Source organism: Sarcophilus harrisii, chromosome 5 (assembly GCF_902635505.1).
Source record: "Sarcophilus harrisii chromosome 5, mSarHar1.11, whole genome shotgun sequence".
NCBI classification, from domain to species: Eukaryota; Metazoa; Chordata; class Mammalia; order Dasyuromorphia; family Dasyuridae; genus Sarcophilus; species Sarcophilus harrisii.
Genome location: NC_045430.1, coordinates 55,776,955 through 55,849,043, shown reverse-complemented (window position 1 = coordinate 55,849,043; position 72,089 = coordinate 55,776,955).

Below are 72,089 nucleotides of genomic sequence, written 5' to 3'. Positions count from 1 at the left end.
TCTGGCCTAGGAATATAATAATATGTCTTTCCTTAGACTTTACGGAAGATATATTAGTGATCCTGGAACTTTTGTTCTAACAATCTGTCAATGATTTCAAGTCTTCTGGCCCTAGAAAAGTCCTACAAACATTACTTTCAGTTGGTCAGTAATAACCAAATTCTTGAGACCACTCCTTGGTTCTACCCTTAGGCCAAAAAATTAGCCTATCAATAACATGAAGAACTAGATAAATGTATCTCTTTGCTTTTGTTTCTTTGCTAAATTGAATTGTCTTGGAATTTAGATTGCTAAAATTAGCATTACAATTACAATGAACTTTGCCCCTTGACCTACAGATAGGTTCAAGCCTGCAAATTCTTTTGAGATACTTTGTGACACTAGTCTGTGCCCCCCGATCTTTTGGGGTCCCTTCCCAACCTCAACAGAATGATTAGTGCTCTTATAAATAGAAAATGAAGAGTTAGCATTTTCTATTATTTTAAAGTAGATGAAGCTGAAATAAGCTATCAAAAATTGTTTTGCCTTTTTATTTATCAGAGTCCACTGGGTTTATTATTTTTTCCTCTCTTTACATTGTATACTCTTTCAATTGAATACCACACAATGTGCTTTCTTTCTTTTTGTTTGATGAGAAATTAATTCATTTCAATCTAATACTGAACATTCATCTTCAAGTTACCATATTTTTGTTTCCCCTAAAATTTATTTTAGGAAATGGTCTATTGATCATGGACAATGAAAAGAAAAATCAATATATTTTCCAGGAATCAAATCTGATCTATGTCTATGCTAAGATATAGATTATTTTTATATAATCAAAAAATGAAGGAAATAGTGGAGGAGTGAAATGATCAGATTTGAACTTTAGAAAAATCACTTTGGGAATTGAATGGGGGATGGATTGGAGTGGGAAGAGATTTAGGACAGGCAGACTCACCAGTAGACTATTGCAATAATATAAGCATGAAGTGATGAAAGCCTGCACTAGAGTATCAGGAGAAAAAAAGTATATTTAAGGATGATATATTTAAGAGTGAAACTGATAAGCATGGCCGTAGATTGGATTTGGGGACTGAAATATTGTGAGGAAGGAAGATGTCTATTTGTCATCCAATCTAAGATGCAAGACTGGATATCAGCTGAGAATTTCAGGCAGAATAAGTCAATTTGAGAATCTTCAGAATAGAGGTATAATTAAATCCATTGGAGCTGATGAGATTATCAATTAGAAATATTGAAGAAGAGATAAGGTCCAAGGACAGACCAATGTACGATTTTTAAAAAGTCCTTTGGGAGGAGAGAATGAGTATTATATGCTAATTAAAGTTAAAGCTTCAACTTATTTGAGTTAACTATAATCTTTTGGGGAGGAGGAGGAGAGCTTCAAGGTTGGATTTGCAAATGAAGTTTATGAAAATTCTATTGGTCTACTCTCCAGCTTTTCTTAGGAAGAAGGGGTGAAAACAAGAATGATCTTGGACTATGCACTTGCCACCTTCCCAAATGAAAAGAAATATCATGTTGTCCAGGATTTAAATACTGCCATTTTTTCTTTTCATATATATATATATATATATATATATATATATATATATATTCATTTTCATCTCTGAACATTTTGTTATGTTTTATATGCCAGAGTTGCTGAATGCCATGACTGATAGGTAGCACATTTAAATTGCTTAGCTAATTTGTGGGATTGCTTAAAAGTACTATTCTTTATTAGGCCCTTGACTCATCCCTGGCTTTCCCTAACATCTGTTCTTTGACAGATGTTTCACTCAATATTTGGAAATACTTGGAGAAAAAGTAAAGTAAACTGATCCATTTTCTGTTCAACCAAGATAGATAGCTTTTTGTAGTTATTGTTCTGCTTTGTTTTGTTTTAAGGAATGGAAAAATGGCTATTTTGCAGAGCTAGAAATTATAACAATCTTTCATATATGCTATTATTTAACTTTATGCTATATCAGTAAATCATATCAAGGAGTCTTCTGGACTCTGAAGTTTGAAAGAGTTTAGAGAGTAGAAATAGCATAAGTATTTTTTTTTAATTTTACTATTTAAAATTATAGATCACAAAGTCAGAGATTTATGATGTGAGAAGGACTTTAGATGTCATCACATCCAATTCTCTCATGTTTTAGATAAGAAGTGAATTGTACAGGTTACACAAGGATGTATTTGAAATAGAATTTAAACATAGATTTTACTGATTCCAGCTCTAGTACTATCCCAACTCTTTACAAATCTACCAAACAACTTACTCTAAACTCTGAGCTAGGAACCCAGGCTATTTCATTAAGGAGAGCAGCTCATATAATATCCATCATGACTTGGTCAGGGAGATTGGAATCTAAGTAAATTCAAATAATAATTTGTATAATTAATTGTTCTACTAAGTTATTGAACTGAAGATATAATTCCTAATCTTGGATTCAAATTCTTAACCTACCCAAGTAATAGGATTCATGTACATTAATTCAGTAGACTTTTTCATGTGCTATCAAAACTAAAGATTATTACAAAAGATACTTGAAAGAATTTTTCCTAATGGTACCTTTAGATAGGATAGCTAGGTGGTTCAGTGGATAGAGTGCCAGGTCTAGAGTCAGGAAAACTCATCTTCCCGAGTTCAAATCTGACCTCATACATTTACTAACTGTGTAACCCTGGACAAGTCACTTAATCATGTTTGCCTCAATTTCCTCTTCTGTAAAATGAGCTGTAGAAGGAAATGGAAAACTGCTTCAATATCTTTGCCAAGAAAATCCCAAATAGGGTCACAAACAGTTGGACACAAATGAAAAACAACTGAACAACAAACAAACAAACCTTTAGATGTTTTTTTATCAGAGCCTTTAACTGTCAAGATGTTTTCTCAGTTTGTTGCTTCCCTTCTAATCTTGTTTGCATTAGTTTTGTTTGTACAGGAGCTTTTTAATTTGATGTAATCAAAATTTTCTATTTTGTGATCAATAATGGTCTCTAGTTCGTCTTTGGTCACAAATTTCTTCCTCCTCCACAAGTCTGAGAGATAAACTATCCTATGTTCCTCCAATTTATTTATGATTTCGTTCTTTATGTCTAAATCATGGACCCATTTTGATCTTATCTTGTTATATGATGTTAAGTATGGGTCCATGCCTCTGGAGGTTTTTAATAAACAATTTTTCTGTTTTCTACTGAGTGATCTCTGCATAGTCATTTTGAGTAAGGGTCTTCTACATCCCTCACAAAGGGAAGGTTTTTCACAGAAACCCCATCCCAAGGCTTTCAAGTTGATGAAATTGCATTCTCTCTGAATCTTAGATTCTCAGGCTCCCAGTTCTTTTGGAGCGTTGCTAACCTCTATAAAAGTGAAGTGGGCTGTTTTCTGCTTAGAATCATATAAGCATCTTAAAAAAAACTCAACCCTCATAAGTTCATGTACTTATGATTCGACAAACCTCCTTTTATTATTAAAAGTATCATGTCTCCCTTCTCAGATACAAGGCAACATGAGTAGGTTTAAACTCACCCCCCTTTTAATTGCAAAGTCAATTTAAAAAAATCAGAAAACTGTTATACCTTTAAATGTGAAGTATGTAAAATAGAAACTATTTTCATTGTCATAAGTTATGTAAATAATATAAAATTTTCTTCTTTTGGATGGAATTTTAAAAGCCTGCTCAATAATGAGATAAAAGATTTATGGTATAGAATTGAAAAGAGAAGGGTCAACCTGATAGATAACTTCCAGAAACTAATTTGAAGGTGACATTAAGTCCCAGCTGATGAGCATTTGGCTACTTTCTATATAGCAACCTGTTGGAATCCTAGTGCCAATTCAACTTGAAACAAGGTGAAAACTCAAGGGTGATGTCAGGGTCCTGGTGTTAATTCAATAGAATTGATACAGTGCTTGTTGGTTCACACCTTAGAGTGAATCCTTGCAGAGTGATGGGTTGCTAATACTGATAGACAATAATGTTTGTGTTCACATCTCCCTTGAAGTTCTTAGGACCAGAGAGCACTCTGGGAGATAACCCATAATCCTTGCCTCCAGAAGGAGGAGTTAACCTTTGGGAGATCATATATATGGAGGAAGCTCTTAGAGCTTAGAATTTCTCCGAAACATTGACTGGGGTCGGAGAGGAGCATTCTGGGAGGAAGCCCACAAGCCCTATCTTTGAGGCAAGAGAGATTCATTGCATCTTCCAACTTGGTGCTGGCTGGAGGCTGAAGAAAGCAGAGGCAGAAGCCAAGGAGAAAACTGTAAGAGCTCTTGGAACCAAGCAGAGAGATAGGCCTGAGCTAACCGGGCTATATTGAAGGACACAATAAAAGATCTGAACTTTTATCAGCTGGCTGCGATTTTGGAGTAATTATTTACTTGTAACTGAAACTAAGGCTGCCTCCAGAAACCTACTTTCTCCCAGAGAGAACTATTATTATTATTTTAAAGAAGAGAAAAACACCAACAGCAGCCAACTTGGGAAGATACCTAGAAAGGGTAATGCCAAACATGTGCAAAGCCAAGTTTATTTGGATTAGCCTATGGTATTTGACAGTAGGAGAAACAAGGTATCAGATTCCAAGATACAATCAACAAACAGAATCCTTTACCAATGTTCTGATGAATGTAGTCACAAATTTGTTCCTAAGAAAAGAACTAGGACAAATAGGATTATTTAGAAGTAAAACAAGGAACCAAAAGTATTCAAAGTTTATACAGATTTGAAGTACGGTAGAGTCTAAAGATAGATATATAGATTTTGTATTAATCTACATAAAAAGTATAATTGAATCATGGGAACTGATGAGATAGATAATCAAGAAAAATTGTATATAGGCAGGTTTTGCTTATAGAACTCTTATGTAAAGCTATTTTTACTTAATGTGAATTTATCCCTACCCACTCACTTCACTTATGCCAGTCCAAAATGTATAGATATTAAATACTACATACCATGATAGTAAACAGGATTATGAAATGGAAGGTAAAGTTAATGATAATGTACACTATTGTATAGTAAGGTGAACATAGGTGTGCACTTTGTTATCCCTTCCCCACCTACTACATCTAGCCTTTATCAACTTTTTTTTTTAACGATGTGAGCATCTTCTTTAGAACTTCACTAATAAACCAGGCAGCTCAAGAAAAAAAAGTAACAAAAAGGAGTTTATTCTTACATACAAAGTATAAATACATTATAGGTCAGGCCCCAAGATTAAGCTATGCTCAGCTTTTAAAGGTGAATTTTATAAGAAGAGAATACAAATCCTGATGGGTTAATATTTCTGAAAGGGAATGAGCTAGAGTGTATTAATTACCCAGTTTATACCCTAAGTAGGATACTGATTTTAAAAAGGCGATCTTTTAAAAAGAAAGCAGCATTTGGCTGCTACATTTGGCTTTTCATATACTATATTTCCTTTTGTTGAGATGGCTGTCACATTTCCTGTATAGCCCCCCTTTTCACAAGAAGTTTGTTCCACATAACTACAAAGAGATTGGGAAATATGATTCAATAAAGCTTTTGAGAGATGTTTGGATTATGGCTCTCTTTTTGCCTTGTATGTCTGAATGTGTATTTCTTTCAGAATTCTTTACATAAAGTTGAATTTGTGTAATGTGAATTTACATAAAGAAAGAATGGGTCTATAAATAAAAGAAGTCTAGGACAGAACCTTAAAAAGAGTAATCAGATAGTTAATAGGAGAATGAAGATAGGATGATGTTAAAGAAACCTAGAGAAGAGATGGATCCAGCAGGAGAATCATTAGTGCCCAAAGTTGCAAAGTAAAATAGAATAAGGATTGAGAAAAGGCCATTAGATTTACCAAATAAAAGACATTACTGGTAACTTGTTAGAAATCAGTTTTAATTGAAGGATGAGGATAGAATTCAGATATTCAGAGTGTTTATTATTCAGTGAGAGGACAATAAAAACACCTAGTGTACACAGTTTGTTCCAGGATTTTCATAGTGAAAGAGATAGGAGATAACTTGTGGCAATCTTCACAAGTGACTCATTGTTTTTAGAATGTGGGGGAAGTGGAATATTTATAGTTAACATGCAAAAGACTGTTGGGGAGGATCAAAGATAAAATAGAGTAGGGATATTGGCCTAAGGGCAATTGTTTAGAGAATTTTAAAGGGTTTAGGAACAAGGAAGTAGCAAGGAAAAGGGAGAACTCTTCATATGAGACCAGAGTGAAGAATTGTACACTGGGATAATTTATGGAGTGAGTTGTGAGAAAAAGAAGAGAGGAGGAGTAGCTCTCAAAGGATGGCCTCAACTTTTTTCCCCCAATTTAATATGAGGTTAGATCTTTGGGTGAGTTAATGGACAAGGGATACTGTAGAAGTTAGGAGGAATGAAAAAGTTTGGAAAGATTGTAGAGAATAAGACTATTGATTAATGAAAAATACAACTTTGTCTTACTGCAGTGAGGGATCTGTAAATATTCCAAAACATAAATTTGAGTAAATTGAGTTCCTAGACAGTAGAGAATTAGAGGGAACTTGAATTTGTGTTTGTATGTGTGTATGTGTATATGTATGTTTGTTTGTAGGTATGTATGTATATAGTATGTGTATACTCATAATAATATGTATATAAATATGTGTACCTATATACACACCTATATATATATATACATATTTATATTAAAATATATATATAAATAAAAAATCTCTCCCAGCATATACCCAGTATACATATGCATATATACATGTGTAAATGTGTGTGCATATATATATACATAAATACATATTTATGTATGTACACAATATATACATATACACAATGTATACATACATCCTTATAAGCATAGACCCTTTGTATGAGGGTTAAAGATGTGATAGAAATAAAAATTGTAAGTAGGACACAAAAGAATATGACATTCTCATGAAGTATAATTAAGAGACATGATGATCTGTGTTATATAATAAATTGAGATAGCATAGACCTCATAATAGCAGAAAATAGTTTGTGATGATTATAGAGGGAAAATTTGAAAGTAGCAATAGGTATTAAGGAGTTTTCTGACACATATCATAACCAAAGAGTAACCAGTTACTCTTTGATCCCCTCTGGTCAGCGCAGATCCAATTTGAAAGAATTCATGAACCTGAAAAGTCTGAAAGACAAAAGGGATTTTTATCAGCACTGAGAAGCCATCTTTGCTAGGAAGACAGACTTCCTATTGGCAAAAGATCCTGTTAGGAAAATAAAGGTCAACACTGAGAAGAGGGTATCTTCACAGCAGGCAGGAGTCCTGGCAGGCAGCTTTTCTTTGTTGGCAAAGCATAATCCTACTTTGTTGGCAAGGCATAATCCTCCTTTGGACTTCTACAGAGATTTGGAGTTCAAAATTGTCTTTTATTGGCAGCCTGGGACTTGGGCTTCCATTGAAAAAGGAATGAGAATCCCCTCAATGTTGTCAATGCCCCCAGGCCTAGATTGTTGAAAAAAAGATTACTTATCTTGGAGTTTCAAGCCATTTTATAGGAATATCAGGCCCAGATCTCCAACTGAATAAAATCATTTTGAAGGCCTTTTTCCCAGATTCTTGGGAATTTCAAGGGGATCTGGGCAGCCCCTAAAAGATCAATGGAGATTTATTTGAACAAGATCCCCAATTGAAGTTAAGTTTAGCCACTTAACTTGGAAAAGGCTTGTCTGGGAAAATATGCTTTTCTCCAGACTTTTCAAAGTCTGAGACCCTGAGTTTTAGGGTTCACTTTCATCAATATTGAGTGCCAAAAGAAAGAAAGAATGAGAAGAAGTATTTGAAGAAGATTTGTTAATTACCATTCCAAAGGCTATGGTGCAAAGCATGTGCATATCTGAATAAAGACTTGGGAAAGATAATGATGTATTTAAGGTTAACATCAAATGTTGAGATTGATGTAGGCACCAAATGATGAGACTGAGAAAAACTATTGGCACTAAATGTTGGCCAGAAAGGACGTTTATTTAGGAGAAAAAGTAACAGATAAAATGAAGTACAATAGACGCCAGGATTATTAAATATGAAATAGATTTAGGAGAGTATACAGTTAATAAGGAAAGAGGTTTTAACAATTAAGAATGGAAAGAACAAGTTCCCTATTCGAAGTTACAATTAACTAAGAGAAAGGGAATGCTCCATTTAACCTGTTATGGGTCAGAACTCTACTTGAAACAAGGATTCTTACAAGGTGCTAGTTCAGTCAAAAGACAATGGTTATCTAATTTAGCATGGTGATTAATAGTTCTCTAGTTCATTATGATTGATTTAATCTTACAACAAATAATGATTCTCTAGTGATATAATAATTGGTTTATACTCAGTATACTCAATAAATGATCTAATTATAATAGAGCATATAAGCTGGGACAAACTCAGCCAGGGTCAGACTTGGAAAAGACAAAGGACTAGAGGTGGGAGCTCAAGCTTTCCAAGGCAAGAAGACAGAGTCACTCCATCTCACACCACCATGCTGGCTGGCCTGTACTCCTGCTTCCCCCTCTGAGAGGAAGGCAGATCTGAAGGGCCTCCAGAAAGCTCGCCGAGCCCCAGGCAAGGAGACAGTGAAGAATTTGGGCTTTATCCCTGACTATTCTCCTGGTGATTACTCTGACTGAAAAGAAGGTTAGTCCAGAGACCTCCAGAAAACCAAATGGAACATTATATAACCAGCAGGCTAACTCTGATATAATGTGATTTTGTGGTCCCTTGACCTTGGAGCACTTCTATTCTAATGGGTCAGTGGTCCTGGGTCTTTTGGCTTTGGAATCTACCTCAGGAAACTACCAATCTATCTGATTCTGACCACTCCTTAGCCAGATACCTTCTAGCGTCAGGAAACTCCTACACTCAATTTGTCTGATTCTGAATATGACTACTTCTCTGTTCATTGCTGACTGATAATCCGGTCAATGACAGTCAAATTACTCCCTAGCCTTGGGTCATAGAATCAACATGCCAATGATAGACTCCTTAGCCTTAGTCCATGAGAGGCTGGATAAAGCTGTTCTCCATCTCTCAACTCTTTGCTATTCCAGTCTGGAATCTAGCAGCTGTATATTCTCGAAGTCACTTTGCCACTTAACTGTGTCTTGAAATTCTTTCACAATACCTGCAGCACCAACTTGGGGTCCCCCAAACATTGTTAGGGCATCTCATCCCTCAACAAATTCATAGAAAAGTTTAGCACATTGAAAGAATTAATTAGGTATAAGAGGGAAAAAGCCATTATGAGACATGGTGCAGGGTTGAAAAGAAAGACACCCCAAGGCATGGTAGAGGGGTGAAGTGAAAGACATCATAAGGCAGTATGATGGATTGAGCCATGGACAGATTTATAGGGTAAATTTAACCTTAGGCATTTGACATAATTTGGCTTTCTGATTAAATACAGTGGGGAGGGGGGGGGGGAGGAGTTGGTTACCCTCTACAAGGAATGAAACTGTGAAGCTGTGAAGTTGACCTGCTTCCCTGCTTGTCTCAGAGAATAATGTTATCAGTACTTCAGACTTTCTCTGCCAGAATACCTAGTGACCCAGGACCTCAGTAATAGAATTGAAATAGGCATGAAGGGGTGGTGAGTTAGAGATAAGGATGAATTCAGATATCCAGTATAATTAAATCCTTTTGGTTTAGTAATCTTACTATCAACACACAGATCTTCTGAAAAAATGCAATCATTTCCTCACATAAAATAATTCAAATTATAACAATATTCTAAGAGAAAGATGTGAGGAGAAAGAAGATTCCAGATATGGGTCACTATCAATGACAAAGTACAGTCTGAGTGAGAAAAAGCAAGAAAGTCAGTGTCAGTGGTCAAGTACATCGTGGTTATTCTAATGGAAGAACACTGAAAATGAATGAGAGGACCAGGTCATGAAAGATTTTAAAAGCCAAACAGAGAATTGTATCCTGGTTAATAGAGAACCTTTGGAATTTATTTGACATTTGAATGAAAGATAGATTAGAGTGAAGAAAAAGACCAGGTGTGAGGTAATGAAGGCCTACACTAGATTAAGGGTCTTTGGGTCAGAGATACTATGAGAAATAGATAGGCATTTATTTGGTTTCCACAGTTATGAAAATTAAATGAGGAAAAAGAGGAGAAAAGAGAACAAAGTCACATAAGATATGTTTGTCATATTTATGGATGACATGAGGTTGGAAAGATTACCTTATAATGGAGTAGCAGCCCAAGAGTATAGTCAGATTGAACATGTAATTAGGAGATATTTAACAAAATAAATAAAAATATAAAAACATAAAAATACCATTGTACTTTAAAATGAAATGAATGAAAACAGGAGGAATCATGATGTAAACAAATCTGTATTCCTGTGTCTATCTGACTTTCACATCACCAATTTATATAATAGGTAACAAAATTGGGAATTAAAAAGAATTTAGACAAATTGCTAGAGTTCCATTAGAGATTTAGTGATTTGCCTAGAATTCTACAAATAGTATTTGTCAGAGGTAAATATTAGATCCCGGAGTCAAGGCCAGAATTCTATCTATTTTACCACATTATATCTCATCATTAAAAACATGTATACCAATATATAGATATGAACTTGAAATATAGTGGGAATTGATTGGTTAATCAGCTGACAAATAAAAATGAATTGATTGTTGGGGAACAGTTATTCCCTATCCCAATAAAAAAAATCAAATGTTTGTATGAATTTTAACCAAATATTTGTATAAATACAAACCAAGAGTCTCTTGTCTAACTATTTATTCATCACTATCCAATTTCAATAGCAAAGATTTTAATTAGCTATAAAAATAATAAACAATAGAGAATGGAGCCAATTTTTAGATAACAGCACTTCTAGTAACTTTTACAGAGAAGTCCTAAATCTTTCAGTTAAAAATGTAGTGAAAGGTAAACCCTATCTCTCCAAATCTCTAGGTAAAGTGATGATGCAAAAAAGGGTCAATATATTATAAAGAAACAATTTATTGAATTAATAAAACAATTTATTGAATTATCTTGAAGAGGTATAATAATTTACATGAAGAAAGGGGAGAAATTTGTATATAGTCAGCATATACAATCATTCTTCAATATACTGTTGAGTGTAGAATGTAACATCATTCAAAAGTACTAGAGAGACTACCCAGTAAGCTACAGTGTCACCAAGAGCAATTTCTATCTTAATACATAATATGAAAATCAATAGTTACTCTAAATCTTTTGTAAAGAACTCTTTACACATAGGATAAAGCTCCTCTTAGAGCACATATTTCTTGTTAGTTGACTTCCTTTCCTTTCTCTTTTTTGGAGTTATTGTATGAAATAATTTAATGACAAAAATGAAGAAGGTTCATTTTCATTATTTTCAAACATGAGTTTCCTGGCTTAGATCGTTGTCATAGAAATAGGTACATAGTGATTTACATATTTGTAAACCCTCTAAATTTGTGGACAAAATAGGGTTCTTGATTTCATTAGTATAGGAAACTCTTGATATGGAAACATTTCTCCAAAACAGAACGGAATTCATCTATAGCTTAGTCTTAGATTTTAAAGAATTTATAGAGCTAGTACATGTCATAGTTATAGCATTAAACTGTTTTCCTTGATTCCATGACTATCGATTGTGCTGTCTCTTATGAATATTCTCAAATATAAAATGAAGAAATTTGTTTTGGGAATCTAGTAAAATTATGCTTTCCCTCCCTCCCCCCTCATTGTTGTATATAAAAAATTAAGTATGTTTTGAATATGGAAACTGACAAGTCCATCTTCATTTTGTGATATTCTTAGTATCACAAATTTTCTCAAGTGATATAAAATTATCAAAACAGAATTAATTTTAATTCAATTATAATAAATAAATGACAAATATGTTAACTCCAAAAAGCTCTGAGAATTGTTAGGATTCCTGTCAGACATCATTAAGATCTTCACCTGGGAGAGGCTTATGTACTGATGGACCTCTTCCAGGCTTGAAAGGAAGGTATTTGAAAGAAGTAGGGTTATTTCTCAGGCGTTCTTTTATAAGGATATGTTAGTATCACTGAAAGAATAGGAAAAGATTGAGAACAGAGTGAATGACTGAGGAAATTAAAAAAAAAAAAAATCAGAGGACTATGTTTGAAATGGAAGCATGGTCCAAACCAAGAATCACATCGGAATTATAAGTATAATGGACAGTATTCTGTGGATTGCACATATTGAGATCACGTAACATGGAGACCCTCTACTTCCTGGTGTTTCCTTTACTACATAAGTGGGAGTAACATACCATAAGTAGTTGCATTTTTTAAAATGGCCAGACTAAAACAACTCTTCTCTTTCCTGCTCACTTTCTTTGCAGCAGACTCTCCTTGGTATACCCATAGGTTGAAGTTGTCACATAAAAAAGACATTATGAACTTGCTTCAATCTCTCTCTTCTCCCTGTCCCTCTTTCTATCATTCTCTCTGTCCCTGTCCCTATCCCCTTCTTTCTGTGTGTGTGTGTGTCTCTCTCTCTTTCTGTCTCTTTCTTTTTGTTTCTTTGGGTTGGGTGTTTTATGTTGTTTCATTTCATTTGTTCTTAGTTTTAAGTGCAAGTAATAATCTCCACAGGATTACTGTTCAAGTCATTGAGACCTTGAAAAGAGAATTGTAGACAGAATGTTGTTGTCAGACAGATAATTAAAGAATCCTTGAGAAACCAAAGAGCCTTGATTGTAAACCAAAATGGGTTTTAGACTTGGAACTGGAACTATGCTTTAAAGAACTGACCTAAGCTGTGCTTATATATTTTCATTATGCCATTTGAAGTAAATTTTGTTTTGTAAATACTAATGCAACTGTGAGTAGTTGTGCAGGGGACCTGTCTCCCCACAACTGGGGAAGCATCAATGGTGGAGGATGGAATCATGTATAAAGTTCAGATACCCTCTAATCCTGTCCAAGTGTACAAAAACCCCTGGGAAACATAAGATGTAATATTCATGGTCTCCAGGTAATGGGACAAAGGTTGTTAGTTTTATATAAGATTTAGATTTGAATTTGAAAAGCAATTTATAGGTTTTCTAGTCTAGTAGTAGTAATTAAAATATAATTTGCTGGACCCTGGGGGTCCCTGAGACTCTTTCAGGGGTTCTGTGAGGTGAAGATTATTTTATAGTGATTTTAAAATATTTTCATTCTCATTCTCTTATGAATTTTCCAGAGACTGTGTGACCTGTGAATTACAGAGTTAGCCTGAGTTGAATGTACATACATGACTGGACTTGTTGCTTTTTCTTGTATCCACTCAATAGCAGTAGTAACTAATCATCAGAAAAGATCTTTATGCGAAAGCTCAACAACAATCAAAAATGATATTGAAATAGCACTGAAATGGTGAATAACTTGTTTTAATCTTTTGATTTATTCTAAAATAATTTCTGATATTTGCATTATTATATTATTATGTTATTATTATTATATATTATATTTTAAAAGCTATTTGAAATTTAGTTGTGAAAATATAAAATAATGATACATACTATTTTAGTACGGTTATTTTATATTAAAATATGGTATTTATGTTAACATTTTTGCTTTATTATTGTTATTTCAAAATGAATAAATATATAAATTTTCAAGTTTAATTTCTAATATGATCATTATTAATAGATAAGACTCAGAAGTAAAAGCTTTTTGGGGTGCTCAATAATTTTTAAGAATATAGATCAAACATTTATAGTTTGTAATGTTTTAAATTTTTTTTCAGAAGTTTTGATAATTATAATCTATTTCAGAATGAGTCTTGATTAATCACTTATTCTTGAACTCCATGAAATCTGCTTTCTTTCCATAACACTGTACTAAAACTATGGTTAATGACTGATGCCCTCTAATTTACTAAATCAGATGATATTATATCAATCTTCTTCCTTCTCTTCCTCCTCCTCATCTTGTTTTTTTCTTCCTCCCCTCCTCCTCCCCTTCTAAACAAAATCTGTGGTTCTCAAACACTCATCTTTGGTCAACACTCATGTTTCTTTGAGGAAGATAAAAGAGAAATAGATGTTGCATACAAATATCTGTTATTATTAACATCATCATTGTTGTATCACAAGATGTATCACACTGATATTATAGCACACTGATGTATCACAAGAACTTTATATATTCTATAGATGGCAATTATTGCTGATGATGACCTCTGTTTATTTTGGTATTCAATCCTTGGCAATAACTCTTTCTTTCTGAGATATAATACTCTCTGCTACTATAAGACAGTTGATTTGTGACCAAGGTAGAAAAAAACAATCTCTTATGAGGGATTTAGCCATAATCTAATAAGAAAGATCCTGAATTACTGTTCTGTAGGTGTCTCAGCTCTGTAAAATTACATTTTTACTACACAGCTTCTAAATATTATAGGTGGAAATAAAAGAGAGAGTTAAAGACAAATAGAGATAGAAATATAAATGATGGTAACAGAGATAGAAATGGAGATGACAGAAACAGAGATAGCACAGAGATAGATATAAAGTTAGAGAGAGGCATTTATAGGTGTATAGGTGGCTTGACACAAACATAATCAATTTGATATTTCTTTTTTTTTCTTTTTTGATGGATTTAATATATCAATGCATTTCTTAAACAAAATCTTAATTTTACCAAAATATGTGTCAAGTCTGTGATATAGATCTATTTTTCTTATTATTTTGGCCATAGAACACTTGAGGACTTGAAATATTGTCTAAAGGCATAGACTGATATCAGGTTAATATTGAATTAGTAGAAACTTCTCAGGGGGAAAAATAGGAGAAATTAAGCTTTATCCCTATAACTTCCTACCATCCCCAATTGTTTGGGTTGTCATATTTCTGATAAACAAGCTTATTTGTCTTTTCTTCCTCTGATCTGAAATCTTAAAAGTTGTATCAAAAACTACAAGGATTTATTCAGTGTTGTTGAATAGTTGCAAATCTTGGAACATTGTAGTCTTTAAAAATTTGCTGTTGCAATGTCACTTAGAAACATAGGAGAAGTGTGTAGTTGATGTGAATAGATTGCAAACTACTGTAGATGAAGAATTTCATAATTAAAAGAAATATAAGATATATCATGGGGGGGGTAGCATGTATAATTAAGATAAGTTTGGCATGTGGAGAGAGGGAAGGGTAGCTAATGCACTTCCATTATGTTTCATTCTTCTTATTGAGATATCAGGAGATTTGATAAAGTCTCTAAGCAAATGAAATAAAATTTTTGGATATTAGGAAAACTATTACTATAATTGATCATATCAATAACCAAATTAACAAAAACCATATGATCATCTCAATAGATTCAGAAAAAGCATTTGATAAAATCCAACGTGCATTCCTATTAAAAACACTTGAGAGTATAGGGAATAAATGGACTTTTCCTTAAAATAATCAGTAGCATCTATTTAAAACCATCAGTAAGCATCATATGTAATGGGGATATGGAACCATTCCCAATAAGATCAGAAGTTAAACAAGGTTGCCCACTATTACTATTAGTATTCAATATTTTATTAGAAATGTTAGCTTTGGGGCAGTAAGAGTTGAGAAAGAGATTAAAGGAATTAGAGTAGGTAATGAGGAAAACAAATTATCACTCTTTGCTGAAGATATGATAGTATACTTAGAAAACCTCAGAGATTCTACTAAAAAGCTATTAGAAATAATCTACACCTTCAGCAAAGTTGCAAGATACAAAATAAACCCACGTAAGTCATCAGCATTCTTATATATCACTAACAAAATCCAACAGTTAGAGATACAAAGAAAAATTCCATTTAAAGTAACTTCTGATAGTATAAAATATTTGGGAATCTATCTGCCAAGGGAAAATCAGGAATTATATGAGCAAAACTACAAAACACTTTCCACACAAATAAAGTTCGATATAAGCAATTGGAAACATGTTAAATGCTCTTGAATAAGGTAAGCAAATATGATAAAGATGACAATACTGCCTAATCTATTTATTTAGAGCTATACCAATCAGACTCACAAAAAATTATTTTAATGACCAAAAAAAAAAAATTCATATGGGGAAAAAAGGTCAAGAATTTCAAGTGAACTAATGAAAAAAAAGATCAAATGAAGCTGGCCTAGTTGTACCAGATCTAAAATTTTATTATAAAATAGCAGTTACCAAAACCATTTGGTATTGGCTAAGAAATAGACTAGTTGATCAGTGGAATAGGTTAGGTTGAAAGAACAAAATAGTCAATAACTTTAATAATCTAGTGTTTGACAAACCCAAAGACCCCAGCTTTTGGGATAAAAATTCACTGTTTGACAAAAACTGCTGGGAAAATTGGAAATTAGTATGGCAGAAACTAGGAATTGACCCAAACTTAACACCGTATACCAAGATAAGGTCAAAATGGGTTCATGACCTAGGCATAAAGAATGGGATTATAGAGATCATAAAGAAGGGAAAGGGACCTGTATGTGCACGAATGTTTGTGGCAGTCCTCTTTGTAGTGGCTAGAAACTGGAAACTGAGTGGATGCCCATCAGTTGGAGAATGGCTGAATAAATTGTGGTATATGAATATTATGGAATATTATTGTTCTGTAAGAAATGACCAACAGGATGATTTCAGAAAGGCCTGGAGAGACTTACACAAACTGATGCTGAGTGAAATGAGCAGGACCAAGAGATCATTATATACTTCAACAACAATACTATATGATGACCAGTTCTGATGGACCTGGCCATCCTCAGCAATGAGATCAACCAAATCATTTCCAATGGAGCAGTAATGAACTGAACCAGCTACACCCAGAGAAAGAACTCTGGGAGATGACTAAAAACCATTACATTGAATTCCCAATCCCCATATTTATGCCCACCTGCATTTTTGATTTCCTTCACAAGCTAATTGTACAATATTTCAAAGTCTGATTCTTTTTGTACAGCAAAATAACGTGTGAAGACCGTGTATTTTTAAATCAGCAGGAGTCCGGAGTTCAGGTTAGGGGAAAATCGTCAGTCTTTATTCTCAGTGAAGAAAGATCGGAGGTGGAAGAGAACTGGCAATAGCAATGTGTGTAGCTGAGTCAAGAAGCTAGCTGGATCAGCAGCCACACGACCAGCAGCTAGGAGAAAAGAACCCAGGCCCAATCTCTCCCAGCTTCTCTTCCTGTTCCTCTCTCTGCCTCCACCCACCAAAATCATCATTTCCTGTACAACACATCAGGACTTGCACAGAGAGTGGGCAGGGACCATTCTTTATCCAATCATGTATATTAATAGAGTATAGCCCAATTACTATTTAGCCTCAAGTACTTGAGACCTCAGTGCATCCTCTCAAACTTCAGCACATTACAATAGCAGTTTGGTCATGTATACTTATTGTGTATCTAATTTATATTTAAATATATTTAACATCTACTGGTCATCCTGCCATCTGGGGGAGGGGTTGGGGGGTAAGAGGTGAAAAATTGGAACAAGAGGTTTGGCAATTGTTAATGCTGTAAAGTTACCCATACATATAACCTGTAAATAAAAGGCTATTAAATAAAATAAAGTAAAGGAAAAAAAAAAAGAAAATGCAGACGGAAAACAAAGAATAATAAAGGAAGTAATAATAATAATAATAAAAAGAATGGGATTATAAATAAATTAGAAGAACATAGCATAGTTTACCTCTCAGACCTGTGGAGGAGGAAGGAATTTGTGACCAAAGAAGAACTAGAGATTACTGTTCATAAAATAGAAAATTTTGATGATATCAAATTGAAAAGTTTTTGTACAAACAAAACTAATGCAGACAAGGGAAGCAATAAACTGGAAAAAACATTTTTACTGTCAAAGATTCTGATAAAAGCCTCATTTCCAAAATATGTAGAAATTGACGCTAATTTATAAGAAATCTAGCTATTCTCCAACTGATAAATGATCAAAGGATATGAAGACAATTTTTAGATGAAGAAATTGAAACTATTTCTAGCCAAATGAAAAGATGCTCCAAGTCATTATTAAGCAGAGAAATGCAAATTAAGACAACTCTGAGATATCACTACACACCTGTCAAATTGGCTAGAATGACAGGGAAAGATAATGCTGAATGTTGGAGGGGATGTGGGAAAATTGGGACACTGATACATTGTTGGTGAAATTGTGAACACATCCAGCCATTCTGGAGAGCTCTTTGAAACTATGCTCAAGAACTTATCAAACTGTGCATACCCTTTGATCCACCAATGTTACTATTGGGCTTATATCCCAAAAAGATCTTAAAGAAGGGAAAGGGACTTGTATGTGCAAGAATGTTTGTGGCAGCCCTCTCTGTAGTGGCCAGAAACTGGAAACTGAGGGCATGCCCCTCAATTGGAGAATAGCTGAATAAATTGTGGTATATGAATGTTACGGAATATTATTGTTCTGTAAGAAATAACCAGCAGGAAGATTTCAGAAGGGCTTGGAGATACTTACATGAACTGATACTGAGTGAAATGAGCAGGGCCAGGAGATCATTATATACTCCAACAACAATACTCTGTGATGATCAGTTCTAATGGATATGGCCCTCTTCAACAATGAGATGAACTAAATTAGTTCCAATAGAACAGTAATGAATTGAAGCAGCTACACCCAGCAAAACAACTCTGGAAAATGAGTGTGAACCACTACATAGAATTCCCAATCCTTCTATTTTTGTTCACTTGCATTTTTTATTTTCTTCAGAGGTTAACTGTGCAGTATTTCAAAGTCCAATTCTTCTTGTGCAGCAAAATAACTGTATGGACATGTATACATATATTGTATTTAACATATACTTTAACATATTTAACATGTATTGGTCTACCTGCTATATGGGGGAGGGGTAGAGGGAAGGAGGGGAAAAAGTGAAACAAAAGGTTTTGAAACTGTTGATGCTGAAAAATTACCCATGCATATATCTTGTAAATAAAAAGCTATAATAAAAAATAAATGAGAAAAAAAATAAATTTTTTGGGTTGAACTTATTAGCGTACATGAACCAAACCATCATGGGATGAGATAACAGAAAGGCATTTTCAACACAAATAGCACATAAATGTGTTGTAATACATGTTGTTGAAGGGAGTTCCCACATTGATAAGATCAGAGATCAACTAGAATTGGTCAAGAGAATTAGTATGTAAAATATTAAATATGAACATCATTCAACTTCCGTTCACTTAAGGAATGCTTGGGATTTTCAGAATATATCCAGAGAACACAATGCAACTTTCCCCAATTTATTGAAGTTTCTGTAGTATCTATGCATCTGGTTTTGTTTTGCAGAGACATCTTACAAAAGAAGGAAAAAAGTACTGTTGTTGTTTTGAAAGCTCTTTGGTCCTTTATGAGAGGAGATTATTGTTCTCTGTTTCCCAGTGCATTCCCTTTACCTGTATGTGGAAATTTTTATAACACAGCAAGGACAATTTTGTCAATTGCATAGTCAAAAAGCATGAGGGCTCTTAGACTGCAATCCCTCACTCCTCCCCACCCCCCCATCCACCAAAATATGAAATCTGCAAATAAAACCACAGCTTGGTGATCTGGAAGCTAATAGTCAGGGGTTTCCAACACAAAGAGTCTCTTTTAGACTTGAGAGTAGAATTTGAGTGAGGGGAGTGAAGAAGCTATTAAAATTAGTAATGACTAATTCCCCAAATTACCTGAGAACACAGGCAATCAAAAAAGATTGGAATTTAAAAAATGTCATTTCTAAAAAATTGTTGTGAGTGTACAGGCAGCCTCTAGGTTGAATTTCTCCATTGTTTTGAAATCATAAGTCATGTTAATGTTTTCTTTTCATAAAATAACTGCATTTCAGAAATATCTTTTATGCACAGAGAAACAGAAGTATTAGTTGAGGCACTGGCAGGCCTATAGAAAAATATAAACTTGTAAGTTCTAAAGTTAAAAGAAAAATAGAAAATCCATTTGATTTGTTCTACTTACTTATGTATGATTTATTTGGGGGGAGGGGAGGTGAAACAGTCCCATAGAGTCCTTATTTTTCTTAGAGAATTGGGCTGGATGGCTAGGATAAGGGATATAAGCTGCTCATTCTTAGACTGTCTTATAAGAAGTTATCCCTATTCTTCATTAACTTATGCTTTTTACTCTTTCAAAGGTCTTCTTCTTACTATGGTATAATAAACTTCCATGTGTGTAGCATAGATATTCTTATCTATTCTATGACCATGGCATTTTGTAGTATCTTAGAATCAAAAGATCATGGATATAAATTAGAAAATGATCTTAGAAGGTGTCTAGTCTAAGTAAACAGAACCAATGAAATGAAAGAACTTGTGACTGATTACACATTGAGGGTTTTTAGGTTTGAGCTCCTTCCCATCCCTTTAGAAAATACATTTCCCCAATCTCTTCCAGGGTAGCTTCACTTAGGGTAAAGTCTACCTTTTAAATGGTAAATATAGATTTTATCAACCAGCATATGGACAGACTGAGACAGATCCCTTCTGACAAGTAACATTCTCACATTATGATCATAACATGAGGCAAAATGAAGGTCATGCCAGAATAGGGAAGTAATTTGTGTCATGCCCTACTTACAAACTCAAATTTCTCTCAAATGTCAAATGTTGAGGGACAATTAGTTTGTCCTGAAAAATACTAAGTGAAAAATAAATGTAAAGGTGAGAATCTATTCCCATGCCAATTGATCTCCTCAGAATACCTAGACTTTTCAGTTGAATCAATCAATCAAACATATAAGCTAGATTCAAAAAAGAGCTTCATTAATTTAAAAAGAATCAAGTGCTTTGATCATTGGATCTTATATACTTATAAATGGCCCCATATATGAAGTATTTTTGACTTCAGGCACAGTGTGGGGCCTGTGTATAAACACAAGCAAGCTAGGATAAAATCATACTTTTCTTAGTAGCAGTCCAGTTGAATCCTGATCAATTCCATTGGTAAAGTTTTAGTAAAAGGAATTAACTTTTGGGCAATGGGGAGAATCCAGTTTATTTACCTCTCCCCCAATTCAAACATGTGATGACTTTGTAAACTCCAAAGCTCAAATAATTTGTAATGTCTACCAGATCTTGTAGATTTTTTAAATTTATATATAAAATTTTTATTATATTACTAACCAATGATTAATTTAGAATTAAGGTTTTTTCCCCCTTTATTTCTTCATTCAGGGACTAGTCCCTATCCTTTATTTAGCCATTTTCTGAAGGACAAGACTAATAATAGATGAAATTGCCCAAATCCTCTAGGTGCATGGTTCTCAATCTTGTGCAAGACATCACTCAGCTGAAAGACCTTATTTCTGTTTGAAATGGAAATATAACCTAATCTAGGTACATTCCAGCCTTAAAGCATTAATCCGGTCTTTGCACTCCTCTACTGGAATTTAGGGTAACCTAACTCATGAAGGAGAAAACCAAGCAGAGTGATCTGGGCAGAGATGAATTCCTCCCCCCTCTTTTTTTTTTTGAATCTTAAAGTCTCATAAGGAAACCATGATTTTCAACAGAGGGGCTGAGTGTAAGTTCATCAGTCAGGGTTGACTTTTACCTGTCAGGCTCACCCTTTCCCCAAAGGTATTTGAACATTCAGTGGACTCCATGGTTTTGATTTTGGTTAGCAAGAGAAATCATGATCATCAATTTATTTATTAGTCACACTCTAGGTACTTAGAACAATTTGAGTGAAACCTGAAGAAGTATCCCAGAATGGGGTGCTATGTATTTGAGATTGACAATCTTCATCTCATCACATAAAACACTTCGTGACATATCATTGAAACCTGCCAATTCTAGGAGATTTTGACCACATAATATAAAAAAAAAAACCCTCTTTTTATTTTTATGCTTCTTTTTCTTATTAATATGAAGGTACTACTAAGAGGGATAATGTTTTAAGACAATATTACTAATAGCTTAGTTGGTTTGATTACTTTTTAGTGTGACTCAAAAGCAAAATTCTATGGTAATGGGTTCTGAGAGAGGTAATTTTGATGGGGAGGCAGAAATATGAGTACATCCTCTCCAACATTTATCATTTTTTCCTGTCATTTTAGCTAATCAGAGACGTGTGAGGTATTTATCTCAGAATTGTATTAATTTGCATTTCTCTAATAGTAATTTAGAGCATTTTCCCATATGACTATAAATAGTTTTAATTTCATCATCAGAAAATTGTCTGTTCATATTATTTGAATATCACTTGGGGAATGAATTGTATTCTTATAAATTTGACACAATTCCTTATATATTTCAGAAATGAGATCTTTATCAGAAATACTGGCTGTAAAGACTTTTTTCTCAGTTTTGTAATTTCCTTTTAATCTTGTTTCTATTGGTTTTGTTTGTGGAAAAAACTTTTTAATTTAGTGCAATCAAAGTTGTCCATTTTGCCTTTCATAATGTTCTCTACCTCTTCTTTAGTCATAAAATTCTCCCCTCTCCAAAGATTTGATTGGTAAACTATCTTGTTCTCTTAATTTGTTTTATGGTATTTTCCTTTATACCCAAATCATGTCTCTATTTTGACTTTATTTTGGTGTGGGATGTGAGATGTAGGTCTATGCTGAGTTCCTGAAATATTATTTTCCAGTTTTCCCAGAAAACTTTGTCAAATAGCAATTTCTCATTTCAGGAGCTGGAGTTTGGGGGTTTACCAAATACTAGATTGCTTATTGTGTTGTGTGTATCTAATCTATTCTACTGATCCATTAATGTATTTCTTAGTCATTACCAAATCCCTTGAAAAGGAACAGAAAAAAGGTTAGTTAAATTAAAACCAAATGAGCATTCCCTAAATCTCTAGTCTTGGCTTGAATCATAGTATATTATGGAAATGGCAGAAGGATTTATTATGAAGGCTTGGGTTTAATATCCACTGAGTCACTTATTAGAGGTAAGATCCCAAATAAGTCATTTACCTTTTTATATTATCTAACTCAGAATGGTAAGCATCAAAGATGATCTGTAGATTAAAAGTATTTTGTAAAGTGTGATGTGCTATACTAGTACACATAATTAAGATTAGCATGATAAGTAATAAAACTAACTCTAGCAAAATACACTCAAGTACCAGGAAATTTGAGGAAGGCATATGAGGAAGAGTGACTTAGATGATGTCCAGAAAATTAAAGTGAAATAAAGATTTTAATCAATAAAAAATGGAAGGTAAAAAGGAAGAAAAATATTAAAATTTGTCCTTATTCTTGGGATAGAAAACAAAATTGTATAATAGCACAGGTTATCCATGAACAAGCTAAATTGATATAATTTGTTACTCCACTAATTCTCCATAACATATTTAGTGATAGCAAAGCTTTAGAAATAGACTCTTCTTATCCTTTTGTGGACTAGTAATAAGTTTACTTTTCAAATATGGAAGCTTTATAATTATCTTTAATTGTACATATATGCTTAATAAAACTTAAAACTATTGTAGCAATTCAAAATGGTATCCTTACAGAAGGATCTAAGCTCCTTGAAGGAAGAAATAATTTTGTTTTTGTTTGGGTCCACAAATCCCCAATAATTAGGCTGTAGTATTCTCTCTAAAATGTAATTCTCTGTTGAAGTTTTCTTGCGGTCTCTGGAACCAGCCTTTGTTTCAGTTCAGTAATCACCACAATCCTTTATTGTCTCTTTCAAAGTCCTATCTCCTTCACTTGGGACTCAGCTAATTTTCTGGAGGCCTTTCAGAGTTCTTGGTTTCAGCAGAGAAGTGAAGGAGGAGAGCCTGCCACCAAGGTGATGTGAGATGGGATGAATCTGAGTCCAAGGGCTTGGGCTTGTGCTCCAGCATTCAGCCTCCAGCCTTCTGTCCACTTGTCTTTGAATCTCTGAATTTCCCTGGCTGAGGCTTCTAGCTTATATGCTACACACTGAGTAGAAACCAATCATTATAGCACCCAAAACCATTATTTGTTGTAGGATTAAATCAATGCTAAACTAGATTTAACCATTTAGCCTCAATTCCACTTAGTACCTTATTTCAAGTTCTGGACCATAATATCTCCTTGTAGGATTAAATTAATCATACTGAACCATGCTAAATTTGATAACTATTGTCTCTATCAATTCCACTGACATAGTCTTTGTAAGAATCCTTTATTTCAAGTTCAGAGTTCTGGACTATAACACTAGGTTAATCTTGATATACATTATTATGTTTATCTTATTTTATTGTTTATTTTTAAAGCTTTTTATTTTCAAAACATATACATGGATGATTTTTCAATATTAACCCTTGCATATCCTTGTGTTTCATATTTTTCCCTTCTTCCCCTTATCCCCTCTCCTATATGGCAAACAATCCAATATATGTTATACATGTTAAAATATATGTTAAATCCAATATGTGTAAACATATTTATACAATTCTTTTGCTGTACAAGAAAAATCAGATCAAAAAGGAAAGTAAATGAGTAAGAAAACAAATTGCAAACAAACAACAACAAAAAGAGTGAGTATGCTATGTTGTGATCCACATTCAGTTCCCACAGTCCTCTCTCTGGTTCCTAGATAGCTCTCTTCACTACAAGATCATTGGAACTGGCATTAGTCATCTCATTGTTGGAAAGAGTCATGTTCATCAGAATTGATATTCATATAATATTGATGCTGCCATCTGGTTCTATTCATTTGATTTAGTATAAGTTCATGTAAGCTTCTCCAGGCTTCTCTAAAATCATCCTCCTGTTCATTTCTTATAGAACACATTATTATGTTTAATAAATATTTGAATTTAATAATATTCTTGGGATCATTTAAAACATAGTATTCATATTAATGGGAAATACCCAACTCTTTTTTCCTACCCTAGATTTCTCAACTTTAGGCCTAATAAAAGAAATCAAAACAAATATACACAACCCTTTTATTGGATTTCTGGGCATCAAAAAATGTTTGTGGTATAAGAACCTCATGGCAGCAAACAACACAAAGAGAAGCTATTAATGTTAGATATGGATATTAGCAAGAATGGCAAATCAGAAATTTAAAAAAAGTCAGTTGAAACAAATCTCTAATATGTTTGTCAAGATAGTTCTTGGTCCGGAGATTTGGAGGCAAAGGAAAAAAAAAAAAGAAACTGACATGGGACTCCAAACCCATTTTTATAATCAGTAGCTTGATAATAGAAGAAAAAGGAGTTCAGGGACTATTTTAAGGTAAATGGCAGAGACTAAGATTTTCTTGAAAAATTTTTGAAGATTTATTTTAGAAATATGGGCTAGGGGTATACAGAGAAATTTACTGCCATTTGATATGTACACAGCATATGGTATTTGAGCTTTTAATGTATCTTCTGAGGTAGTGATGATCAAGATTTTATCTTTCAGATGACCTTTAGAGAAAATATTAGAGGAATAAAAAATGAAATTGAAATCTTATTTTTGTTTTATTTCAGAATAAAAGGAATTTTCTATCTGCTCTTCCATTAGATTTAACTTAGATAAAAGATAATAAGGAATACAATTTTCTATTGACAGCTTTCCTGTTAGGTAGAGTCTTTAACAACCTAAGTGCTATGATATATAATATATTTTCACTCACCCCAGAAAATTCAATTTAATTCTATTATTTTATTCAAATCATTTCCAGCAATTTTTTTTTTTACTAGGTTTTACCACATGATTGGTATTGGGCATAAAAATTCAAATGAGAAAGTCTTGGGCAGTTAGGTGACATAGTAGATAATCAGGAAGATCTAAATTCAAATCCAGCCTCAGATACTTTCTAGCTAAATGACCATGGGCAAGACTCTTAATCCTAGTTGCTTCACTTTCCTCATCTGTAAAATGAGCTGGAAAAGGAAATGGCAAACCACTTTCATGTCTTTGTCAGGAAAATCCCAAATGGGATCATAAAGAACTGGACAAGACTCAACAACTACAATAGCAAAAAATAATTTCATCCTCTAGGAGATCATAGCCTACTGGAAAGAAAACAGCACAATAACAACATTTTGTACACCAGAGATGAGTAGCATGCCACCTGTCATTCTCAAATGGCCTAACCAGAATATTTAACAAAAGCAATAAAAATTTAATAAAACAGATAATATTGTCACCATGAAGCCCACATGAATCCTTGTATATATAAACATGGTCCTATTTTGATTTGAATTTGACCCCACTGATTTGAACAAGCAAGTAATTATAAAACAAAAACAAATTAAATACAAGGTAACTGAGGAGGCATTACAAATATGAAGATCAGAGAAGACTTCTTGCAGTTGGCACTTAAGTTGATCTTTTATGGGAGGTGGGAAGTCCAAGAAAAAGAAGGAGAATATTCTAGGTATGGGGATCAAAAATGCAAAATGTTGAATTGAAGGAAATGGAATAATGAGTTGGTGAGGAAGTAGGGATGGTGAGGAGAAAAAATGGAAGGTCGGTCTGACTAGAACACAGAAAGTTAATAAAATGAAAAACTTTAGAAAAATAAAGTGGAGTCAGACTATAAAGGGATTGAAATGCCTTACAGAATTTTTGTTTTAATCTATAAAATTTCTTAATATTTTTCAGATTGTAGACTCCTCTGGTAGTCTGGTGGAACCTAGAGATCTTCTCTTAATAGATCTATTATAGAATAATATTGAATCTTAATACAATACTTAAGTATACAAAAAATAAAGTACATAGCATTACAAAAGAATTTAATTATATCAAAATACATTTATCAAAATGTATTTGAAAATTCAATGGTCCCTATGTCAAGAATCTCTCTACTCTGAGATTAAAGAGTCTTTGAAGTTTCTTAATCCTTTCTGTCTCAGAACATTTTCTCCAAAGGTCTATCATACCAAACTTTTCTGGAATTCTATTTACCTCCTTTTCTTCTTTCTTATTTATTTTATGGTTTGGTTTATCTAGTTCTGAGATAAAAAGGTTGAGATCCTCTACTAGTATACTTGTAATTCTTTTTGCAGCTTCTCCTTTAGGAATTTGAATGCTATACCATTTACTGCATATATGTTTAGTATTGATATTACTTCATTATATATTGTACCTTGTAGTAGGATATAGTTTCCTTCCTTATTTCTTTTAATTAGATCTATTTTTGTTTTTCCTTGATCTGAGCTCAGGCTCTCTACCCCTGCTTTTTAAAAATTTTTATTTTTTTACTTCTAGCTGAAGCAAAATAGATTTTGCTCCAGCCTTTTACCTTTACTCTGAATGTATCTCTCTGCTTTAAATGTATTTCTTGCAAACAACAAATTGTAGGATTCTAGCTTTTAATTCAGTCTGCTATCCACTTAAGTTCATCCCATTCACATTCACATTCACAGTTAAAATTACTAACTGTATTTCTCTCTTTCCTTTCCCCCTTCCTTTCCTTCCCAGTATCTTGCTTCAGATAACCACCTCAAACAGCCTTTCCCTTTTACATTCCCTCCCCCTTTCTTACATATTTCCTCTTCTATGGCTTTTCTACCTTTTATTAGCCTCCCCCTTTGCCCTCCTATTTCCTTATAGGATGAGACAAGCTTCTCTGTAAAGTTAAAAGTATCTGATATTCTCTCTTTGAGCCAAATATGATGTAAGATTCACACAATACTCACCCCCCTCCCTTCTTTCCCTCAATTGTATTAAATTTTTTGCCTCTTCAAGAGATGTAATTTACCCTATTTTAACTCCATTTTCCTCTTCTTCAGTAGAATCACCTTTCTTCCTCTAGTTTCTTTTTAAATCATCACAATAAAATCAAATTATATCTGCACCCTCTAAGTATACCCATAACAGAAATACAGATCTCAAGAATTAAATGTATCATCTTCCCCTATAGGGATATAAGCTTTTTAACTTTTAAAAGAAAGTTATTTTTCTTTCCTTTTTACCTTTTTATGCCTCTCTTGAGTTCTATATTTGAAAATCAAATTTTCTATTCAGCTCTGATCTTTTCATCAGAAATAATGAAATTCACCTATTTCATTGAATGTCCATCTTTTCTCCTGAAAAAATAATGCTAAATTTTGCTGGATAGTTGATTATTCTTTGCTGTAATCCAAGTTCCTTTGCTTTTTGTTGGATATCTGATGGAATATCAGATTCCATGCCCTTTGATCCTTTAAAGTGGAAGCTGCTAGGTCCTGTGTAATCCTGATTGTGATTTTTTGATATCTGAATTTCCTTCTGACTGCTTGCAATATTTTCTTTTTGATTTCATAATTCTGAATTTAGTTTTGATGTTCCTTGGAGTTCTCATTTTGGGGTCTCATTCATGAGGTTATTGGTGAATTCTTTCAGTGGCTATTTTACCCTCTGGTTCTAGGATATGCAGGCAGTTTTCCTTGATGATTTCCTGATGTCTAAGCTGTTTTATTTTCATCATGGTTTTCAGAAAGTCCAATAATTCTTCTATATCTATTTTCCAGGTCAGTTGATTTTCCTCTATTTTTTTTCATTTTTTGAGGGGGTTTTATTTGACTGTCTCTTGAAGTCTCATTGAGTCATTCATTTCCATTTGTTCAATTACAATTTTTAGTGAATTATTTTCTTGTTAGCTTTTTTATCTCCTTTTGCATTTGACCATTTGAATTTTCAAACGTGTTTTGTTGATTGCATTTTTTTTTCATTTCACAAATTCTGTTTTTCAACAAATTGATTTTTCATATCTATTTTGTAAGGAGTTATATGCTTTTCCATTTCATCAAATCTATTTTTAAGGAGTTTCCTTCAGATAATTTCTGTTTTTCCTTTTCCAAACTCTCTTGCAAAATTCATTTCATTCCCTCATTTTTCTTCTAACTCTCTTTAAAGATCCCTTTTGAATTCTTCCAAGAGATCCTTGTGAGATGGGGCCCAACTCATATCACCTTTTGAAGCTGCATTTGAAGCTGATTTGCTTTTAGGATCCTTAGGATTTGAGGTCTCTTCTTATCTTTCTCCATAAAAACTATCTATAGTCAGAGTTCTTCTTCTTCTTCTTCTTTTTTTTTTTTTTTTTTTTTTAAGTTCGAGGTCTGCTCTTAGGGCAAAAGGAAAATTGTTCCAAGCTTCCTCTATAAGCTTGCCCTGGGGCTGGTAGTGCTGACTGATTTATAGTACTGGGTAGGCATGGCCAGATCCCACATTTTTGAGGGGTTCAGAGGTTTACTATTTGTTTTTTGTATTTGCATTGGATATCTTACAGCTAGTCTGCTCATCCACTGTCTTGCAACCAGGACAGAGTTGCCAATGCAGCTCTACCTTGCCTAAAAGCCTCCCATTAGCTTCCCTTTTGAACTGCAATGTTTGGTCTCCTGGGCTGCTTCTGCATTTGGCTGCCTTTCCCCTGGTCAATTGAAATAGACCCTATCTGAAGTTTTTCAAAGTATCTTCTGCTGGAAATTTGTTGCAATCCAAATATTTGTGGATTCTGTCACTATAAAACCAGTTCAGAGGCTTGATCTGGTGTTGATCTGAGGTATACTAATAGGAGCTCAGATAAAGATGTGTCTACTCTCTGGCCATCTTGGCTTCATCCTCCTGAAGTTTCTTAATCAATATAATAGCATAGTTAAAATTGTGTCCATTTTGCTAGTTGTATAGGTTGATAGGTTGAAAAGAAGACCAATTTGTAGATTTTTGCAACAAATCATGTAAAAGAGAATGCAGTGAAAAGACGTAAGAGATGTTGTAAAGCTAAGAACAGGATTTGGATTTGATGTGAGAGGTAAGAGAGAATTAAGAGTAAAGAATTACTAACATGGAAATGTTTTCTATGACTTCACATAAACTATATATCTATATCTATATCTATATATATGTATATGTATATGTATATATATTTGCCTTCTCAAAAAGGCAGTGTGGATTGGAGGTTTACATTGTGTTAGATATTTTTATATATAATTGAAAAATATTTTGTGAATAAATACAAATAATTTTTAATAGAGGGGGATAAGGGGGACCATAAATAGTCTTGGGAATTTACTGACATTTAGTGAGCATGATGTTGATGATCCACCAGTAAAGAAAACTAATTCATACAAGAAAAGAAATATGAGGGAGTACAGTGTCCCCAGTATCTTAAGAGAATAGAGCATTAATGAGTGGTAATTAGAGTTTAATACAATGAATCAAGAATAAAGAAGGCTGAGAAAATTCAATTAGTTTTAGAAATTAGTAAATTGTTGGTAACATAAGAGTTTTAGGTGAATGATGAGTTCAGAAGTCAGATTGCCAGGAGTGAAAAAGGTGTCAGCTGAGAGATATAAAAGTCAAAGGAATCTAGATAGATTTTTCAAAGAGTATGGCTGAGGAAACTAGAAAAATGTAGGATACACACTATTATAAATGGTAGAATCTAAAAATAGCAGAGGGGAATATTTGTAACTGAGAAGCAACCAGTAGGTAATGAGGATTTGTAGATTGGCGAGAGATACTGATAATGGGTAGAATCTGTTGGAGAAAATAGAAGGACCTGGAATCAATAGTAATATGAAGGATGACTTGAGGTAAAGAACCACTTCTTCATCACAGACTGGAATCAAGGAGGCAAAAATTAGGAAAAATAGCAGGGGTCTCTATCAGATAAGGAAAAATGATTATCAGGTGAGAAGAAAGAAGGCTACATCCATTTATATGCCACACCTACTAAAATAAATGGAAGGAGACAAAAGCAAACAGATAATATCAAAAAGTAAATAATTTTAATTATTTTATTTTATTTTATTTTATTTTATTTTATTTTATCTAATAGCCTTTTATTTACAGGATATATGCATGGGTAACTTTACAGCATTAACAATTGCCAAACCTCTTGTTCCAATTTTTCACCTCTTACCCCCCCCCCTCCCCAGATGGCAGGATGACCAGTAGATGTTAAGTACATTAAAATATAAATTAGATACACAATAAGTATACATGACCAAAACGTTATTTTGCTGTACAAAAAGAATCAGACTCTGAAATATTGTACAATTAGCTTGTGAAGGAAATAAAAATGCAGGTGGGCATAAATATAGGGATTGGGAATTCAATGTAATGGTTTTTAGTCATCTCCCAGAGTTCTTTTTCTGGGCATAGCTGGTTCAGTTCATTACTGCTCCATTGGAAATGATTTGGTTGATCTCATTGCTGAAGATGGCCAGGTCCATCAGAACTGGTCATCATATAGTATTGTTGTTGAAGTATATAATGATCTCCTGGTCCTGCTCATTTCACTCAGCATCAGTTCGTGTAAGTCTCTCCAGGCCTTTCTGAAATCATCCTGTTGGTCATTTCTTACAGAACAGTAATATTCCATAATATTCATATACCACAATTTATTCAGCCATTCTCCAACTGATGGACATCCATTCAGTTTCCAATTTCTAGCTAAAAAGTAAATAATTTTAAAAGGATATAATTTTTTTTTTGTATGCACTTCTTAGATTTGAATATGTATATGTTTGATAGTAAGGTAATTTATAACAATTCAACCAAATAAAATGTACTTAAAACTAAAAAAAAAAAAAATAAGAAAAAAGAATGTTTTTGATATTCTTAATATAGAAAGTTATTAGAAGGGTGGTGGTGATTTGACAGAAATAAGGAAGTTAGGAGGAGGGATAAAAAAAAAAAAACAGAGAAATTCATTTATCTAATGTCAGAGCTAATTAGCATTGGATTCAGTACCTGGTATACATCTAGGATACCTAGCCTGTTGATACAGCTTTGCTCACATTTGTGGTTGGTCTTAATTATTTAAATCATCTACTAAAAATAAAGTATGAACTTGAATGAGGCCATTGGTCTTTCTTTCAGTACTCCTCCCATGAATTCAATTAGCAATTTTTTTCAGATAATTATGAGATCTGCCCTAGTCTTTCTCCCAGGCTTTGATCCCTCATGACCCACTGTCTATTGGTTATTTTTCCCTAGATGTCTAATAAACATCTCAAACTTATTGTATCTTAAAGCAGAACTTGTCATTTTGACTTCCCTGTTGTCCTCCCATACCACAAATTTGACAGCAGACAAACTTCTTGAGCAATCATTAGCTTCTCTTTCTCATTCAGCCAGTTGTTCAATTTTCTATCCTAGAGTCTCTTACACTAGTCTCTTTCTGTCCACTCACATGACTTCTATAATTCAAGCTCTCATCACTTCTTAGCTGGATTAGTATAGTAACATCTCAGTTTTTAGTTCTTTTAAAAAACAGTGACGACAACAACAATAAAACTCTTCTAGTAGTTCTTGCTGGACTTATTTTAAAAGCTAATTTTTTTTTGAGGCTTTACTTGTAGCTGTTTTGGGTTATTATTTTTCTCTGGGTTCATGTTTTGAACTGCCTCATCATCATGATCATAATCACAACTTTTTTATGGTGGGACTACTTCTTGACTTTATACTCTATGTTAGCTCTAGACTCTCTGCACTTTTTTTGGGGGGAGGGAATGGGGGAAATGTCTGGAATAAGTTTGTATCTTTTATATATTTCTGTTCTTTTCATATATCAAACTTAGGATCTGTAAACTTTCTTTTTTTTTCTTTTTTTTTTTTTAAGGCTTGCTCTTGCATTGTTTAATAGGTGTGTATTGGGGGTGCAGGGAACCCAACCCTAAACCAAAGTAAAATATTTTGTATTTTCCTTGTCTCAGTTTTTGCCTCTCTAACACAAATACACACAACATAAAGTTAATGAATAGAGAACTAAGCTGTCACAAAAATTTGAGTTCAAGTCCTTCCTCTGACACATGCTAGCTAAATAGGCTGACAGTTTTAAGTGCTCGGTAACCTATTCCCTATATCTTCCCTCCCCTACATCCCTGATTTATTTATTTACAAAGCATATGCATGGATATTTTTTCTAACATTTATCTTTGTAAAACCTTTTGTTCCAATTTTTTCCCACCTTCACCACATCCCTTCCCCTAGCTGGCAGGTAGTCCAATACAATGTTCCTCAAGTGGTATGATCCAGGGCAAATTCTGTTCACTGAGTCCTTTGCTATTTCTTGATGTATTTTTCAGTCTTTTATTGTCACTGTCACTATCAACCTGTCACAGGTTGAGAGTTTCAGCACAATGGTCCACTTATCTTTTTGAGACTCAAGGTTCAAAGTCATACCTATTTGATTTGGCACTACTATCCTGTTTATTTCAGTGCAGGTTTCCCTGCAAGGCTAGAAGCTAAAACTAATTTGTTGTCCTGCCTTTAGGAACAGAGCCAAAGAGCTGTTTTTGTCTCTGAAACTTTTTCTTACAAAGCTCACAGCTCCTTTTTGTAGTGGGAAAGAATTGGAAATTGAGTGATGTCCATCATTTGGAGAATGGGTGAATAAGTTATAGTATATGAATGAAATGGAATATTTTGTTCTATAAGAAATGATGAGCAACTGATTTCAGAGAAGCCTGCAAAAACACATGAACTGATGCTGAGTGAGGTGGGTAGAATCAGGAGAACATTTTGGCTCTTCTCATCAATGTAATTAGTTATTCAAGGCAATGCACTTGGTCAAATTCTGTCAACATATAGAGAAATAACCATGGAGACTGAATGTGAATTGAAGCTTAGTATTTTCACCTTTTTGTTTGTTTGTTTGTTTGTTTGTTTGCTTGCTTGTTTTTTTCTTTCTCATGGTTTCCTCTCCCTTGGTCTAATTTTTCTTGCACAATATGAAAAATATGGAAATATGTTTAAAAGAATGGCACATTTTAACCTATCTCAGATTGCTTGCTGTCTTGAGGAAGGGGGGAAGTAAGAAAGGGAGGGAGAAAAATTTGGAACATAAGGTCTTAGAAAAATGAATGTTGAAAACTATCGTTGCATGTACTTGGAAAAATAAAATGCTATGAGAAAGATAAAACAAAACAAAATGAACAAGCAACACCCCAAGTACATAGAACCCATGCTTCCAACCATGGCTTTTCACTCTGGTTTTGTGACCTGGAATTCGTAATGGGTAACAGACGGTCAGATGGCATCTATTTCTGCACTCAGAGTTAAAGGATTCCCTAGAATCTTTTTTATCTCTGTGCTTCCTGACACTGGTGCTCTTTTAGTCCTTGGATGCTGGAATACTCTGCACACTGTTTGCTCATGGCCAGATGTTATCTCCAATGTCCACAGACCTCTCTGTCTGTTTCTTTATACTGCCCTGGTCTGGAAAAAAAGATTTGTTGATACTTTTCTTATCTTTCTTGATCAGAATTTTATTTTATATATTTCTAGATCATTTTAGAAGAGCCTTAATTAGAATCTAATCTGTAGTGCTTCCTTTCACTATTTCACCTTGATTTTGTATCTCATGTTAGAATTGAGGGAATCTAAAGTTCAACTTCTACCTCTTGAAGAGAGTTACCAATGATGTAATTGCTTTTAGTTAAGTAAAAATTCTGTTCTCAATATTCTCATAAAAATATTGTTTCAGCATTTACTTTTAGAGTGTTTGTAGGGTTTTGTAGGATTTTTAGGGTATCCCTGAAAAGCCAAGAACATCTGAATAGAACAATCTGACCTTGTTTCACCTTTAACAAATAAGGTTCTCTTCTCTAATTGCCAAGTCACCAGTAAGTTTGTCTTTATCTGGGACCTCAAGATGCATCTGGAACCTGTAAAATTATGAAGGATTCCTTAGAGATAAAGTGAGGGATGTTATGTTGATGGCATGTGTGAGCACTTTGTTTGAAGTAGAAGTAAAGATGAAATAGCCAACTTTCTTACATTGGCCAATTAGATGATTTCTGTCTTTGTTTTTGGTTGTTGTTATATTTCACCCTCAATTAAGGTATTCTTGGCCAGAGGTAGAACCAGTAGACTTATCTTTTACTGAATGTACCTTATAATAAAAGGCATCTAAGTCAGAGATTTGCTTCAGTTTATTTTTCTGACAAATTTTTATTTATTTATTTATTACATGCTTTATGAAATCCTTCCCCCAAATTACCACGCATTTATAATTACACATGTATACATATATGTATATATTTTGCTAACATGTTTATATGTATATGTGTTTGTGTATATATGTGCCTGTATGTATAAATAGACAGAGAAAGACAGAGACAGGGAAAGATAGAGAGAGACAGAGATAGAGAAAACATACTTATTTGTATGGACTAATGTAAACTTAAAGGCACAAATAATTTTGTTTTTGTCTTCTTATTTATAGTACTAGAATAGGCACAGTTTTGATATTGAGTTATTTTTCAGTTTTGTTCATCTTTGGGGTTTTTTGGGCAGAGATACCAGAGTGATTTGCCATTTCTTTCTTCAGCTCATTTTGCAGTTGAGGAAACTGAGACAAACAGGGTTAAATGGCATGCCCAGGATCAGACAGCTAGTAAGCATAATTCTGAACTCATAAAAAGGAACATTTTTGATTCCAGACTCAATACTCTATCCATTGTACCCTAACTCCCCAGAATAATCACAGAGTTGATGCTTAATCAATATTTGTTCTTTCATTGATTTCTAATATTACAAATGCTGAAAATGGATTACTGAACATAACTGACTCCATTTTATTCTACATTTGCTATTTTTGTTTTTCTTTTTCAGTTATATTTCATTTGGTACTCCTCCTATCCAATAATAACTTAATGCTGACTAAAGGTCTTATTAGGACAATCATTCTAGAAATTCATTGTTCTTAATAAGTCATAACAGGATGCAGACAGATAAACAGCAATTTTTTATTCAATGTATGGCACATACCATTAGTAGGTGATTGTATATGTGTCTCACAATTCTGAAGATGACATGCATACATAAATTATATATAATACACATATGTACACAAAAATAACCACATAAATTTTTCCCCCTCATAATTTCTGTGCTGTATTTTCAAAATTTTGTTCTTGAGAATATCTCATCCCTTTGGAGACTATTTTCATTCTAGAAATTACTAGAAATATTTAGAATTAATTTATGAAAATATGTTTAATTGTTTGCTTTGAGGAATCATTGAGGTTTATGTCTGTTTCTAAAGTAGTCTTATATGTTTTTTGAGGGATGTTATGTATGTTTTTTATAATTTTTATGCATGTTCCAATGAAACTACAACAAAATCTTAAACTGTGAATGGGTTGAGAGACATTGAAATGTAAAAGGAAAACCTCTCAGATGCCAAAAACACATTTCTTACCCTAAAAAGGATGGGATATTTGAATAATTTGAAGGAAGAAAAGGACTTTGTCAACAGGGCATAGGCTGTATTTATATTTGTCCCAGGTTACTCATAAAATTCTGTAAGGACCAGAGAAAGGGAAGAGGTAACATTGGCCACCTAAAGCAATGGGATGAGTATTACTGAAGGAAGTAGATTTTAGTCCAGTAGAGATTTGTTACAGGATTTGAAACTCTGATGGAGGACAAGAATAGTGACTCACTGCTAATCCTAAATAAAAGTCATTTCTAACTGATAAAAGCTGCAGATGCAAGAAGGATGATAACTGAATAGAATACAAAACCACCTAGCCAAACTAGTGGTCAAGTTCAAGAAAAGACTGCTACTGGGCCTTGAAGAATGAGCCTAGAAAATCAACAATTCAATTTGTCTTACAGAGAAACTGTGCCTAGAGATCTGTGCCAGAGCCTTGAGAAGCTACAGGCATGTTGTTTGGTGGACCATGATGGACAACTCACATAGAGGAATTTTGCTCAACTGAAACAACTCAGAGAATTGTTGATAAGTATCTTTGTTGAAAATCTTTCTTTTATTTTGTCTAAGAAAATCTCCTGTTGTTAAATATTGAATGATCTTGAAGTCTCTTATTTTACTCCAAAATCAAACATAAATAACCAAGGAACTAGTCTAAATCAGCAACTAAAATGGCAAAATGAAAATAGTACCAGGCCTGCAGTCAGAAAGACTCCTCTTCATGGTCCTTAAATAATTTTTCACTGTGGAACTGTGGGTAAATCTCTTTAATCCTATTTACTTCAGTTCCTCACCTGTAAAATGGACTAGAGAAGGAAATAGAAAACTGCTCTAGTATCTTTGCAAAGAAATTCCAAATGGAGTCACAAAGAATCTGAAGTGAATGAACAACAAGAAAAATAAAGTTTAAAAACCAGTCCTAGCCCAGAATCCATTTTCTAGATGAAGCCTTTCCTGATTTTCTCCAACTGCTATTAACTTCCCTGTTTACTTTGTATATAACTAACTTGCATGTATTTTGTATTATCCTATTTATATTTAGTTGGGAAATAAAAATTATTTCATTATTGAGATTTATGTCCCCAGTTCTTAGCACAATACCTGGTATTAGCATAATAAATGTTTGTTGACTAATTAACCTCTATGTTTCTTTTTTCCCTGGCTCCCCACATTTGATCTTATGTGATCTATCAATGATCTATGACAATCTATGATCTTAAGACCTAGATTTATCTCCTAGAGACAATAATTGATTTCTATAACATTATTGCTCAAGTTTCTGTTTCAAGGGTATGCCATTAAATAAGTGTAACAACTGGATCTCTAAGTAAAAAAAAAAAAAAGCTTAATTTTAATCTTAATTTACATTTTTAACATTGTATCCCTCGATTTCTTAGGTCTAGACAATCTATTTTAAAAATTCAACCCTCATCTAAACATTTATCAATGTTCAAACTATAAATGCTCACACTCTAAATTTGATAATTGGTTCCCTGGCTCTGATACAACACTGCATAGTGAGATTGTTTTTCTATTTTTGGAGACCTCTTAGTCTTAGGAAGAAATCTAACAATTTGGAAATTTAGAACTTAGACCTACTGCTTCCTCTCAATTCTGCTCCCTAAAAACCAAATAAGTTTACACTTTTTCTGGCAGTTCTTCAATAAATCACATGCTATCTTTTCTCAATGATAAATATCTCCAATGAGTTCTTTGAACTCATTCTCATATGATTTTTTGGAAGCAATTTGTCAGCCTACTCACTTTGTTCTTGATGTGTTCAAATAACAATGTCCCTCTTAAAATGTGATGCCTAGAATAGAAGGTTCCAGATGTGATTTGACCACATTGAACTGTCTAGCAGGATGCCCACTATACTTCTATTTGCAAGGTCGATTAAACATAAAGTGATCTTTAGCAGTGCCCATTCCACATTGTTAACTCATTATGATACCTTCAGGTCTCAATCTTATGTTGGATAAGGAATGTAGGGTGAATTAATAGTAAGGAAGCACGCTACATGGAACTGAAATACCTAGCAGAGGTACTATATCCCCTATGAAAGAGGAAGTCATAAAAGAGCCTGAGTATGACTTTTAAAAAAATTCAGACTATACCATTCCCACTAAACGGTATAATTACTATCTATGAATTTGCCTCCATCTTATTTTACTCATTATTTTCCTTCTCAGCCTCTTCCTTTGTTCTATTCCTGTTATTTTATCTTTTCCCCTTGCCTTCTTATTCCTTATTTTACCTATCCCTCCAGAATTTCTTCCCTTATTTTCTCCCCCATCTTTCTAATCTTCTATACATCTTTTTAAAATCTCTTTCCATCCATATCCTCAAATTTTCTCCCTTCTAGTTCAGAAGACTTCTATCCCTCTTCAGATGCATAATTTGTAGATTTTAAGTTTCATATGCAATCGTCTTTTATTATTATTATTATATTGTTATGGAAATGATTATTTTATTTTAAAAAAAACCCTAAAATAAAAAAAAAACATACCAAAATGATTTATTATGCATATAGTTTATATTACAAGATACTTATCTTTTTAGTTCCCCCTCTAAAAAGAGTTGAAAGGGAATGCTAGACTGTAGGGACTATGATAGTGGAGAGGGTGCAACAGAAAACTGGTCCCCTAACTTAGTGTCAGCAGAAATTTAATCACACATCCAATAATCTCCTGAAATCATCCAGAGAGTTTTCTGTTTTGGAATTACCAGGTGGGTCAGACTTTAACAAAGAACAGAACATATATTGAATGAAAAATGGAACTATGATGAGAAGGCCCTTAATGTTAATTTGTGACAATTGCCCTGGTTTAAATCCTTTTTAGGGTATCTCCAAGCATGTATTAGGTTAATAATCTATATTTTAAAGGCTCTCTAATGACAGATCAATGATACTACACCAATCCACTATTTCAATAATAAACATATACACAAAGAATTCATAAGTATTTGAGTTTCATCATAAAGCATGAAATGAATAATATTCAATAATATATATAGAATAGCAATTGCTCCAGATGAATAGGTAAATTAGGTACACTTTCAAATGCTGACTTATGGTATTAACATAATAACAAAAGGGGGATATATTAAAACAGCTTCAGTCATTAAAGAGAAGCGTAACTACCTGGCACATAGTAGGCACTGTTAATCAGTGCCTGTTGATTGATTTCATGCATATTCATGTACTTTAGAGATGTGAAGAAAAAGGTATTTTCCCTTGTGAAAATTAGGGTCTCCTATCATTGTCATTTCCATTAAATTTAGTATCTTTGTGGTCTACCAAAAAATAGGACTGAATAGGTATTTTTAAACCTGTTTGAAAGAGCTGAGGAACACATTAGCTTTACTACATTTTTATCACATAATGTCTTTTTTTTCACATAATGTTTTTATCACAACTTTATCATATCACATGTTGTCTGCTAGTTAACTAATAATAATGATAACAATCACAATAACTGTTGTTGGTATTGTTTGATCACTCAATCATGTCTGACTCTTCATAACCCCATGGACCGTCCAGGCCCTTCTATCTACACTCTACACAAGTTTCTCCTTTGATCTTCAAAAGAATTTTTGGATTTAAATGTTATTATCCCATTTTACAGAAAAGAAAACTGAGACTGATAGAGGTTAGTAAGTTTTTGAGGCTAGATTCCAAGTCCAGCATTATGGTCCACTGCTTCACAATGGACCTCAAAATAGTATCCAATGGTAGATGAAATTTTGGATTTGGAACTGTTTCTTAAAATTTGTTATTAAAACCAAACCACATAGGGCATTTTTATTGTTACTCAAGGTCCTTAAATCCTCCAATGTTGTAGTTTCAAATATTATTTTGTAGAACTAGAAAAAATCATTCAAAAGAACAAAAAGTCAGGATTTTTAAAGGAAATAATGAAAAAAGTGGGAACAAAGTATCAGGGTTCAAATTAACCTGGATGGCATGGCCGTAATCATCAAAACTGATCCACATTAAAAAAAAAAGTAGAAATAGATCCTGATTTTTTAAAAAAAAGTATTAATAGAAAAGGGTAAGTGCAATCTGGAAAGACTTAGATAAACTAGTCCAAAATGAAGTGAGCACATTGTACATAGCAAGAACAATATTGTATGATGATCAACTTGGTCATTCTCAGCAATATAATGATTAAGGAAAATCCCCCAAATGATGAAAAAGTGCTATCCACTTCCAGAGAAAGAACTGATGGAGTCTGAATGTAGATCAAAGCATAATATTTTTCACTTTATTTTTTGTAGCTTTCTTTTATCAGTGTTTTTTTTCTACAATATGACTAAAATAGGAATATGCTTTGTATGATAGTGATGAATAATCTATATCAAATTTCATACCAGGTCATGGAGAGAATAAGGAGGAAAGGAAGAAGGAAGAGTATTTGGTACTCAAAAAAAAAATGCTAAAAATGATTTTTACACATAACTGGGGAAAAGAACTATATATATATTTTTTAAGAAAGTTAAAAAAAAAAAAAACAAGTACAAAGGAACCAAAAGAAATAGTATAAAATCTTGATATTTCATAAGTATAAGGACTCCAAATTCCGAGATTAATTGTTGGAATCTTTACAAAATCACGATTAACAAAAGAAAAAGAAATGAAAAACATAATGGCAGAAAATTGGTTTAAACTAATATCTCACACCTTATTTAACACACACAATGTGCTTGATATAAATATTTGATTTAGATAATATATGTATATTTTTTAATAATATGTAAAATATGTACATTTTATGGATAAACATAGCGGCTAGACTTAATGGTTTCACTTGCTCATGACCTTCTATGTCTTATTTATAATCCTTATTTAGACACAAATGAGGTAGCATTGGAATTTGGACTTGGAGCCATAAAGATCTGAATTCAAAAATGACCTCAGACATTTATTAGCTTTATGACTCTAATCAAGTTATTTAATCTCTCTTGTATTAATTTCTACAGATGTAAAATGGAGAAAATAATAACTTCACAGATTTATTATGGACATCAAATGACATAATATATGTAAAGGTCTTTATAAACCTTAAAACAGAATCAATTTACTATGTGGCAGGCTTTTTTTGGTAGAAGCCTTGCTGTTGGCAAGGGGGCAAGAATAAGTCCTGTGACATGGTGAAAAACAATGGATACTTCCCTCTAAAAGGAAAATATAAGAGGATTCTCTTTTTTCTACCTTCTACCCTCTCTATGCAAGAAAGAGACCTAAAGATCAAGGGATGGAGATGTGTGTTTCAGAATTGATTTTATCTTGTCTGATGGTGAGATTCTGGAGATCATGAAGTGCAGGAGATCAAAAGGTAAAATGATGAGGTGAATATCCTGGACACTCCCTTTAATTGGAGTATATAAAGAGGAGCTCTCCAATTTACCCTCTATCCTTTTCAGAAAGGGTGAGGAACTCCAGGGCACAAAGGGTCCTGAGAGAGTGAGTTTCTGAGTTGGTTTCTGTTGGAATCCTTACAAAGTGTTAACTCATTAGAGTTGATAGAGACAATAATTATCTAATTCAGCATGGTTCAGTATGATTGATCTGATCCTACAAGGAGATGTTATGGGCCAGAACTTGAAATAAGGTACTAAGTAGAATTGAGGAGACACTGTTTAAATCTAGTTTAGCAGTGATTTAATCATACAACAAATAATGGTTTCCCAGTGATATAATGATTGATGTGTACTCAGTGAACTGCATATAAGCAAGAAACTCTCAGGGCCAAGGAGCATTCTGGGAGATACAGAAGTCCACAAACCCACTCTTGGAGGCAAAGCCAGATTCATTCCATCTTCCACCTTTGTACTGGCTGGAGGCTGAAGAAAGCAGAGGCAAAGGACAGGCTGGCTGCAAGAGCTCTTGGAGAAAATAAATGTTTGGATTTTATCAGCTGGCTGTATTTGAGGTGATTATTACTCTGAACTGAAACTAAGGCTGCCTCCAGAAAACCTCCCCAAGAAACATGCTCCTAGAGGACCATTATATTTTAAAGAAGAAAACAGCACATTTTGGTGCCCTGAATGTGGGATTGCTAGAATGCTGATCTCATTGGAAAAGCCTCTGATCCTGATCCAGTGGAAAAGACTCCTCAACCCAGAAATTAGGGTGAGTACAACAAAGAAATTTTGTTAAAAGAGTTAAAGTAGAATTTCAGCTAAGATGGGACAGATGTTTAGAAAATAGCCTTCTGTTTCTGTTCAAGGAAAATGTTTAGAGAGCATTGTCAAGGTTATGGAAAGTCAAGGTTTGATTATAATTTTGGAGCAGATGACTGAACTTTTAGAAACTGTAAAGCACATATGTCCTTGGTTCTCTATGGAAAAAGAATTGGATCTAGACAAGTGAAAATTAATAGGAGAGCAACTGGGTGAATACTACAGATCCAATCCAGACTCAATGGAGTGGAAATTAGGAGAGGATCTCTGTCAATTCTGCAATAAAAATGCAATTTTCAAAGACATACTTAATACATATAATTTAATACAACTGATTTTAGGAAATTATTTAAGTGTTAGAATAAGGAAAAAGAAGAAAGAGCATGAGGGGGAGGTGCCAGCTAAACTGGATGAAAAGGAGGAAGAATCAGATAAGAATGGAGTTAAGTACAATTTTGAGTGTGATACTTCACAGCAGGAGAAATTAGATCATTCCACATCTCATGATCTTCCCCCCCAATTCATGGGTGGAGGAAGAAGGAGGAGGAGGAGAGGCAGTAATGCAATCAGAACCACCTATTAATGAGCCTGTGACAAGATTAGAAAAGGCATTAATTAAGGCAAAAAATGAAGGAAAAGATATATCTGATTTTATAAATGCATATCCTGGGATTGAAGAGCTTGACTCTTCTGGTCAAAAAGGGAGAAGATACACACTCCTTTTAATTTGGAAAAAAAAAAAACTAAACATTGGAAAAGGGTTGCACTCTTTATGGGGCTACATCATCTTATGTGAAGATGTTACTAGATAATTTGTCTTATGAAACCTTAACCCTGATTGATTGGAAATCCATAGCTAGAACATGTTTAGAACCTGGGCAAAATTTGCTGTGGCTTTCGGAGTTTCATGAATTATGTAGGATTAAAGCCCAACCCAATAAGCAAACAGGAGCTATTGTACAAATAGCTTTTGACCAACTAGCTGGTGAAAGTCAGTATGCAGAGAATTTAGAACAGATTTATTATCCCATACCACTGTATGAGCAAATTTCTAAGGCTGTAATAAAAGCTTGGGGTTCCCTCCCAGGACAAAGAGATCAAGGGGAAGCCTTCACAAAAATAGAGCAAGTTCCCAATGAACTTTTTGCAGATTTTGTGAGATGTTTGCAAACAGCTGTAATAGGAACCATTGGAGAAAATGCAGCAATGGAAATAATGACAAGACATCTGGCTAAGGAAAATGCAAATGAGGTTAGCAAAAGAATTATATGGGGACTAAACAAAGATGCTCCTTTAGAGGAGATCATAAGACGCTGTGCCACAGTGGGCACAAATGCTTATTATACCCAAACTATGATGAACATGGAAAGATAGGGTCCCTCTTGGCAAGGGACTTCAGAGAAATTCTTCAATGTTTTCAGTATGAAAAGTTGGACATTTGAGAGCTCCTTGTAGATATGGAAGAGAAGACAGAGTGAGAGAAAACCCCAAACCCCATGTCTAAAATGCCACAAGGGCTTCCACTGGGCCTCAGACTGTAGACTGACCCAGAGAAATGAGTGGCAGGGTCCAGCTCCAAGATATCAATCAAAAGACAGGTGGGGCATGATGACAGCTGAGGTTATACCCAGAGAGTCTTTAGAAGGTCAGGACCCTGATGTGATCAATCAGCCTAAAAGTAATCAAATGGCAGAAGGAAATTACAGTTGGGGAGAATAAGGCTTTTTAACCCAACAGGGCAATGTACAGTGCAAACAGCTCCAATTTAATTGCCAGAAGGGAATTAGATAGGTTAACTGTCTGGGAGAGAAGGTTTGCTTGTATTTCTACAGATGAAGAAGGAATCAGATGGGTGCCAATGAGCCATATTTGCCTTGTCCATCAGAGAGAAACAGAAAAAGAGAAAAATCTGGAAACAAAGGAGAAGACCTAAGAACAAAATCTTCAGGAATCACTGAATTCCCTAACATAAGATGAAACTCTTTTAGTTCTTGAAAACCAGCAGGAATCATTGGATTCCTTGAGATGAAAAATTGTTGATGAGACTATTGCAGTACTTCAAACCTTACAGGAATTATTGTATTCTTGACACATGAACTGATGGACAATGGATTCCTTTAAGACTATTTCTAGGACTTATGGACATGTATAATTCTGTATGTTGATTCATGTTATTTGTTACTTCACTACTAGCCTGTGTTATATTGCTATGTGCTTATGTCATTATGTGTAATGCCTCCCATATTGATGGATTTATGTATACCTGTTTCAAGTAAGCCCCTTTAGATACCTGGTAATCTGATTTGATTTCCCATTTCCTTTGGTGTTTTCATCTCCCTTCCTGAGATGTCAGGGAGGGTGTGGCCACCTTCTTTTTATGGTGTTTTCACTTCTTTTTTGAGCAGTCAGGGAAGGCGTGATCACCTTCTTTTTTGGGGTTCTCACCTCCTTGAGAAGTCAGGGAGATCATGACCACTTTAGGTTTTAAATCAAAAGAAAGTGGGAGATGTTGGAATCCTTACAAAGTGTTGTCATTAGAATTGATAGAGACAATAATTATCTAATTTAACATGGTTCAGTATGATTTATCTGATCCTACAAGGAGATGTTATGGGCCAGAACTTGAAACAAGATACCAAATGGAATTGATGGAAGCAACGCTTGTGTGCTTGGGTTTGCACCTTTAAGAGTTTACACATTAGAGTTCGCATATTGGAGTTCACAAGTATGGGAGATACACAAACCTGTTCCCAGAGAAAACCATTATATTTTAAAGAAGAGAACACCATAATAAAAGATAACAGAAGCAGATAAAACTCAGAAGCGGTAGAAAAAAATACATAGAAAAACTATACAAGTACAGTCTGAACATATTTCATTACCATGATGGTATAGTTACTGATCTAGAGCCAGACATTTTGGAGAATGAAATAAAGGCAGCCTTAGAAAACGTTAATAAGACTAGTGAAGGTATTGGAATTCTGAGTGTTGCATTCAATATGCTGCCAGCAAATTTGGAAAACTCAAAAATTGGTCCCTGGATGGGTAAAAAAAGGTTATGCTTAAGATTTTGTAAGCTAGGCTTTGGCAATATATTTGCCAAAAGTTACTAGAAGGGCAGACTGGTTTTCAGGCCAAGAAGGAATCGGTAAAACCTAACGAGGAACAATTGATTGGTTTAAGATTGTGAAAGTAGTGCAAGATTGTATATTGCCACCTTATGCATTTAACTTATATGAAGAGTTAACTTATTTAACTCATGCGAAATATCAGATTGAACAAATCAAAGCCAGAATGTTTCAGGAGCGTTATTTCCAGCAGAAATATCAACACCCTCAGATAAGTAAATGATACCACTCTGATGACAGAAAGTGAAAAGCAAATAAGAAGCCACTTGATGAAGATAAAAGAGGAAAGTGTAAAAGCTGGTTTGAAGCTTAATATAAAAAAACAACAACTAGATTTTGGCAACTGATTACATCACTTTATCAATATTTCTTGGAATTTTCCTTGTGGGATTCCTTTCAGGTGATCCATGGATTCTTTCTTTCTTTCTTTCTTTCTTCTTCTCCTCCTCCTCCTCCTCCTCTTCTTCTTCTTCTTCTTCTTCTTTTTTTTTTTGTCACTGCATCAATCAGTTTTTTTTTTTTTTAACAGTTTACATTTATTTATTTTTTGGGGGGGAAGAAATGAGAGTGATCTTTGTTTTTTAAATTTTTAATACATATTGCTTTATGACTTGTTGGGAGAGAAAAATCAGAATGAAAGGGAAAAACTATGGGAGAGAGAAAAAAACAGAAAAAAGAAGTGAACATAACACATGTTGATTTACATTCAGTCTCCTTAGATCTTTTTCTGGAAGCAGTTGGCATTTTCTGTTCAAAGTCTATTGAGATTGCTTTGAATCTTTGCACTGCTGAGAAGAACCGAGTCTTTCATAGTTGATCACATATTCTTGCTGTTATTGTATACAATGTATTTCTGGTTCTGCTTGTTTCACTCAGCATCAGTTAATGTAAATATTTCCAAGACTTTCTATAATCAGTTTGTTCATCATTTTTATATAACAATAATATTTCATTACATTCATGTACCACATTTTGTTCAACCATTCCCTAATTGATGGGCATACACTCCTTTTCCAATTCTTTGCTATCACAAAAAGAGCTGCTACAAACATTTTTGCACATGTTTAATTTCCATGTGGTACAGACTCTGTAATGAGACTGCTAGATTAAAGAGTATGCGCAGTTTTATAGCCCTTTCGGCATAGTTCCAGATTGCTCTTCAGAGTGATTGGATCATTTCACAACTCCACCAACAATGCTTTTAGCATACCAATTTTCCCATATCTCCTCCAACATTTATCATCATTTTTTCCTGTCATTTTAGCCGCCTGAAAGGTGTGAGATGGTATGTCAAAATTGTTGTAATTTGCATTTCTCTAATCAATAGTGATTTAGACTAAAGCATTTTTTCATATAACTCCAAATGGCTTTAATTTCTTCATCATCAATTGGGGAATGACTTATATTCTTATAAATTTGATACAGTTCTTTATGTATTTTAGAAATGAGACTTTTATCAGAAATACTTGCTGTAAAGATTTGTTCCCACCTTTTTATTTCCTTTTGAATCTTGTTTCTGTGGGTTTTGTTTGTGCAAAACCTTTTTAATTTAATGTAATCAAAGTTGTCCATTTTAACTTTTATGATGTCTCTGGTTCTTTAATCACAAATTCCTCCCTTATTCAAAAATATGATAAATAAATTATCCCTTATTCTCCTAATTTGTTTTATGATATCATCCTTTTTGCCCTAATCGTGTATCTATTTTGACTTTATTTTGATATGGTTTGTAAGATGTAGGTCTATGCCGATTTTCTGAGATACCATTTTCCAATTTTTCTAGCAATTTTTGTTAAATATTGATTTCTTATTCCAGAAGTTGGCATTTGGGGATTTATAAAATACTAGATTGCTATAAGCCTTGATTATTGTGTTGTGTGTATCTAATCTATTCCACTGATTCACCACTCTTTTTTTTTTGCCAGTATCAAATGGTTTTGCTGACTGCTGCTTTATTATATAATTTTTGGTTTGATACTACTAAGTTACCATCTTATGCATTTTTTCATTAAATTCCTTGATATTCTTGACCTTTTGCTATTCCAGATGAATTTTGTTATTATTTTTTCTAGTTCTTTGAAATGTTTTGGCAGTTTGATTAGTATGGAACTGAACAAGTAGATCAATTTAGGCAGAATTGTTATTTTTATTATATTAGGTAGACCTAGACATGAACATTGATATTTTTCCAATTGTTTAGATCTGATTTTATTTGGGTGAGAAGTATTTTGTAATTGTGTTCATATAATTCTTGGGTTTGTCTTGGCAGGTAAGAGCCCTAAACATTTTATTTTGTCTACAGTAATTTTAAATGGAATATATCTTTCTATCTCTTGCTAATGGGCTTTGTCAGTAATATATAGAAATAATGATGATTTGTGTGGCTTCCTGTACCATACTGTCTGGTACACTATTCCACATTGCTTGATTTCCTGGGCTAGCAATTTGCCTTCTGTGCTACCAGCACTACTGACCCCATCAGTTTGCTCTCCTACTGTTCTACTGAGCCAGGACTGAAAATCTAGGTGGCTGAACTGTGATTATGATTCTCCCACTAACTTTCCCAGACACCATCTGAGCTGGGCTACACATCCCTTTTACACCAGTGAAACTGAGCTTTTTGTAGTCTTTCTAACATATTTTGAGCTAGAAAATTGTTTCATTCCATCTATTCATTAGCTCTGTCATTCCAGACTCTGTTTAGAGGCTTGATGTCATGTGGTTTTTGAGATAAACTAGGAAGGCTTGAGCAATTTCCTGGCTGTGCGCTGCTATCTTGGCTTTACCCACCTTGTCTTTCTCTTTCTATCCTTTTTTCATTTAAAAACTTCTATAAAATAGAATTTCACATGTGTTGTTATTCACAACCATTGCTTTAGTTGTTTTAATTTAATTTGTTTATTCATAGAAACTATGTATGGGGTTTATTTCTTAGGAAGTGGTTCAATTTTCAAAACAAAAAGGTACATCAAAATTTATTATCTTCATTATCTTTAGTCTTATGGATACCTTATTTTCTCTTTTCCAAAGATAAAAATTTCTTTGCCATTTCTTCTAGATCTAAGGAATCCAATTCCAAATTGCTTGAATCTAATGGTATTCAGTTTGGTTCAACCTGTTGGTCTAAAATGAGTTATGAAGTCTAAGGAAGTTATGAAGGAGTTATGTCTAAGGAGTTATGAAGTCTAATTTAACATTAATTATCAAAGTATTTGGTTAGTCTATGCAATCTGAAAAAAATATGTACATTTAGAATGGTCTGCCAAGTGAATAAGACACAATCAAAATTCTACTCAGAGAATTTGATGTCCTTGACAAGTGGCCACTGAGTGCAGCAAAATTGAATAAAGTATGGAAAAAATGTATATCATTTTCTAAACTCTGTACTTACATTTCTATAGCTTGTGAACAGTAAAATATTATTTATGATTCATAGGAGATTCTTTCCATTTTTAATACAATTATGGTACATGAATAAGGTATTATATTGAAATTCTACCTACATTAGAGTTATCAGGATATCACTGGGTAAATCTCAATATTTTAGAATAAAATTATTTAAAATATTTTTAAGATTGCAATCTGTGATGTCACTGCATTTCTCATTTACAGTCAATGTTTGCTTATTTTGCAAGTTTGCTACTTGGTTTGGAGAGTTGAGAAAAGAATGAAAGAAATAACTATGAATTCTTTGGCAAATTTCAAACTGCTTCCTTTGGCTTTTAGACACTTCTATTTTTATCATCTTTATGGACATATTCTAGGAAAGTGGATCTAGGAAAGTAGAATTCAACTCTACAACAGGGACCTCCCAGGTTTCAGCATCAAAATGAAGTCATGGTTCATAGTTTGAAAGAATTCAAAGTGATTCTCGTAAAGTCACAAAAGAGTTTATGCCATAGATGATGGGCTAGCCTCTAAAGGAAATCTAGCAAATTAGGAATAGTTTAGTATGAGTTTTATGTACTGAAAATCTGTGGTTTAGCTAGAAGGCTAACAGCCTACAAAGATTGTAAATTATAAAAGAAATATAAAAAGGAGCCAGATAAGGATAGCTTTTCATCCAGATAAATGTCTTTTTTTCAAAATATAGAAAGATGCAGAGTGAGCTTTTTTTTTTTTTTTTTTTTTTTTTTTGACATAGTATATAGGCCAAATGCTGGTCTTGGAGTCAGGAAGATTTACCTTCATAAAATCAAATCAGGACTTTGACATTTACTAGCTGCATAACTCTGGGCAAATCACTTAACCCTATTTACCTCAGTTTCTCATCTGTAAAATGAGACAGAGAAGGAAATGGTAATTCATTCCAGCATTTCTGCCAAGAAAACCCTAAATGGCATCACAGAGAATTTGACAATTTGAAAATGATTTATCACATAGACAAAGGAAGGTGATATAGTTCAAGTCACGATTGTTATAAAAAAAAATCTGTCCTTACACAAGCATGCAAATTATGCTCAAGAAAAAAAAAAAGTTAGTATAGTCTCTCAGTAAAAATGTTGATCCCATCTACATCTAGCAGCCTCTGTTTCTTATTCCTCATTATCTTCCTCAATGGGAGTGGAAAATGGAAAAAAATATAATAAAATTGCATTTAAATCCTTCAAAAATAAACGTCTCACATTTCATAATAAGAATGAAAAATGTCAACAAACAGAAGCCTGACTATACACAATAATCTTCTTAAAATACAATCCATTATGTATGCCATGAATGAGAAAGTCAAAGTCAAAATGGGAAAATGCCAGCTATATTGATGTACTGTAGGTAAACTTAGCATGTCCTTCAATGGAGTCTTGCAAGAATTCTTAAGTGTTGACAAATTTGTCTGTGATAGTACTGACATTTTGTAAAATATTTATAAGTCAAAGAAATAGTTGTATAATGGTGTAAACTTGTCCTACTTAATATTATCATGATATTGACAGAGTATAGTGAAAAGAAGATATAGCAGAACAACGTAGAAATTTTAGATGTCACATTCTGTAATGCAAGTATCCCTGACAAATAAAAAGGGGAAAATTCAAATATTCCCAAAATGGACTGAAAATATTAATATATTTGTTATGCACTGGTACTATATCATTACAAAATTGGTTACTGATTATTCTATTTATAGTTCAGTATATTGTACTATATTTTGTTAACAGTAGCTTCAACTATCTCCTTGAAACAATTAACAGCTTTAGCAAAGTTGCAAAATTAAAAAAAACCCAAATCACCAAACACACCATCAGCAATTCTATATATTACTGAAAAACCCCAGCAGCAAGAGATAGAAAGTAAAATTTCATTTAAAATAATTGTAGGCGAAACAAAATATTTTGGTGTTTATCTGTTGAGACAAACTCAAGGAATTATATGTAATACAAAACACTTCTCAAACAAATAAAGTCAGATCTAAACAAATAGAAAATATCACTTGCTTATGGGCAGGCCAAGCTAATATAATACAAATGACAATTCTTTCTAAATTGGTCTACTTGTTCAGTGGCATATCAATTAAACTGCCTAAAATTATTTTGTACAGATAGAAAAAATAACAAAATTCATCTGGAAAAACAAAATGGTAAGGATATTGAGGGAATTAATGAAGAACAAACAAACAAACAAACAAAGCACAGTGACCTAGCAATAGCAAACTTAAAACTGTCTTATAAAGCAGCAGTCATCAAAACAATTTGGTACTGGCTAAAAAATAGAGTGATAGATCGATGGAATAGGTTAGATTCACAAGACTACAAATAATCAATGACTATAGTAATCTAGTATTTGCAAACTCCAAACTGCAGCTTCTAGGATAAGAACTCATGATTTCATAAAAAATATTAAAACTGGAAAATAATATGTTAGAAACTTGCTATAGACTTACATCTCCTACCCCACATCAAAATAAGGTCAAAATGGGTATGTGATTTGGGCATAAAGGATGGTAACATAAGCAAATCCTTTATGCCCAAATCACATACCCATTTTGATCTTATTTTGATGTGGGGTAGGAGATGTAAGTCTATAGCAAGTTTCTAACATAGGTAAATTATACCTATCAGATCTTTGCAAAAGGGAGAAATTTTTGACCAAAGAAGTACTAACAAACATTATAAATGCAAAATGGACAATCTGATTATATTAAATTAAAAAGGTTTTGCACAAAGAAACCAACACAAACAACATTAAAAAGGAAGTACAAAGCTGGGGGAAATTTTTATAGGCAGTTTTTCTGATAAAGGCTTCATTTCTAAAATACAAAAAGAACTCTGTCAAATTTATAACAGCATAAATCATTGCCCAATTGATAAATGGTAAAAGGATATGAATAGAAAATTTTCAGATGATGAAATTAATGCCATTTTAATCATATGAAAAAAATGCTCATTATTGATTAAAAAAATGTAAATTAAAACAACTCTGAGCTACCACCTCACACCTCCCAGATTGGCTAAGATGACAGGCAAAAATAATGATAAATATTGGAGGGGATGTGGAAAAACTGGGTCACTGATTTATTGTTGGTCGAGTTGTGAAATGATACAACCTTTCTGAAGGGCAATTTGGAGCTATTTGCTCAAAGGGCTATAAAACTATGTATATCCTTTGACTTAGCAGTGCTACTACTCTGTCTGTATCCCAAGGAAATGATAAAGGAGGGAAAAGGACCCAGATGTGCAAAACTGTTTGCAGCAGCTCTTTTTGTGGTAGCAAAGAATTTGAAAATGAGTAGATGCCCATCAATTGGGAAATAACTGAATAACTTATAAGTAACATTATGAAAATAATGGAATATTATTGTTTTAATGAAAAATAATGAACAAACTGACTTTAGAAAGGCTCAGAAAGATTTAGGAATGCACTGTACACAGTAACAGAAAAATTATGGGAAGATGTAGTATGAAAGACTTGGTATAAACTTTGGTTACAAAATGCCAGCAGAATCCAGAAAGAGAATTATGGAGATTGAATGTAAATCAACACATGCTATGTTCATTTTTTTTTCTTTTTTTTTTCTTTTCTTTCTTGTGGTTTTTCCTTTTTGTTCTGATTTTTCTCTTTCAATATGATTCATAAAGAAATGTGTATTTAAAAAGTTGATACACATGTAAAATTAGAAAATAATTTAAAAATAAATAAAAAAACAGTAACTTTAATTGCAAAAGCCTAAGCAACAGGACACTATATATTATATATAAAAATGATAGTAATAGGAAAATGGTTTGTTCCATATCAGTTTGTACCTGAATTCTATTGAATAAGATGAGTATAACAATTTCTTTCCTACCAGATTGCACTCTTCTGGACTTCTCAATTATGTCCTCTCCTCAAGTATCTTTTCTCATCACCTCTTCTCTGCTTTCTTTTATGTATTGTCTTCCCAAGCATAATCATACCTCAGAGATATTGCAGATTTCCTATTAGACCACTTCAATAAAGTGAATATTACAGTAAAATGAGTGACATAAATTTTCTGGTTTATAAATGTTTACATTATAATATTGTCTATTAAGTATGCAATAATATTATATATAAAAAGACAATCTGCATATCTTAATTAAATAATACTTTTTTTTTTTTTTTTTTTGCTAAAAATGTTTACTATCATTTGAGCCTGTAACAAGTCACAATAGTAGTGGAAGGTCTTGCCTCAATGTTAATGGCTACTGATTGATCAGAGTTGCGGTTGTGGTAGATTGTGATGTCTGTGGCAGTTTCTTGAAATAAGACAATGAAATTCCCCACATCAATTAATTCTTTTTTCTTTAATTTAGATAGAGGACATTGAAAGATGACCTATTATTGATATTGTGTCTCAGGGAATAGGAAAACCTGAGGCAGGGGTGAGAGGAGGACAAAGAGAGAGACAAAGATAATGACAGAGAGAAAGACAGAGAGATAGAGAAAGAAAGAGAATGAGATGGTTAGTTGAATAATCAGAAAACACACAATATTTGTTAAATTTGTTATCCTACATGGTTATGATGTGTGACATCCTAAAGCAATTACAATAGTAATGTTAAAGACTACTGATTACAGATCATTATACCAGATATAATAATAATGAATAAGTTGGAAATATTGTGAGAATTATCAAAATGGGACAGAGACATTATTGTAAGAGCACACTGATGGAAAAATGGCTTAATACACTTGCTTGGTGTAAGTTGCCTACCATTATGAGACAATGTTTAAAAAAAAAAACAAAATATATTGCATTATTGAAAAAATAGGATCTTTAAGGAAAGATTTCATCTATAAGGTGAATTAGTTTCATCAGTTTTGAGAATGACCTCTCTTTTTAGTCATATTTACAGAAGCTTTCCTGTATTTGCAAAATTGAGATATGACATAAAATATCACTGTCATTAAAGAATGGTCCCCTTCTCTTCTAATAATGTGCCAACAGAAGTTTTTGTTTATATGTATTTTTTTCTCACACATTATAAGTTAGAACCAGAGATCCTGTGAGCCTAGATGAAAACCATATCATGGAGGAATCAGTTCCACAGAGCAGGTGCAATTTTAAGGCCAGGGATACAGAAGTTATACTGATATGGAAAAGGAAATTTTGCTTGAGGTACCAGAACAAAAGAGTATGGGATGAGGGTGAGGGAGAGATCTTTCAGAGACTGCAGCATAGACATTACCTCTAAGAATTAAGGTTAGCAAATTTGGAGTCTTGTGTGTGTAGAGCATGTAGGGAAAGGAGTTTTGAAATTTGACTATATCTATATCCCGTATCCTAAATTTTGGTTCAGAATATATATTCTGATAACTAGAAAAAAAAATGTGATTCTCCAATGGAGTCTCAGGGATACACAGAATATTATAACTGATAGCACTAAAAATATATCTTTTATTGAATGTTAAGAATCTGCCTTCTTAACTATACTGGAAATATCTTTTTTTTTTTCACCTCTTACCTCCCACCCCCTCCCCCAGATGGCGGGATGACCAGTAGATGTTAAATATATTAAAATATAAATTAGATACACAATAAGTATACATGACCAAACCGTTATTTTGCTGTACAAAAAGAATGACTGAAATATTGTACAATTAGCTTGTGAAGGAAATCAAAAATGTAGGTGGGCATAAATATAGGGATTGGGAATTCAATGTAATGGTTTTTAGTCATCTCCCAGAGTTCTTTCTCTGGGCATAGCTGGTTCAGTTCATTACTGCTCCATTGGAAATGATTTGGTTGATCTCATTGCTGAGGATGGCCGGGTCCATCAGAATTGATCATCATATAGTATTGTTGTTGAAGTATATAATGATCTCCTGGTCCTGCTCATTTTACTCAGCATCAGTTCGTGTCTCTCCAGGCCTTTCTAAAATCATCCTGTTGGTCATTTCTTACAGAACAATAATATTCCATAATATTCATATACCACAATTTATTCAGCCATTTTCCAACTGATGGGCATCCATTCAGTTTCCTATACTGGAAATATCTTAAGTATCAATTGAATCCACTTTAACCAAGTCTTTCAACTCTTATGGAGACCAAAAATTCACTCTTCCTAATCTCTTTTCCTAATCTTTCTAACCATATCACTTCCCTGTTTAAGAAGTTTTAGGATAAAGTACAAAGTTTAGTATTTGGCATTTTAAAGTCCTCATATTCTTTTTGTGATCTGTCTTTCTGGTTGTATTTACTCTTATTCCCCAACTCCATGCTTTTGCAGAAGTTCCCAAACTCCATGCTTAAAGTGCTTTTCTTCCTCAACTGTTACTCTTGGAATCCCTACTTCCCTTGCAGATTCATGACAATTACCACTTTCTATAGGAGTTCTTTTTTGGTCATTCCATTTTGTAATAATCACCCCTCTACTATTAGTTTATGGTTTTTTGCATAAATTTTGTTTACTCATCTTTGTACAAATTGCTTCTTTTTAGGAGAATGCAAAATCTTTAAGAGAAAGTACTATTTTTGTTTATCTTTGTATTGCAAATATCTAGCAAGTATCTGGCACAGAGTAAGAGATAAAGCAATGTTTGTTTAATTGTGTTAAATCTCTGTGTTTGAAATAAGAAGGCATATTACCTCACACTCCCCCATAGATATAGAGATCTCCCCAAAAAAAATCAGCAAGAAGATAAGCTTGGATTCAATAGGTAGCTTTCCTTTCACCAGGTAAAACTTCAGTACTGATACATGTCTTAAAAATGAATATTTCCACTGGTCCATTAAAAATTAATTAGATCTTATATCAAAGTTGGAGAAGTGAAGGTTTTCATCTGGCATGTGTGTGTGTGTGTGTGTGTGTGTGTGTGTGTGTGTGTGTGTGAAAGAAAAATGTTTAATTTATTTAAGTTCAACATTCCCTTTAAGCACTTTTTCAGGAAAGAAAAACACAGAAAATCAGTTGCTTCTATTTACAGATAGTACACTAAGGTCATTCCCACTCTGAAATTCTTTGATTTTCTGAACTTCTATGAGGAAAAGTGTTGCTTATATAATGTTGAGTACTAAATATGTAGAAAGGCTTTCTGTTCTGAGAGCACTTCATAAATGATTACTTCCTGGTGAAATATTTGTATTTTCCCAAAACTTGAGTCTAAATTCCTACAAATGTTTGCACATTTTACCTCTTCACCTCTGTCTATCTGCTTCTCAGTCTCCCTATCTATCTTTCTCTGTTTCTCTCCTGAATGATGAAATATATCTATGATTTTATTGATTTAGCTGAAAGTGTCCTTTCAATCAATCAGAAGCATTTGTTAAGCTCCTAGTATGGGTCAAGAATGGTGCTAAGTGCTAAGGATATAGCTACAAATATAAAAGCAAAATAGTCCCTGCCTTCAAAAACCCACTGATTTTCTGTTGCTTGGAGATGAATAAATGAATATTTTATACAAGATTAATCCAAGGCAATTTGGGGAAGAAAGGCATTATGAGCTAGGGAGATCAAAAAGAACTTCATCTAGAAAGTAGTTGAGATCAAAAAGAACTTCATCTAGAAAGTAGTTATTGAATTTTAGAAAGAAACTAGCATTTTACAAAGCAGAGATAAAGAGTGAGTTCATTTCAGACATGGGAGAATAGTCAGGGTCAAAGCATGGAGATGGGAGGAGTGTTATATTTGAAGAACAGCAAGAAGATACAAACTGACTGGACCATAGAGAGCAAGAAGGTAATACAACTAGATGATGAAGTGGTTAAAAGTCTGAACCTTGAATAGGAAGACCATGTTCAAATCAGGCTTCAGACACTTTGGGCATGTCATTTGATCTTTTTCTATCTAGTTACTTCATCTATAAAAGAGAGATGATATTTCAAATATTTCAATATTTAAAGCACTTTCCTCCCAGGGTTATTTTGAGAATTATATTGAGATAATATTTTGAAGAGCTTTGCAAAACATAAGAAGCTATATATCAATGTTAAAATTTAATTACTTTATTATAATTATAATTATTAAGCTCCTTCTCCTAACTTTAGGAATTTTTGTTGGGCTTCCTCAATGCATTCTTTCTGTCCATATCTGACTTTCCTGGCTTCTTTCAATTCTTACTTTCTACAGGAAACCTTTCCTAATCCTCCTTAATTCTAATGTCTTCTCTCTGTTGACTATTTTCAAAAATTTATCCCCTATATAGGTTATTTCTACATAGATGTTTCCACAGTGAACTACTTGAGAACACATATTACCTGCTTTTCTTTGCACCCCACTGGTTGGCATAATGCCTGGTCTACATTAGGTACCTAATAAATGTGTATTGACCAACTGGATAGGCAATTAATTTGGGGCCAGGTTGGGAAGGGATTTAAATGGGAAAAAAAGGATGGAAGAGTTTATATTTGTATCTCAAATTATCAGGAAGTCACTGAAACTTATTAGAAAAATGACATCATCAGGACTTTAGGTCTTAAGAATATTGCATTAGTGGAGGATGTTTTGGAGAAATGAAATCAAAGCAGGGAAACTAAGTAGGATTCTACTGTAAAGTCCAGCAACAAAATACTGAGGGACTAAATGATTATTGGTGGGGAAGAATGTAAAACCATGTGCATGGGCACATGGATAGCCATCCTATGCTTATACTACAGCCTCTTGAGAGCCTGCCCATCCTACTTTGGAGACTCTTGATCTAGATGATTATCTAAATAACTGAAAAGTGAATTCTCACCTTTAATCAACCTTTAATAATTATTTCTTATAGACACTATAATAATAAACCTATCAGTAGGAAAACATTTTAACATACATTTAAAATACATTTTGTTAATACGCTTCATCTTTTTTTTAATAACTTTTTATTGACAGAACCCATGCCAGGTTAATTTTTTACAACATTATCCCTGTTCTGATTTTTCCCCTCTCTCCGTCCACCCCCTCCCCTAGATGGCAAGCAGTCCTATATATGTTAAATATGTCACAGTATATCCTAGATACAATATATGTGTGCAGAACCAAACATGAGATACAATGTTGCACAGGGAGAATTGGATTCAGAAGGTAAAAATAACCCGGGAAGAAAAACAAAAATGCAAACAGTTTACATTCATTTCCCAGTGTTCTTTCTTTGTGTGTAGCTGCTTCTGTACATCATTGATCAATTGAAACTGACTTAGGTCTCTTTGTAAAAGAAATGCACTTCCAGTAGAATACATCTTCATACAGTATCATTGTTGAAGTATATAATGATCTCCTGGTTCTGCTCATTTCACTTAGCATCAGTTCATGTAAGTCTCTCCAAGCCTCTCTGTATGCATCCTGCTCGTCATTTCTTACAAAATAATAATATTCTATAACATTTATATACCACAATTTACCCAACCATTCTCCAATTGATGGGCATCCATTCATTTTCCAGTTTCTAGCCACTACAAATGGGACTGCCACAAATATTTTGGCACATACAGGTCCCTTTCCCTTCTTTAGTATCTTTTTGGGGTATAAACCCAGTAGTACTAGATTGCTCTCCAGAATGGTTGGATTCGTTCATAACTACACCAACAATGCATCAGTGTCCCAGTTTTCCTGAATCCCCTCCAACATTCATCATTATTTTTTCCTGTCATCTTAGCCAATATGATAGGTGTGTAGTGGTATCCCAGAGTTGTCTTAATTTGCATTTCTCTGATCAATAGTGATTTGGAACACTCTTTCATATGAGTGGTAATAGTTTCAATTCCATCATCTGAAAATTGTCTGTCCATATCCTTTGACCATTTATCAATTGATTTCTTATAAGTTAGAGTCAATTCTCTATATATTTTGGAAATGAGGCCTTTATCAGAACATTTAACTGTGAAGATGTTTTTCCAGTTGCTTCCCGTCTAATCTTGTTTGCATTAGTTTTGTTTGTACAAAGGCTTTTTAATTTGATGTAATCAACATTTTCTATTTTGTGATCAATAATGGTCTCTAGTTCATCTTAAGTCACAAATTTCTTCCTCCTCTACGTGTCTGAGAGATAAACTATCCTATGTTCCTTTAATTTATTTATAATCTCGTTCTTTATGCCTAAATCATGGACCCATTTTGATCTAATCTTGGTATATGGTGTTAAGTGTGGGTCCATGACTAATTTCTGCCATACTAATTTCCAGTTATCCCAGCAATTTTTGTCAAATAATGAATTGTTATCCCAAAAGTTAGGATCGTTGGGTTTGTCAAACACTGGATTGCTATAGTTGACTATTCTGTCTTGTGAAACTAACCTATTCCACTGGTCAACTAATCAATCTATTTCTTAGCCAATACCAAATGGTTTTGGTGACTGCTGCTTTATAATATAGTTTTGGATCAGGTACAGCTAGGCCACCTTCATTTGATTTTTTTTTTTTTAATTAAATCCCTTGAGATTCTCGATCTTTTGTTCTTCCATATTAATTTTGTTGTTATTTTTTTGTAGATCATTAAAATATATTTTTTTGGAAGTCTGATTGGTATAGCACTAAATAAATAGATCAGAGAGTATTGTCATCTTTATTATATTTGCTTGGCCTATCCAAGAGCACTTAATAGTTTTCCAATCTGATGTTATTTGTGTGGAAAGGTTTTTATATAATTTTATAATTTATATAATTTTATATAATTTTCATATAATTCCTGACTTTCCTTTGGTAGATAGATTCCCAAATATTTTATGCTGTCAATAGTTATTTTGAATGATATTTCTCTTTGTATCTCATGCTGTTGGATTTTGTTGGTGATGTATAAAAATGCTGAGGATGTATGTTGTATCCTGCAACTTTGCTAAAGTTATGAATTATTTCTAATAGCTTTTTAGTAGAATATCTGGGGTTCTCTAAGTATACCATCATATCAGCTGCAAAGAGTGATAGTTTGGTTTCCTCATTGCCTACTCTAATTCCTTTAATTTCTTTCTCGACTCTTATTGCCAAGGCTAGTGTTTCTAAACCAATATTGAATAATAATGGTAATAGTGGACAACCTTGCTTCACTTCAGATATTACTGGGAAAGGTTCCAGTTTTTTCCCATTGATATGATGCTTACTGACTGTTTTAAATATATGCTCCTGACTATTTTAAGAAAAAGTCCATTTATTCCTAAACTCTCAAGTGTTTTTATTGGGAATGGATGTTGGATTTTATCAAATGCTTTTTCTGCATCTATTGAGATGATCATACAGTTTTTGTAAGTTTAGTTACTGATATAGTTGATTATACTAATAGTTTTCCTAAAATTGAACCAACCCTGCATTCCTGGTATAAATCCTACTTGGTCATAGTGTATTATTCTGGGGATGATTTTCTGTAATCTTTTTGCTAATATTTTATTTAATATTTTAGCATCAATATTAATTAGGGAGATTGGTCTATAATATTCTTTCTCTGTTTTAAGCCTACGTGGTTTAGGTATTAGTACTATGTCTGTGTTGTAAAAGGAGTTTGGTAGGACTCCTTCAATCTCTATTTTTTCAAATAGTTTATATAGCATAGGAGTTAATTGCTTTTTAAATGTTTGGTAGAATTCAAAATTGAATCCATCTGGTCCTGGGGATTTTTTCTTAGGGAATTGGTTAATAGCTTGTTCTATTTCTTTTTCTAAGATAGGACTGTTTAGGATATTTACTTCTTCCTGTGTTAATCTGGGCAAGCTATATTTTTGAAGGTATTCTTCCATTTCATTTAAGTTGTCGAATTTATTGGCATAAAGTTGGACAAAGTAATTCCTAATTATTGCTCTAATTTCCTCTTCATTAGTGGTGAGTTCTCCCTTTTCATTTATAAGACTAATTTTGATTTTCTTCTTACCTTTTTTTAATCAGATTTGCTAAGGGTTTGTCTATTTTGTTGGTTTTTTTCATAGAACCAATTCTTAGTTTTAGTAATTAATTCAATAGTTTTTTTTACTTTCAATTTTATTGTTCTCTCCTTTTATTTTTAGAATTTCAAGTATAGTGTTTGACTGGGGGGCTTTAATTTGTTCCTTTTCTAGCATTTTTAGTTGCAAGCCCAATTCACTCACCTTCTCTTTCTCTATTTTATGCAAGAAGGCATCTAAAGATATGAAATTTCTCTTTATTACTGCTTTGGCTACATCTCACACATTTTGGTATGATGTCTCATTATTGTCATTTTCTTGGGTGAAGTTATTAATTATGTCTATGATTTGCTGTGTCTCCCTTACTGCATTTGAGTTTGAAGTTTTTATGTCCTAATATATGGTCAATTTTTGTATAGGTTCCATGAATTGCTGAAAAGAAAGTATACTCCTTTCTGTCTCCATTTCGTTTTTTCCAGAGATTTATCATATCTAAATTTTCTTGTATTCTATTTACCTCTTTGACCTCTTTCTTATTTATTTTGTGGTTTGATTTATCTAATTCTGAGAGTGCAAGATTGAGATCTCCCACTATTATAGTTTTGCTGTCTACTTCTTCTTGCAGCTCTCTTAATTTCTCTTTTATTTATTTATTGTAATAAAATTTTATTGACAGAACCCATGCCAAGGTAATTTTTTTACAACATTAACCCTTGCACTCACTTCTGTTCCGATTTTTCCCCTCCCTCCCTCCATCCCTTTCCCACAGATGGCAAGCAGTTTTATACATGTTAAATAGGTTGCAGTATATCTCAGATAGAATATATGTGTGCAGAACCGAACAGTTCTCTTGTTGCACAGGGAGAAATGGATTCAGATGGTATAAATAACTCGGGAAGAAAAACAAAAAATGCAAGCAGTTTACATTCAATTCCCAGTGTTCTTTCTTTGGGTGTAGCTGCTTCTGTCCATCCTTGATCAATTGAAACTGAGTTAGATCTTCTCTTTGTCGAAGAAATCTACTTCCATCAGAATACATCCTCATACAGTATAGTTGTTGAGGTATATATTGATCACCTGGTCCTGCTCATTTCACTTAGCATCAGTTCATGTAAGTCTCACCAATCCTCTTTCGATTCATCCTGCTGGTCATTTTTTTAAATAGCCTTTTATTTACAGGTTATGTGTATGGGTAACTTTACAGCATTGACAATTGCCAAACCTCTTGTTCCAGTTTTTCCTCTCCTTCCCCCCACCCCCTCCCCCAAATGGTGGATGACCAGTAGATGTTAAATATATTAAAATATAAATTAGATACACAATAAGTATACATGACCAAACCATTATTTTGCTGTACAAAAAGACTCTGTCTCTGAAATATTGTACAATTAGCCTGTGAAGGTAATCAAAGATGCAGGTGGGCAAAAATATAGGGATTGGGAATTCAATGTAATGGTTTTTAGTCATCTCCCAGAATTCTTTCGCTGGGTATAGCTGGTTCAGTTCATTACTGCTCCATTGGAACTGATTTGGTTCCATCTCATTGCAGAGGATGGCCAGGTCCATCAGAATTGGTCATCATATAGTAATGTTGAAGTATATAATGATCTCTTGGCCCTGCTTGTTTCACTCAGCATCAGTTTGTGTAAGTCTCTCCAGGCCTTTCAGAAATCATCCTGTTGGTCATTTCTTACAGAACAGTAATATTCCATAACATCCATATACCATAATTTACTCAACCATTTTCCAATTGATGGGCATACATTCATTTTCCCAGCTTCTAGCCACTACAAAGAGGGCTGCCACAAACATTTTGGCACATTAGGTCCCTTTCTCCTCTTAGAAACACTGCTGGATCAAAGGTTATGCACAGTTTGATAACTTTTTGAGCATAGTTCCAAATTGCTCTCCAGGATGCCTGGATGTGTTCACAATTCCACCAACAATGTATCACTGTCCCTGTTTTCCCACATTCCCTCCAACATTACACATTATCTTTCCCTGTCATTCTAGTCAATCTGACAGGTATGTAGTGGTATCTCAGAATTGTCTTAATTTGCATTTCTGTGATTAATAATGATTTGGAGCATATTTTCATATGGCTAGAAATAGTTTTAATTTCTTCATCTGAGAATTATCTGTTCATGTCCTTTGACCATTTATCAATTGGATTTATCAATTGATTTCTTAAATATTAGAGTCAATTCTCTATATATTTTGGAAATGAGGCCTTTATCAGAACCTTTGACTGTAAAAATGTTTTCCCAGTTTATTGTTTTCCTTCTAATCGTGCCTGCATTAGTTTTGTTTGTACAAAAACTTTTCAATTTGATATAATCAAGATTTTCTATTTTGTAGTCAATAGTGATCTCTAGTTCTTCTTTGGTCATAAATTCTTTCATTTTTCCCTGGTCTGAGAGGTAAACTGCTCTCCAAATTATTGCTCTTCCAATTTATTTATAATCTCATTCTTTATGCCTAGGTCATGAACCCATTTTGACCTTATCTTGATGTACAGTGTTAAGTGTGGGGTCAATGCCTAGTTTCTGCCACACTAATTTCCAATTTTCCCAGCAATTTTTGTCAAATAATGCATTCTTATCCCCAAAACTGGGTTCTTTGCGTTTATCAAACACTAGATTATTAAAGTTATTGCCTGTTTTGTCCTTTAAACCTAACCTATTACATTGATCAACTAGTCTGTTTCTTACCTACTACCAAATGGTTTTAGTAACCACTGCTTTATAATGTAATTTTATATCTGGCACAACTAGGCCACCTTCATGTGATTTTTTTTTTCATTAATTCCCCTTGAAATTCTTGACCTTTTGTTTTTCCATATGAACTTTGTTGTTATTTTTCTAGGTCATCAAAATAGTTTTTTGGGACTCTGTTTGGTATAGCACTAAATAAATAGATTAGTTTAGGAAGTATTGTCATATTTGTTATATTTGGTCATCCAATCCAAGAGCATTTGATCTTTTGCCAATTGGTTAGATCAGACTTAATTTGTGAGGAAAGTGTTTTCTAGTTTTGCTCATAAAGTTTCTGATTTTCCCTTGGAAGATACATTCCTAAATATTTTATACAATTAGTAGTTACTTTAAATGGAATTTCTCTTTGTAACTCTAACTGTTGGGTTTTGTGAGTGATATATAATAATGCTGATGACTTTTGTGGGTTTATTTTGTACCCTGCTACTTTGCTAAAGGTGTGGATTGTTTCTAATAACTTTTTAGTAGAATCTCTGGTGTTATCCAAGTATACCATCATATCATCAGCAAAGAGTGATAATTTGGTTTCCTCATTGCCTATTCTTATTCCTTTAATTTCTTTCTCAACTCTTATTGCCAAAGCTACCATTTCTAATATTAAAGGTGTGAACACAAGCATTGTTCAATCAGTTCCACTTAGTACCTAGTTTCAAGTTCTGGCCCAAAATATCTTCTTCTAAGATCAAATCAACTCCAATGTCTTAACACTTTGTCAAGAAATGTCGTAACACTTTGTAAAGATTCCAACAACTATTGATCAGAGAAATGCAAATTAAGACAACTCTGAGGTACCGCTACACACCTGTCAGATTGGCTAAGATGACAGGAAAAAGTAATGATGAATGTTGGAGGGGAAGCGGGAAAACTGAGACACTGATGCATTGTTGGTGGAGTTGTGAATGAATCCAACCATTCTGGAGAGCAATCTGGAATTATACCCCAAAAGTTATCAAACTGTGCATACCCTTTGACCCAGCAGTTCTACTACTGGGCTTATACCCCTTACTAAAGAAGGGAAAGGGACCTGTATGTGCCAAAATGTTTGTGGCAGCCCTGTTTGTAGTGGTTGGAAACTGGAAAATGAATGGATGCCCATCAATGGTTGGGTAAATTGTGGTATATGAATGTTATGGAATATTATTGTTCTGTAAGAAATGACCAGCAGGATGAATACAGAGAGGCTTGGAGAGACTTACAGGAACTGATGCTAAGTGAAATGAGCAGAACCAGGATATCATTATTTACCTCAACAACGATAATGTATGACGATGTATTCTGATGGAAGTGGATTTCTTCGACAAAGAGATCTAACTCATTTTCAATTGATCAAGGATGGATAGAAGCAGCTACACCCAAAGAAAGAACACTGAGAAATGAATGTAAACTGTTTGCATTTTTGTTTTTCTTCCCAGGCTATTTTTTACCTTCTGAATCCAATTCTCCCTGTGCAACAAGAGAACTGTTCGGTTCTGCTCACATATATTGTATCTAGGATATACTGCAACATATATAACATATATAGGACTGCTTGCCATCTTGGGGAGGGGATAGAGGGAGAGGGGGGAAAAAATCAGAACAGAAATGAGTGCAAGGGATAATGGTGTAAAAAGTTATCCTGGCATGGGTTCTGTCAATAAAAAGTTATAATAATAAAAATAAAAGATTTAAAGGTGAAAAAAATGGGATATCATCCAGCAAACATGTGGACAGTAATGGCACTGGGCCAGTGATTTAGTGAGAGTTAAGGAACAGAATTAGCCTGAGTTTGCATCTATAGAATCTCAATTGGCTTAGAGTAAGGCCTGCAATGTGTTGAATAGATAGGATAGACTTGCTTTTTAGAAATACATGCAAAGGAATATCAAGAATGAGAATGTTTGATAGGTGCCACTCTATATTACTAGAGGTTATTTCTACATTTTTATTAAGTTCAAATCATTGAGCATTTATTTACATCGCTCTGTGTATAACACTGAATTTGAGCACCGAGTATAAAATGTAAAAAATGAATCACTTCAAGGTGATTAATTCTTACTGGGATAATGATTTATAATCTAGGGTCCCTGAGCACTTAAAAAAGATAAATGCTTTTTAATATAATTGATTTCTTTTGTAACCATGCATTTTATTTTGAGCATTTAAAAATGTTTTTTCTGAAAAATGACTATAGACTTCACCAGACTCCCAAAGGAATTCAAAACACACACACACAAACATACACACACACACACACACACACACACACAGAGAGAGAGAGAGAGAGAGAGAGAGAGAGAGAGATATTTAAAAAAGTATACTAGGGAAATATAATCAGGAAAGAAAGAAGTAAATACTGAATCACTTGACTAAGGAGAGCATATTAAAAACTCATTTCATAAGGAAAGAGTGAGTAGCAAATGGTATATGAGCTAGATTCTAAAGATAACTAAAGGTTTTCTATGGCATATATGAAGGAGAAAATGTATTTTGGGTGCAGTGAATGACCTGTGCAAAAGACTTTCCATGAACAATATACCATCAGGTTCAAGGTTTTGGCTAGAATGTGGAGCATATAAAAAGAATTAACAAAGAATATGCATAGGTAAGAGCCAAATATTGTATAAATGTTTCATAAATATTGTATAAATGTATAAATATGACAGATTGTATAAATGTTTCAAGTGCTGTGCTGAGAATTTGATAAGTTCTGAAAGACTCCAGGGTTTTTGAATAATTAAGGGAAATGGTCAAATGTGTGCTTTTGTAAATTTAATTTGGCAGTCATGGAATGAATGGACTGGTGATAACGGAACTTCATCCATTTGGAGTTTATTTTAAAGGTGTAAATGAGAGATGATGAGAATCTGAGGTATGATGATGATTATACATCTGGCAGATGGGTAGGAATATGATATGTATTGTCAAAGTAGAATTGACAGATTTATAAATTGATCATGTGAGGGTTGAATTGGAATAAAAAATCAAGGATTACTCTGAAGATGCAAAAATGAATGATTAAAAAGATGGTGCTGCCTTTAACAAAACTAAGTGAGGCAGATAATAAAGGAGTAAAATAATGTCTTTTGTTTTGGCAATGTTGATGCGATGTCCAATGAAAGATATCCAGATGGTAGTTCAGGATGAATGACTAATTAATTTAAAATAGAGATTAGAACTGTGTTTATAGATCTGGGAACTATCTCTATCTTTTATTAACATGATAATGAAATTATTGATATGAGTGAATTTGTTGGATAAAGGTAAATATGAACTCCAGTATCCTAAATCTGGTAGACAGATCTAGATAAAAGTCTAATCTGATGTAAAGTAAAGCACATAGTTCCAGGAGTACACAGCATTGCTGGGACTTTTCAATCCAGTCTTAGAACTAATAATCCAATAATTATGGAGTGCCTAGAGGCAGTTGGTGAAATCCTCTTCTCAAAAATGCTCAATAAGTATCTTGAGGACATGGGATCTTAACAAAAAGGAACAGAGAAAATGGACTTTATATGAAAATATTTGAGGACTACGGGAGCTACATTTGGAAATTGTGCTAAGGAACATAATTGGCTGTCTACCCTCCTCACAATCAAAAGCTGCATATATAGAATACATTTGTACATTTTAAAATAAAAATATTGAACAATAAAAATACTAGCTAACATTTATTAGTCCTTTAAGTTATACCAAGCACTTTACAGATATTATTTCATTTGTTTCCCACAAAAGCCCTGGGATGTCTTTCTTTATAGTATCTCCATTTTACATGCAAAAACTGAGAATGAGAGGTTAAAGAATTCTTTCATAGTCACATGGCTAGTAAATATCTAAGGTGAAAGTCAAATTCAGATCTTCCTATTTTGAAGTCCAGAATTTTATCTGTTATGCCACAATTGCATTCCCTGCCAAGTAAGTGTCTAATAAATATTGTTTATTTTTTACAGTAAAAACAGAGGTAAGAATAGATTCTCTGACCATTATATGCTTCTAAATCAATCATCCACTTTATTTATTTATTTCTTTTGATTTTTTTTATTATTATAAGTTTTTATTGACTACTTATGCATGGGTAATTTTTTACAACATTATCCCTTGCACTCACTTCTGTTTTGATATCCATGTACTTAATACCTTTTCAGGATTTACTTTTGCAATACCAGCAGCAAATGTGATGGCCTAAGTGGTCACTGAATTCCTTCTGCAAGCATTTGCAATTATGGGTGTACCACAGGCAATAAAAACAGATAATGGACCTGCATATACTTCTCAACATTTTGCACATTTTTGTGCCCATTATCAGATTTTACACAGCACTGGCATACCTCTTAATCCTTAAAGACAAGCAATAGTAGAGAGGAGAAAAAGAGACATCAGGACACTCCTCCAAAAACAAAAGAAAGGGGGAGTCACAGGTAACCCTAGAGAACTTCTAAATTTATACAATTATACAATTAACTTCTTGATTTTCAATAGAGATGCATTGACTCCAGCAGACAGGTTTTATAACCCACTGTAAGGGCAGTGTCCAGTGCAAGCAGCTCCACTATCTTTAGATAATCACCAGGTGATGTGGAGAGATCCAGAAAGTGGTGAATGGAAGGGACCAACCAGATAGGTTAACTGCTTGAGGGAGAGGGCTTGCTTGTATCTTTACAGATGGAGGAATCAGATGGGTGCCTACAAGCCATATTTGCCTTGTCCATTGGAGAAAGACAAAGAAGACTCTTGAAATAAGGAAGACCCAAGAAACATCACATAGTTCCATCACTGATTGTGCCTACCACTGAAAAAGTATAGGAGTTATGGCAATGGACTCATGGATATCAAAAATTGTTAGTGAGACTGATGCAGGACTTTGAATCCCTCAGGAATCATTGGATTCCCTGAGATAAGATAAGACTGTTGCAGAACTTCAAAAACTTTCAGGGATCATTGGATTCCCTGACAACATGAAGTAATGGATGATACACTAGTTTTGGATTGCCTTTTGGCTGCTGAAGGAGGCATATATGTGATTGTTATTTACATACCCTCCTTCTAGGACATTTGGACATCTCTTACAATATCATGTTGATTCATATTGTTTGTTATATCACTACTTGCATGTTCAATTCATGTTTGTTATACCACATTGAGACTGCATGAACTGTGGGGAGAGTCATCACTAAAACCCCTTGGAAATATCAGTTTTTGCTACAAAAGAGGCACTTACAACAGCCCTTCATCAAGGAGATAGTGTGATCGAGTGGATGACCCCTGCAAGTACAGCCAGACCAAAGCCTTATTCCTCACTCAGTGTTTGTGGTTAGAATCTTATTAAAGGCTATTAAGTGAATAATACATTTATCTGGCATAGGACATGGCAAGATATACACCATCTATACCAATGCACAAATCAATGTATGCTGTGAAACCATTCCAGAATGGCAAATTTTGAAGGCCACAGTTCCAAATTTTACACACAATTCCCCATTAAAGAAAATTCAGCTATTACATAATTTGGCATGGATTTTTTTAAAAAAAGGTTTCTAAGATCACTCTTAAAAGACCAACCATCTTTACATATGTGTTCAAACCAAACATTTGTGCTATAAAAAGAGTATTTAAAACTTCCTTTCAATCTACTCAGCAGACTAAGTTGTACACAACTAGTTCTTATGTAAGTATCCAGGGGATGTAAATATAATATCTGATTTGGCTTATTCAGTAGGTATGGCAGAAAGAATTGCCACAGCCAAAATAAAATTTGTAGCCTCTAACATATATCAGCTTTTTAAGGAAATTCACAAGCAAGTGAGAAAACATCCAGGTTAAGTATTACTTTTTTCATGTCTGCTCTCATACAGGACTTCCAAGTCCTGTTTTTTATGGAAACTTTCAAAAGCAGCCTGCCATCTTACTGTAATAGTTAATACTCCTCTATTTCAGGCAGCCCAAGAATCTAATTTTAAATATCATCAGGCTGCATGAGCTTTTACATCTGCAGTTTGGGATAGCAGCAGAGGAAGCTAGGAGTATAGTAAAAGGCTGTACAGCTTGCCTTCCTTTCCATGCTCCTTCACTTCCTCCGGGGAAGAACCCTCATGAGACCCAATGAAATTTGGCAATGGATGTGACCCATTATAAATTTTTTGATCATCTTTTATCCATTTTTTTAGTGGACACCTTTTCAGGATTTACTTTGTGCTACCAGCAGCAAAAGAGATGGCCCGAGTGGTCTCTGAATTCTTTACACAGACCTTTCCAATTATGGAGCATGCCATAAGCAATAAAAACAGATAATGGACCTGCATATACTTCTAAACATTTTGTGCACTTTTGTGCATCGTATCAGATTTCACACACCACTGGCATACCCTTCATTCCTCAAGGACAGACAATAGTACAGAGGAAGAACAGAGACATCAAGATGCTCCTTCAAAAACAAAAATGGGGAAGGCATAGGTAATCCTAGAGAGCTTCTAAACCTAACTCTTTATATTATTAATTTTTTGATTTTTGATGAAGATGCACTGGCTCCAATAGATAACCCAAAGGAAGGGCAGTGTGCAGTGGGAGCAGCTCCAATATCTTTAGATAATTGTCAGGTGATGTGGAGAGATCTGGAGAGCCATGAATGGAAGGGACCAGATAGGTTAACCACTTGGGGCAGAGGAGTTGCTTGTGTTTCTACAGATAGAAAAGGAATCCCGATGGGTGCCAATGAGCTGTAGCTGCCTTGCCCATTGGAGGGAGATGGAAAAAGAGAAGACCCTCAAAATGAAGAGAAAGAGCCAAGAAACATCAAATGATTCCATCTTAGACTATGTCTGTCACTGAAAGAGCATGACAGTCCTATGTGTATGGTAATTGACTTATGAACATAAAAAAATAATTGTTAATGAGAGTAATGCAGGACTTTAAAACCTGCAGGAATAATTGGTATCCCTGACACAAGAAGGGATAGACAATAGACTGGCTTTGTAATATCTTTTGACTGCTGAAAGATGTGTATGTGTTGTTGTGAATTAATAGTTATTTTCTATACCTTCCTTCTGGGTCTCATGGAAATCTTATAATATTTTGTTCATTCATATTTTTTGTTATATTACTACTTGCCTGCGTGATATTACTACTTTCCTGTGTGATTTCTCCCGTGCTGATGGATTTAACTACTGATGTATACCCGCTTCAATTAAAACAAAAGAAAGGGAGAGATGTAGAGGACCACAGGTAGTTGGGACCCTGGATAAGATCCTTTAGTCCAGTAAAAGGAACTCTGCTGACAATGTCTGGTTCAGTTCTCCATATCACCTAGGGGCTTTTGGCCTCCTGAGAAGTCAGGGGGCAGTGACAATCTGGGTTGTAATTAAAGCAGAGTGATGCCCAGTGGCAAAAAGTCATCTACAAATAATGGCAAGTTATTTATGTGGTCCTGCATGGGCAGCGTATGGTTAGCACATTCACAGTGTGCTATAGTTATGTAAGGATATTAGGATATGTAAGGCTGAGAGAATTTGGAATAAACGGACTCCATGTTTTACCATCCATGTGTGTCCCATCTCTTCACTCCTCTTCTAAGACTAAGGATTCAGACTGGTACTGAGATCTTCCAGAGAGCTACTCCAGATTTTACAGGAAAACAATTTGGAACTCTGCCCAAAGGGTTATCAAACTGTACATACCCTTTGATCCAGTAGTGTTTCTACTGGACTTGTATCCCAAAGAGATCTTAAAGGAGGTAAAGGGACCCACATGTGCAAATGTTGTGGTAGCTGGCTTTGTAGTGACAAGAAATTGGAAACTGAGTGGGTGCCCATTAGTTGAAGAATGGCTGAAGGGGGACAAATACTAACTTTGAGAATTGCTGAAGTGGGGCAAATACTAACAAAAGAGTCTGCAACACTACAAAGGGAGTTTCATAGTTATTTATTAACCATAAAGAAGCAAGGTTTATTGATAACATGGAAGCAGATCACTGGACTCTGAAATATATTAGAGAGCACATTTCCTTGGCTCTCTAAGGAAGAAAAATTAGAGCCAGATGTGTGGAAAATAGTGGGAGAGCAACTAATTGAATATTATGAAGCTATGGATCCTGATTCAATTCCTAAAGAAAGATTCCTTATGTACAATATAATACAATTGGCTCTAAAGAAGCCCACAAGTTCTAAAAGAAAGGAAAACTTTTAATGAGAACAGTCACACAAGGAAGTGTGAGGAGAAATATCAGGAGGGGGCATGGTATTGACAAAGCAATTGAAAGATATGAAGATTTGGACAAGAAAGGAGTTAAGTACCTTAAGGATAGTGCTGATGAGCTTAAAGAGTGTGGTACTCTCACTTTCATAGCTCAATTTCACTTCCGCCTACACCCAAGCAGGTGCCCTTAGGGCATTTCCCATCTCCTGATCATCCTCCCTCAATTTCACCTTCATTGGCAGAGGGAGGAGAAGTGGGAGGGGCAGTGACACCATCAGCACCACTCATGCAGCAGTTTTGTCCACCTCCTATGACCCAATTACAAAAAGCTAAAAAGGAAGGACAGGATACATCTTATTTGAGAATAGAAGCATACCCTGTGATTGGAGAGTTTGGCTCTTCAGGTCAAGATAGAAGAAGATACATTCCTTTTAATCTGGAAATTATCAAAGATCTGAAAAAGGCTTGCACTCTTTATGGGTCTATATCCTCTTATGTTAAGATTCAATTAGAGAATTTGACTTATGAAATTTTAAGCCCTAGTGATTGGAAAAACATGTTTAG